Genomic DNA, 67,326 nt, shown 5'->3' on the forward strand with positions numbered 1-67,326 from the left:
AACGCCCCTTTTGTGGTGAGTTGGAAGCTGCATGTTTAATTGCAAAACCTTCCTCGCTTGCAACCATATTTAGATATATATGTCTACAGAGACTAAATCTTCCGTTGTCAGGTTAAGATGTCTACACAGTTGCAGAGAAATAAAAACACCTCCAAAATTTTAAGCAAATCAATTGGGTAGGCATTATAATGTAAATAGGGAATGTTAGGTTTCCACCTGTCTGGGATTATTTAAACTCTAGTGTCTGGGCATGGGCCCTATGCCCAAACAGCAAGTAAAGCAGTAATATGCATAAGTGTGCAATTCAAATGAATGTTAACTGGATGTTAACTGAACTATCCCTAGATTAGTGGAAAAACATTTTTAGTGCCTATTATGCTAGATAGGGGAACTGAATCAAAAGATTTAAGACAGAAGACAATCAAAGAAGGCAATCCAAAGGACTATACAGTTATAAACAGCAAAATATATGGAGTACATAACAATCATTAACAGCAGGGGATAGGCTAAACATAATACCAAGAGGCGAGTTCAAACTTCAAACTTGTGCCCCAACATATAACCAGCTGATGGAGAGTCACTCGTTGTGAGTAGTTTAGCCAATACCTAACTTGTCTCTAGCTTGCCCTAGAACCAATATAAACCTATAGTGCTTGTTACCATTAGGGCAGTTGTTTTGTGAAATAGGGCTAATTAGATGACCCCCTGCCCTGAAGCTGGCTGCGGTCCAGTAGTGCAGAATGTCCGGTGCCCCACACAGTCACTTTATGCAATTTGTACACGGGCAGACAGGCCTTAAGTGGTTTTTGCAGGCCTGATTCTCCCCACTGGGCACTGACCTGTCCACAAGCATGTTGCGGCAAGAAGATCTCAATCATTGTACAGTCCGGGTCGGCTTGGTGCTGCTCCATAGGATTCATGCATTCCTCCGGCCCTAAGTTGCTATCTGCGTGATTAGAAGCAGCAAGCTCCAGACCAGCTTCAACCCCACTCGGCAAAACTGCAGCTGTTAGGGAGTAAGACACCATCCGGAAGCTGGCAGATCTCTGAGACTGAGGGTCCGGGAAGAAAGAAGATGGAGGCCACCGGGATCCTAGACCGACACTAGCATGGGGCTCACTGATACCACCGCTACTGACAATCACGGGAGGAGGGGCGGCATTGGGTACACAGTCCACATTTGTAAGCAATGGCGCAAAGGCCTCTCGATACTGCTGCAGCAGGGAGCTTATCTCTCGCAGCATTGCAATAGGTTCCATACTGTATAATAGGGACCAGTCCAAGATAGGAGTAAATCAGAATCTGAAGGGTCCAACTGCCGGGCTTCACCTCAGTGTGCTAGTCTTCCCCAGTATTATATAGGAAACTAATATTTAGGCTCCATGCGTCTCGGCAAGGCTTTGCTGACAAGAAGGTTTCAATGTTCCGTCACCTCGTGGCTTCAGGGAATCTCAAAAGTGATGGCTAAAATCCGCGATAGAGCTACACATCTCGACAGAGCATGTCATAGATCAGTGTCATCTGTTATATTAGGTGTGCTCTCAGGACGGTACCTCTCTGTATGTGAAATAAGCCTTAAAATCTGAAAAATGCCACCTATCCCTTCAGCGGTTAGCTCCGCCCCCCCAGCATTTACTACTTTAATTTTCAAAATCAGAATCCTGCTCTCTGGGTCTTTGAATTCAAATAATATTTCATAAGGAATGTTTTTGCCTAATAAGATAGCCACCCCTCCTTTCCTTCCTATGCTTGGTGTAAAGAATACCTCCTTAACCCAGGATGATCTCAATTTTAAAGATTCATCAGTGTTCAAATGCGTCTCCTGGATGAAGGCGATGTCGGAGTTAAGCTTTCTTAAGTGTGAGATTATCAATTTACACTTTATCGGCGTTGAAATGCCTCCGACATTCCAAGAGGATATAATCAATTTTTTTACTTTAGACATAATTTAAAAAAAAAAAAAAAAAAAAAGGGGGGGGGGGGGGGGCTCTGGGAGAAAAAAGACCCGCTTTAGGGCATGCAATTTTAAAACAACTTTGCAATTTACTTTTATCATTACATTTGCTTTGTTCCCTTGGTGGTATTTTTGAAAAGCTAAACCTAGGTAGGCTCAAACTGATTTCAAAACCGTTGAAACCCACCTCTTAGCCCAGAGCATTTTGAACGTTTTTCACAGTTAAACAGTACTAGTTAATGTGTTTCATATAGATAACATTGTGCTCACTCCCGTGGAGTTATTTAGGAGTCTGCACTGATTTGGCTAAACTGCATGTCCGTCAAAAGCACTGAAATAAGGGGGCAGTCTGCAGAGGCTTAGATAAAAGCTAATCACAGAGGTAAAACATATATTAATATAACTGTGTTGGTTATGCAAAACTGGGGAATGGGTAATAAAGGGATTATCTATCTTTTTAAACAATACAAATTCTGGTGTAGACTGTCCCTTTAAGCTTTCTGGCAGAGGTAGTCAGGTGTTTGCCCCAAAACATTAAAAAACCACCACCATATTTAACCGTGGGCATAAGATACTTTTTTAAATGGCTACGTCTTGTGTGTGCCAAACCCACCTCTTGTGTTTATTGCCAAAAATCTCTATTTTGGTTTCATCTGACCATAGAACCTGATCCCACTTGAAGTTCCAGTAGTGACTGGTAAACTGAAGACACTTGAGTTTAGTTTTTTTGGATGAGAGTAGAGACTTTTTTCTTTAAACCCTTCCAAACAACTTGTAGTGATGTACTGTAGGTGACATCGGATTGTAATTTTGGAGACAACTTATTTCTTTCATGTAAGTGGCAAGAGTCCATGAGCTAGTGACGTATGGGATATACATTCCTACCAGGAGGGGGCAAAGTTTCCCAAACCTCAAAATGCCTATAAATACACCTCCCACCTCACTCATACCTTAGTTTTACAAACCTTGCCTCTCATGGAGGTGGGGAAGCAAGTTGTGCTTGATTTTTCTTCTGTGATAGGCGCTTCTAAGCATATTGAAGCCCAGTTCCTCTCAAAGTACAGTGTTTGTCTGAGGGATGTGAAGGGAGTATTGCCTGATGACGCCATGTTTTCACCTATGGGAAATCTATTCTAATGCTCTCTGTAAATCGGTCACAGGGATTCATCTGCTGCCTCCCTTTACAGATCGACATTATACTCTTCTACCATTACCAGGGGCGTATTTAGGTTTTGTGCTGCCCTAGGCACTCAAAATTCTGCTGCCCCCCCCACCCCCCACCCCACCCCAGGTTTAAGGCCATTTTTTAGACATAATATTTTTGGGGGAGGGTGTAAAAAATAAAAAAAATGTCTTTTTAAGTAGATGTTCACCAGGGCTTGCATTCACTCTGGTCACTCACTCACACACACACACACACACACACACACACACATATATATATATATATATATATATATATATATATATATATATAATTTTTTAATTTTTTTTAAGACATTATTAAAGTGTTTATATCAGAAAAACATATCCTTCACTGTATTATAGTTTGTCAGTAGGTAGTTGTTTAACCTTAAACATCTTCTTTGGTGATTGACAGTTATTTAAGCAAAATATCTGCTTGGATAAATATGTAATGAATATACAAACTGGCCTTTAAAAGTACTTAAAAAATAAAACAGTAGTTATGATAGGTTTAGGAATTGTATCCTAAGGGATAAAGTCACATGATACAATCATAATAAAGTACATACTTGTATTGTTTCTGAATGTATTAAATGCATACAACATATTTTCAGTTGTGTTTTAAGTCACATAGTTGTATAGATTCAGAAATAAATACTTATTCTTTGCATGTATGACAGATAGACAAACAGTAAATGTACAAGTATCTAGTGACTAATCCGTTGAAGTATTTTAATGCCTAATGAAGATGTATTGAAGGGAGAAAGGCATATGCTGTTTCACAGTGGTCAAGTTGTAGTGCACACTGCACTGTGTAGTCTGTGTGAGTCTCAATCACGCTGTGGAGCCAGGAAGAATACCGCATTCCCTCTCAGTCCAGGCCAGGCTGCGCAAGTGAGCTCCGCCTCCACTGTCACCATGTCATGCGCACCCACATACAATCCCATAGGATAGCAATAGCCGGGCCAGCCATTTAAGTCATTAGTAATTGGTTGATTTAGCCACCCGGCCCTGAGTTCAGTAGAGTGGCCCTAGGGACTCAAAATTCTGCTGCCCCTTAAAAATCTGCTGCCCTAGGCACCGGCCTTGTTGGCCTATGCCTTAATACACCCCTGACCATTACCTCTGCTGATATGTTTCAGTACTGGTTTGGCTGTCTGCTATATGTGGATGGGTGTCTTACACGGTAAGTATATACTTATATTATATAAGACACTCTCAGCTATGGATTGGGCACTTTTTAAGTAACGTTGTTATATATTGTTTGTATACATGCCTTGAGTCAGTAATTCAGTGCTCTTTTTTAGCGACTTTATTTGTGACTTAATATTTGTCGAGGTTAGTAGAGTCTGTGGAACATACAGGGGTTTTTGGAGCTTGTAATTTATTTATAAATTAGGATGCTAAGTATTATGTTAGCCTCATGGAATGTTGATAATCACATTTTATGCAGCTATAATAGAAGTATCCATTAGGCTTTATTTAGGTACATTTTGTTTTTTTGTATATACAATCAAAATTCTTAACTGCTTTTTAGAGTGATAGGTGTATTAGAAATCCTCTTCAGCTTTGCATGTTGCGCATATGATGATGCTATTTATGTCATAGGGTGACGTGTCATCACTGTGTGCCATGTTTTTGGCGCCAAAAATTTACCGCCACAATTTAAATTTTCCCGGAAAAAAACTCTTCGCCAAAATTGCTGTTATAAGCTCCGCCCCCAGCGCATTCAGTGTTCTCAGTAAACACTTACGGCCAGATTACGAGTTTTTCGTTATGAGCTGTGCGGTGCTAACAAGCAGTTTTTTCTCACCGCTCACTTACATGCAGAGCTGGTATTACAGGTTTTTACAAACCAGGTGTTAAAAGGCAAGAAGTGAGCGTAGAGCAAAATTGTGCTCCATACTGCACTCCAATACCAGCGCTGCTTAAGTCAGCGGTGAGCTGGTCGTATGTGCTCATGCACGATTTCCCCGTAGACATCAATGGGGAGAGCCGGCAAAAAAGCAGCGTAAATCTCAGTAATGCAGCCCCATTGATTCCTATGGGGAAACACATTTTATGTTTACACCTAACACCCTAACATGAACCCTGAGTCTAAACACCCCTAATCTTACACTTATTAACCCCTAATCTGCCGCCCCCGACATCGCTGACACCTGTATTATACTTATTAACCCCTAATCTGCAACTCCGGACACCGCCGCCACCTACATTATACTTATTAACCCCTAATCTGCTGCCCCCGACATCGCCGACACCTGCATTATATTTATTAACCCCTAATTTTATGCCCCCAATGTTGCCGCAACCTACCTACATTTATTAACCCCTAATCTGCCGCCCCCAACGTCGCCGCCACTATATTAAATGTATTTACCCCTAAATCTAAGTCTAACCCTAACACCCCCTAACTTAAATATAATTTAAATAAATCTAAATAAAATTACTATCATTAACTACATTATTCCTATATAAAACTAAATACTTACCTAAGCTAGTTACAATATAAATAATAGTTACATTGTAGCTATTTTAACTAGGTAGAATAGTTATTAACTATTTAATAACTACCTAGCTAAAATAAATACAAATTTACCTGTAAAATAAAACCTAACCTAAGTAACAATAACACCTAACACTACACTATAATTAAATAAATTCCCTACATTAAATACAATTCCCTAAATTAAATACATTAAATTAGCTAAAATAAATTAAATTAGCTAAATCACAAAAAAAAATTACAGAAAATAAAAAACAAATTACAGATCTTTAAACTAATTACACCTAATCTAATAGCCCTATCAAAATAAAAAAAAATCCTAGCCTAAACTAAACTACCAATAACCCTTAAAATGGCCTTTTGCAAGGCATTGCCCCAAAGAAATCAGCTCTTTTACCTGTAAAAAAAAAAATACAAACAACCCCCCCAACAGTAAAATCCACCACTCACACAACCAACCCCCAAATAAAAGCCTAACTAAAAAGACCTAAGCTCCCCATTGTCCTGAAAAGGGCATTTGGATGGGCATTACCCTTAAAAGGGCATTTAGCTCTATTGCAGGCCCTAACCTAAAAAATAAACCCACCCAATACACCCTTAAAAAAATCCTAACACTAACCCCCGAAGATTCACTCAAGCGGCAAGATGTCCTCAAGGAAGCCGGCAGAAGTGGTCCTCCAGACAGGCAGAAGTGGTCCTCCAGATGGGCCGAAGTCTTCATCCAGACGGCATCTTCTATCTTCATCCTTCCGGCGCGGAGTGGGTCCATCTTCAAGACATCCGACGCGGAGCATCCTCTTCTTCCGACGGACTAACGACGAATGAAGGTACCTTTAAATGACGTCATCCAAGATGTCGTCCCTTAGATTCCGATTGGCTGAAAGAATTCTATCAGCCAATCGGAATTAAGGTAGAAAAAATCCTATTGGCTGATCCAATCAGCCAATAGGATTGAGCTTGCAATCTATTGGCTGTTCCAATCAGCCAATGGAATGCAAGCTCAATTCTATTGGCTGATCCAATCAGCCAGTAGAATTTTTTCTTTTTCTACCTTAATTCCGATTGGCTTAATTCCGATCAGCCAATCGGAATCTAAGGGACGCCATCTTGGATGACGTCATTTAAAGGTACCTTCATTCGTCATTAGTCCGTCGGAAGAAGAGGATGCTCCGCGTCGGATGTCTTGAAGATGGACCTGCTTCGTGCCGGAAGGATGAAGATAAAAGATGCCATCTGGATGAAGACTTCTGCCCATCTGGAGGACCACTTCTGCCCGTCTGGAGGACCACTTCTGCCGGCTTCCTTGAGGACATCTTGCCGCTTGGATGAAGACTTCTCCCGGTAAGTGAATCTTCGGGGGTTAGTGTTAGGATTTTTTTAAGTGTGTATTGGGTGGGTTTATTTTTTAGGTTAGGGCTTTGGGCCTGCAATAGAGCTTAATGCCCTTTTAAGGGCAATGCCCATCCAAATGTCCTTTTCAGGGCAATAGGGAGCATAGTTTTTTTAGTTAGGCTTTTATTTGGGGGGTTGGGTGCGTGGGTGGTGGTTTTACTGTTGGGGGGGTTGTTTGTATTTTTTTTAACAGATAAAAGAGCTGATTTCTTTGGGGCAATGCCCTGCAAAAGGCCCTTTTAAGGGCTAGTGATAGTTTAGTTTAGGCTAGGGATTTTTTTTTATTTTGGGTGGGTTTTTTTTTTATTTTGATAGGGCTATTAGATTAGGTGTAATTAGTTTAAATATCTTGTAATTTGTTTTTTATTTTCTGTAATTTAGTGTTATTTTTTTTGTGATTTAGCTAATTTAATTTATTTAATTGTATTTAATTTAGGGAATTTATTTAATTGTAGGGTTAGGTTAGGTGTTAGTGTAACTTAGGTTAGGTTTTATTTTGATAGGGCTATTAGATTAGGTGTAATTAGTTTAAATATCTTGTAATTTGTTTTTTATTTTCTGTAATTTAGTGTTATTTTTTTTGTGATTTAGCTAATTTAATTTATTTAATTGTATTTAATTTAGGGAATTTATTTAATTGTAGGGTTAGGTTAGGTGTTAGTGTAACTTAGGTTAGGTTTTATTTTACAGGTAAATTTGTAATTATTTTAGCTAGGTAGTTATTAAATCGGACTTTCTTAGTCAAAGTTATTGGAGCGGCTCATAAACGATTGGTCCCCAAAAGGTGTAAAGATGGAATAATATAATCGTAGGCAAGGTAGAACAAATAAAATCACATTTATTAAAAACATTAAAAGATTACTTTGCAACGCGTTTCTCGGCTTAGGTGCCGTTTCATCAGGTAACAGGGATTAAACTGATCAGAATAGTACTACTTAACACACCACTCATATCTGGTGGCACAGTAGATTGCACGCGTAGTGCCCCAAATTTGAAGTAGGAGGACCGACCAAGCATCTTTTTCCATCTCCCGGTTCCTAAAATCCATGCCATATACACGTCCCCTGGCGCCGCAACTGCCTCTGGGAACCTTACCATGGGTCCCAGACCGCACGTCTTGTAATTCTCTGTCTGGGAAATTATCTATCTATTTATCTATCAAATCTATCTATCGTATCTATCAAATGTATCTATTGCATCTATCTATCTAATCTATCTATCAAATCTATCTATCTCGTGGCCGGACTGTTATCTGACAGCCACTTGTGTTTCGGCCATGCCATATACATATCCATGCCATATACACGTCCCCTAATAGGGGACGTAACAGGGATTAAACAATCAGAATAGTACTACTTAACACACCACTCATATCTGGTGGCACAGTAGATTGCACGCGCAGTGCCCCAAATTTGAAGTAGGAGGACCGACCAAGCATCTTTTTCCATATCCCGGTTCCTAAAATCCATGCCATATACAGGGATTAAACTGATAGGAATAGTACTACTTAACACACCTTATAATAACGCAGAGAGAGGCAACGCAGAGAGAGGAGTCTGAAGAAGAGGAGTCAGAGGAGGAAGGTGGCTTTGAGGAGGTGGAAGACCAAACACAGCAGGCGTCCCAGGGGGCTGGTTGTCACCTTTCGGGGACCCTTGGTGTTGTATGTGGCTGGGTGGAGGAAGAGACCTTCAATGACATCAGTGAGGACAAGGAACGGGACATGGCTAGCTTGGTATCCAACCTTGTACAAATGGGGAGTTTGCGGTTGTGCAAATGGACTGTTTGCAGTTGTTTGTGGTGCGTCTGCTCTGTCACTGTGAAGCGGGCGTAACCCTTACACTACCTGATCGATACAACATCATACCTGATGTTTTAAAGCACATTATTCCACACAATTTAGGAATGTTAGGTGATTTATGCCCTTTATGGATTAAAACCAGACTCTGCATCAACTATGTCATTTTACGTGGGAGTTTTGCCATGGATCCCCCTCCGGCATGCCACAGTCCAGGTGTTAGTACCCTTGAAACAACTTTTCCATCACTATTGTGGCCAGAAAGAGTCCCTGTGGGTTTTAAAATTCGCCTGCCTATTGAAGTCTATGGCGGTTCTCCCGTTCGCGAACATTAACGGAAAATTTTAAGTTCGCGACATCACTAGTGGACACTACTTTCTGTTATCCCATAAACCGAAAGCAACTCTAACAGCAATCTATTTCTTGCCTACCAACCTCTGGATTTAATCCTTTAATTTTTGATTTTACATATACTCCATATGAGCTCATTTATATCCCAGCTTACCCCAATAGAGGCCTTTAAATTCATGCGGCTAGATTTAGAGTTTTGCATTAGAAGGGGTGCGTTAGCTACGCGTGTATTTCCCCCCCCGCACCTTTTAAATACCGCTGGTATTTAGAGTTCACAGAAGGGCTGCGTTAGGCTCCAAATAGGGAGCATAGAGGCATATTTACCGCCACTGCAACTCTAAATACCAGCGGTGCTTACGGACGCGGCCAGCTTCAAAAACGTGCTCGTGCACGATTCCCCCATAGGAAACAATGGGGCAGTTTGAGCTAAAAAAAACCTAACACCTGCAAAAAAGCAGCGTTCAGCTCCTAACACAGCCCCATTGTTTACTATGGGGAAACACTTCCTAAGTCTGCACCTAACACCCTAACATGTACCCTGAGTCTAAACACCCCTAACCTTACACACTTATTAACCCCTAATCTGCCGCCCCCGCTATCGCTGACACCTGCATTACACAATTAACCCCTAATCTGCCGCTCCGGACACCGCCGCAATCTACGTTATCCATATGAACCCCTAATCTGCTGCCCCTAACCCCCGCCGATCCCTATATTATATTTATTACCCCCTAATCTGCCCCCCCCAACGTCGCCGCTACCTACCTACAATTATTAACCCCTAATCTGCCGACCGGACCTAACCGCTACTATAATAAAGTTATGAACCCCTAATCTGCTGCCCTAACACCGCCGACACCTACATAATATTTATTAACCCCTAATCTGCCCCCCCCCCAACGTCGCCGCTACCTTACCTACAATTATTAACCCCTAATCTGCCGACCGGACCTCACCACTAATCTAATAAATGTATTAAGCCCTAAAGCTAAGTCTAACCCTAACCCTAACACCCCCCTAAGTTAAATATAATTTTTATCTAACGAAATAAAATAAATCTTATTAAATAAATAAATTATTCCTATTTAAAGCTAAATACTTACCTGTAAAATAAACCCTAATATAGCTACAATATAAATAATAATTATATTGTAGCTATTTTAGGATTAATATTTATTTTACAGGCAACTTTGTATTTATTTTAACCAGGTACAATAGCTATTAAATAGTTAATAACTATTTAATAGCTACCTAGTTAAAATAATTACAAAATTACCTGTAAAATAAATCCTAACCTAAGTTACAATTAAACCTAACACTAAACTATCAATAAATAAATTAAATACAAATACCTACAAATAAATACAAATAAATACACTAACTAAAGTACAAAAAATACAAAAAGAACTGTTACAAAAAATAAAAAAATAATTTACAAACATTATAAAAATATTACAACAATTTTAAGCTAATTACACCTACTCTAAGCCCCCTAATAAAATAACAAAGCCCCCCAAAATAAAAAAATGCCCTACCCTATTCTAAAATAAAAATTGAAAAGCTCTTTTACCGTACCAAATTATTACGGAATTAAGGTAGGAAAATTCAGATTGGCTGATGGAATCAGCCAATCAGATTCAAGTTCAATCCGATTGGCTGATCCAAACAGCCAATCGGATTGAACTTGAATCTGATTGGCTGATTCCATCAGCCAATCAGAATTTTCCTACCTTAATTCCGATTGGCTGATAGAATCCTATCAGCCAATCGGAATTCGAGGGACGCCATCTTGGATGACGTCCCTTAAAGGAACCGTCATTCGTCGGGAGTTCGTCGGCCAGGATGGATGTTCCGCGTCGGCGGGATGAAGATGGAGCCGGAAGAAAGAAGATTGAAGATGCCGCTTGATAGAAGACTTCAGCCGGATGATGGACCTCTTCAGCCCCCGCTTGGATGAAGACTTCGGATCGGTGATACCCGGCGTGGTGAAGACAAGGTAGGGAGATCTTCAGGGGCTTAGGTTTATTTAAGGGGGGTTTGGGTTAGATTAGGGGTATGTGGGTGGTGGGTTGTAATGTTGGGGGGGGGGTATTGTATATTTTTTTTTACAGGCAAAAGAGCAGAATTCTTTGGGGCAAGCCCCGCAAAAAGCCCTTTTAAGGGCTGGTAAGGTAAAAGAGCTTTTCAATTTTTATTTTAGAATAGGGTAGGGCATTTTTTTTATTTTGGAGGGCTTTGTTATTTTATTAGGGGGCTTAGAGTAGGTGTAATTAGCTTAAAATTGTTGTAATATTTTTATAATGTTTGTAAATTATGTTTTTATTTTTTGTAACTTAGTTCTTTTTTTATTTTTTGTACTTTAGTTAGTTGATTTAATTGTATTTATTTGTAGGTATTTGTATGTAATTAATTTATTGATAGTGTAGTGTTAGGTTTAATTGTAACTTAGGTTAGGATTTATTTTACAGGTAATTTTGTAATTATTTTAACTAGGTAGCTATTAAATAGTTATTAACTATTTAATAGCTATTGTACCTGGTTAAAATAAATACAAAGTTGCCTGTAAAATAAATATTAATCCTAAAATAGCTACAATATAATTATTATTTATATTGTAGCTATATTAGGGTTTTTTTTACAGGTAAGTATTTAGCTTTAAATAGGAATAATTTATTTAATAAGATTTATTTTATTTCGTTAGATAAAAATTATATTTAACTTAGGGGGGTGTTAGGGTTAGACTTATCTTTAGGGGTTAATACATTTATTAGAGTAGCGGCGAGGTCCAGTCGGCAGATTAGAGGTTAATACTTGAAGTTAGGTGTCGGTGATGTTAGGGAGGGCAGATTAGGGGTTAATACTATTTATTATAGGGTTTTTGAGGCGGGAGTGAGGCGGATTAAGGGTTAATTACTTTATTATAGTAGCGGTGAGGTCCGGTTGGCAGATTAGGGGTTAATAATTGTAGGTAAGGTGGCGGCGACGTTGGGGGGGCAGATTAGGGGTTAATAAATATTATGTAGGGGTCGGCGGTGTTAGGGGCAGAAGATTAGGGGTACATAGGGATAATGTAGGTGGCAGCGGTGTGCGGTCGGCAGATTAGGGGTTAAAAAAAATTATTAGAGTGGCGGCGATGTGGGGGGGCCTCGGTTTAGGGGTACATAGGTAGTTTATGGGTGTTAGTGTACTTTAGAGCACAGTAGTTAAGAGCTTTATGAACCGGCGTTAGCCCAGAAAGCTCTTAACTCCTGGCTTTTCTCTGCGGCTGGAGTTTTGTCGTTAGATTTCTAACGCTCACTTCAGCCAAGACTCTAAATACCGGCATTAGAAAGATCCCATTGAAAAGATAGGATACGCAAATGGCGTAAGGGGATCTGCGGTATGGAAAATCGTGGCTGGAAAGTGAGCGTTAGACCCTTTCCTGACTGACTCTAAATACCAGCGGACACCCTAACGCTGGTTTTGACGGCTAACGCAGAACTCTAAATCTAGGCGATGGTCTCTGTCTCGCTGAAAAATCACACACACCTGTAGTTACTCCCTTCCCCAAGACACAGTTTAATAGCCTTCTCTACTCTCCCATATTCTATATCCCTTTCCAGAGGATATACATACTCCATTAGTAGTTACTAAATTCCTCCATCAACATTTACAACCTATTGACATTAGGCTGTATCCAATCTTTATATGAGCGGCTTTTTTCCGTTGTTCTTTATATTTCGCTAACAATCATGGTACTCATACCTTTATTGCTCTTTCTCAGCAACTACTCACATTAGTTTTTGGAGACCCCATAACCGGGACATCCTACCCATATATAAGCTATCCTAACCTACTCTACACATAAAAATCAGCCCCTCCCTGACCTATCTTCTAATAAGCCCCACTCAAGCCTTGCAACCAACTGTACTCCACACATAAGAGCTCATTGGTATTGTTTTCCTACTATGATACAAACTCAATACCTCATAGCCTTGCAAGGTAATATAACAACAAATACCAACCCTTACAAAAACTCACCACTTCATGATAGATACTGACTGCATCATAACAGGTAGCTGGGGGCTTCCTATAAAAAATTCATAAAAGTAATCTGTAGGTCTCCTATTAATTTGTTTTCTTATAGATCTTATTAGTTGTTGAGATATTTTATTAATGGCCCTGGAGTGGCAGTATGTACCACTTAAGATTTAAGATTAAGTAACTTTATTCAAAATGAGATTTCTAACTAATATGTCCGTTTACATTCCTAATGCATTTAAGATCTCTCCTAGACTACTATTCTAAATGCTATCTATGTACACCCACAACTTGCTATCATACTGTAACAAATGTCTAACCTGTGCAGAAGATGCTTATGTACCCGTTACTAGATCATACATTCATATATATTTTTCTTAAACCATTTTGAATGTAATGTTTATCTGCACTTGACTTTATTGTAAATTGGCATACACTGTTTTATTCTTGTTCATGCCAACAAATCTCAATAAAAAAATGTATTTAAAAAATAAAATAAAATAGAAGAATGGGATATATTGACCATGCAAAATTATCTAACAATTCTAGTAATGTTCTTTGTGCAATAATGCTCGCAGTTTAGTAAATAAATTACCTGAACTTCCTACAATAATGATTTGAGATAAGTTAGATTTGGTAGCTGTAACAGAGATATGGCACAATGATTATCATGACTGGGACACAGTCATACCTGGTTAGATTTTGTTTAAAAAAATAAAGTAGGAAAAAAGGGGGGCAGTGGCTCTATACGTGAAAGAACATATTAATATAACTGAAATGGAAGAAACCAATGTTAATTGCGAAGGTGTTTGGGCAAATTATATGATCTATCTGAATTATAAAAGATACATTTTCGGTTTCATGTCCCTCTAATATTCAGGAGTGAAAAAGGGTGTGTGTACAAGCGCTAAGGTAATCCCCAAGCTGTATCCAAACAGAGATCAGCTACTTCAGCAACCACACTCACACACATTGGAAGGAATCAATTTCCTCACTTTCACCTTGCTTTTCATCACCCATTTTTTCCATTTTTTAGTTTTGATTGACTTATTTTTGTTCTTCACTAACATTTGTTGATCAACTTTTTGAACACTTTTTTGGATTATATTTTATTTTTTATTTTTTATGTTATTGCATATTGTGTATTTTATTTTTTATGTTATTGCATATTGTGTATTTTATTTAATTATATCTTAACCTCACTGGATTAAGTAGCTAGCATTTTTATATCCATTTGCACTCACTCACTATTTGATTGTATCTATACAATTATTTTGCTACCCCCCTTTTTTTTGCACTGCAGTGCATTTTTCTATTTTTTGGAACACTATTTTTGTAACACTAATTTTGAACACTATTGTTTGTATTATTGTTTATTAGTTTTTTGCTTGATGCACTTGCTACAGTTGTACTTAGGCTAATTCTGTTTTATTAGTATACACTCTTATTCTGGTGTACCACTCACACTGATCACCTGTTATTACCTCTGTTTTTATTGTAATTATAAGCTTTGGCCCTTTGAGCCGCTTCTGTAAGATATTCCTGTATTTGTAATTTTATTTATATGTGCTTTTTACATTTTTTATATATAGTCTTTTATTACTGATGCTTTTTAACATGGTTCATTAAATAATCTTCTTTTATCTCTCTGTGAGTATATTTATCCCTTGGCCTCTTGTTGGCGCTGTATTCACTTCTTACTACTCCTCTAATATTCAGGCAAAGGTATTGTGCAACCATAGTAAAACAAAAGTTTTAGATTTTAAAAAGGCTGATTTTTGCTACATAGGCAAATACCTACATGTATGATTCTATAAAAGGGATGACACAGATTACAGGAGTGCAAGAACAGTGGCGATATTTTAGAGATGCAACTAAACACTGTTTGTAAAAGAAAAAGAAAACAAATATGGTTTTCAAGAAAAGTAGCACATGCAGTTAAGACAAAAAAGACAGTCTATAAAAAATTCAAGCACACTGGCTCAGGAGAGGATAGAGAAAAATGGAGAACCCAACAAAAAATGACAAAGCAGTTAATGAATAGCACAATCAGTAAAAATTGGGACAAAATCTTTAGATATAGCAATGAAAAGAGAAAAACTAGTGATGGGATATTAAGTCTGAAGACTGAGGATGTTAGAGTAGAGGAAGTAAATAAATAAATAGCAAACTGTCTAAATGATTACTTTTGTTCAGTCTTCACAACAAATTGTAAATATAATGAAATTCTATTAAGGGATGTTACTTTAAATGATAATGTGGGTAGTACTTCTCTTTTTACAGAGGAAGAGGTTTCAAGGGCTTTATCAAAAATAAAAGTAAATAAGTCTGTGAGTCAAGATAATATTCATCCAAGGGTTCTAAGAGAACTTCGATCCGCAATAGCTACTCCATTAGCTGATTTATTTAATCAGTTACTATTAACAGGAGTTGTGCCTGGAAAAGACTGGAAAATTGCTTATGTAGTCCCTCTTCATAAAAAGGGTAGTAGGGAAGATTCAGCTAACTACAGGCCAGTCAGCTTGATCTCATTTGCAGGGAAATTAATGGAATCTCTTTAAAAAGGAAAGCCTTGTGTCTTATCTTCAGGCAAACAACTTAGATGAAAAAGGAACGCACGGTTTCACTGCTGGAAGATCATGTCAGACTAATCTAATTCATTTCTTTGACCATATAACTAAATTAATAGACCAGGGTAGAGCCGTAGATTTATACTTTAGCAAAGCATTTTACACTGTCCCACACAACAAACATATTCACAAAATGTATTGCCTTGGAGTAGATGCTAAGATTGTTAAAGGGACATGAAACCCAATATTTTTCTTTCATGATTCAGATAGAGAATACAATTTTAAACAACTTTACAATTTACTTCTATTATTTAAATTCCGTCCTTCTCTTGTTATCCTTTGCTGAAAGCTTCATCTAGGAAAGCTCAGGAGCAGCAGAGAACCTAGGTTCTAGCTGTTGAGTGGTAGCTGCATATATATATATATATATATATATATATATTGATTGATTGTGATTGGCTCACCCATGGGTTCAGTTAGAAACCATTAGTGCATTGCTGCTACTTCAACAAATGATACAAAGAGAATGAAACAAATGAGATAATAGAAGTAAAGTTATTTAAAATTGTATTCTCTATTTGAATCATGAAAGAAACATTTTGGGTTTCATGTCCCTTTAAGTGGGTAGAATGCTGGCTTAAGGATAGAAGGCAGATGGTTTTAATTAATGGAGTATATTTAAATGAGAGATCAGTTGCTAGTGGTATTCCTGAAGGGTCAGTTCTTGGGCCTGTTTTGTTTAACATGTTCATTAGTGATATTGAAAGAGAGCTCCAGGGTAAGGTGTGCTTGTCTGCTGATGATACAAAAATTTGTAACAGAGTTAATTATATAGGAGGAGTAAATCAAGTGAGCAGTGATATTAAAAAAACTGGAGGACTGGGCAAATAAATAGGATTGAAAATGTAATATTATCAAAAGCATAATTATGCATATAGGATCCAAAAACCCAAAGGCCAATTATAGAGGGAGATTTACCAAGCAGCAAATGCTGCTATCTACCCGCATAGTTTCCGGATCGCCAGAAACTGTAATTAAGAAGCAGCGGTCGTAAGACCAATGCTCCTTAACTCGTCAATCAATCGGGATCATTGACACCCACTGCTAGCGGCCGATTGGCCGCAAATGTGCAGAGGGGTGCCATTGCACAAGCATTTCTTGTGAAATGCTTGTACAATGTTAAATGCCGACAGCGTATGCTGTTGGCATTTAGCGATGCAGGGTAGACATGATTCGCTATAGCGAATCATGTCCGCCCTGGGTTTAATAAATAGACCCCATAGTCTCAATTGCATATTACTGACTGTAACTAAAGAGACACAGGACTTGGAAATTATTATTTCAGCTGATTTAAAATTGGGTAGACAATGCAGCAGAAATAGCAGGGTTTTTATGCCACTTTACAGATCGCTAGTTAGGCCTCATCTGGAATACTGTGTACAGTTCTGGAGACCATTTCTCCAAAAGGATATAAATAAACTAGAAACTGCCCAAAGGAGAGCTACTAAAATGGAAAATGGTCAAAAATACAAAACATACAATGAAAGAATCTTTGATCCAAATATGTATAGCATAAAGGAGAGAAGGGAAAGGGGTAACACAATAGAAAGTGTAGGTTGAAAGCATTTTCCACAAAAAAATAAATACCAAAACAAGGGGTCACAATCTTAAGTAAGAGGGTAGCAGATTCAGGAAAAATGTGAGGACGCAGTTTTTTACAGAAATGTGATAGATTCATGGAATAAACTTCCAATAGAGGTGGTAAACACAGGGACTGTGAAAGAATTCAAAAATGCCTGAGACATGCATAAGGCTATCCTAAGGTGGACTTGATGGGCCTTTTGGTTCTTATTTACCGTCAAATTCTATGTTTCTATGCTTCCAAAGTCATGATTGACTAAGTCTTCTCTCCTGCTGGGGACAATTAGGGGCAGTTTTAAGTGAGCTGAAAACTAACAATTTTCCCTTTAAATCATAGTCTAAGTGGAGCCATTAAAGACAATGCACAGGGCATGAAATGAAACAGACCACCTCATTAAGAAAGCAAAAAGGCATTGATGCCTGATGGGCTTAAAGGGACAGTCTAGGCCAAAATAAACTTTCATGATTCAGATAGGACATGCAATTTTAAACAATTTTCCAATTTACTTTTATCACCAATTTTGCTTTGTTCTCTTGGTATTCTTAGTTGAAAGCTTAACCTAGGAGGTTCATATGCTAATTTCTTAGACCTTGAAGCCCACCTCTTTCAGATTGCATTTTAACAGTTTTTCACCACTAGAGGGTTTTAGTTCACGTATTTCATATAGATAACACTGTGCTTGTGCACGAGAAGTTATCTGGGAACAGGCACTGATTGGCTAGACTGTAAGTCTGTCAAAAGAACTGAAAAAAGGGGCAGTTTGCAGAGGCTTAGATACAAGATAATCACAGAGGTTAAAAATATATTATTATAAATGTGTTAGTTATGCAAAACTGGGAAATGGGTAATAAAGGGATTATCTATCTTTTAAAACAATAAAAATTCTGGTGTAGACTGTCCCTTTAACTTGTATATAGCTTGATGCAGGGCATCATAGTCACCATCCTTTAGTGGAAGTAAATAAAATCTGCAGTTTGTTGGCCTTGTACCATGTGATTGGATACACTTGACAATTTTATATTAACTGCCAGTATCTTCAACAACTGCCTTATGCTGTATGATTTGAAATACATTTTATTAATGTTAAATCACTTCTTATAAATTGAAATGTATTTTGGAATTTTTGTGTTATCCCCACCACAGCACTCCCTAAAACAAAAAATGATCACCTTTATACAGAAACCTGCTTTTAATAAAATATAAAGTCTTGAATTAAATTTTATTTGGGAAGATTACATATACAAGAAATATAGCAAATAGGCTTTAGACGTGAGGTTAAATATACAACTTTAAAAATGGCTTTATTTTGTTAAATGTTAGATAAAAGGTCTAGTAAATGGTAAATATGACTGATGACTATTTCCTCTATCTCTTTCTTTTCCTTCTTTTTCTTCATCTATGTCTTCCGCTTCTCTTCTTACCTTTTTGAATAATAGTAAATTGGCAAAGTATGTTTAATGGTCTTGATTGATTCAGACATATCATTTGTATAGGATTATTGTAATTTGTTTTTCATGTTTGTGCACACTTGTTATTTGTGAAACTTAAATAAAAAATAAAATAAAAAAAAAGATATAACATCAACTCAGAAAATGTGTAGGAGAATAAAAAAAAACACAATAAGGTATGTTAATAAAAAAATAAATACAAATAAAATACCTTTTTGTCCATCGTTGGATTTGCTACACAAAGCAGAGGCTGCATCAACTGGTATTCCCACATAAACGCCTCCATAATTCCTTAACAAGAGAAAAACAAAACAAAAAAAACATTTTTTTCTAATGTGATGATAACAAATGATATTATGTTACCATTTTTGATCCATTCAAGCATTTTGTTTTACAGAATGTTGAACTGGTTTGGCATGGTTTTCTTTGCTCTTGATAGCAAGTTATGTCAAATAAAAACATAATGGTGGCAGCATTCCAAACTTTAAACATTAAGGGCCAGAGTACGAGTGGAGTGCAAATGTGTGTGCGCAAGCAATATCGGGTTTTTGCGTTCGTTTGCATGCAGGTTAAATAGCGGTGGTATTACAAGTTGAAAGTAAATGCGATCGATTGAGAGCAATTCAAGTTAGTGCTCGTCGGGTAAGTGCATTCTCAGAGTGGTGGTTAACAGTTTTGCAAATCAGAAAAGTGTCACAAAACACATAAGCCTAGATTTAGAGTTGGGCGGTAGCCGTCAAAACCAGCATTAGAGGCTCCTAACGCTGGTTTTAGGCTACCGCCGGTATTTGGAGTCAGTCATTAAAGGGTCTAACGCTCACTTTTCAGCCGCGACTTTTCCATACCGCAGATCCCCTTTAGTCAATTGCGTATCCTATCTTTTCAATGGGATCTTTCTAACTCCGGTATTTAGAGTCGTGGCTGAAGTGAGCGTTAGAAATCTAACGACAAAACTCCAGCCGCAGAAAAAAGTCAGTAGTTAAGAGCTTTCTGGGCTAACGCCGGTTTATAAAGCTCTTAACTACTGTGCTCTAAAGTACACTAACACCCATAAACTACCTATGTACCCCTAAACCGAGGTCCCCCACATCGCCGCCACTCTATAAAAATTTTTTAACCCCTAATCTTCCGCTCCGTACACTGCCGCCAACTACGTTATCCCTATGTACCCCTAATCTGCTGCCCCTAACACCGCCGACCCCTATATTATATTTATTAACCTCTAATCTGCCCCCCACAACGTCGCCGCCAGCTACCTACCCTTATTAACCCCTAATCTGCCGTCCGCACGCCGCCGCCAGCTACATTATAGCTATGTACCCCTAATCTGCTGCCCCTAACACCGCCGACCCCTATATTATATTTATTAACCCCTAATCTGCCCCCCACAACGTCGCCTCCACCTGCCTACACTTATTAACCCCTAATCTGCCGAGCAGACCGCACCGCTACTATAATAAAGTTATTAACCCCTAATCTGCCTCACTCCCGCCTCAATAACCCTATAATAAATAGTATTAACCCCTAATCTGCCCTCCCTAACATCGCCAAAACCTAACTTCAAGTATTAACCCCTAATCTGCCGATCGGAGCTCACCGCTACTCTAATAAATTTTTTAACCCCTAAAGCTAATTTTAACCCTAACCCTAACACCCCCCCAAAGTTAAATATAATTTTATTCTAAAGAAATAAATTAACTCTTATTAAATAAATTATTCCTATTTAAATCTAAATACTTACCTGTAAAATAAACCCTAATATAGCTACAATATAAATTATAATTATATATATTTTTTTTTAAATAATTTTTTATTGAGGTTTGATATACAATAAAATATAAACAAAACATCAACCACTGCAATGACACAGAAATAGGAATCACATCAGATGTCTTGAGAGAAGTATTATACAATCATACTGATTACATCATAGGATAGTTGAAAGTGTGCATAGAGTGAACCTCATATTTTCAAATCTTTTTCTCCATTTTGCAACAATTAGAAATAAAGCTCACATAATACATATATATTCTATAATCTATGAAGATATAGTAAATGAGCAATAAGCTCTAAGGTAGAGCAACCAAAAAGAAGTAAGAAAAAAAATATTACATTGAACACCAACTAGTATCTCTTATATAAAAATGCAGACTTTTAACAATATTAGTTCTGGATAATGCAATTATTGGAATAGCTGAAATTTTGTGAACACAACATTGCTTATATATAATACATAGAGATATGAATATTAAGTTACCATAGGTTAATTGCGGTTTTGTTACGAGAGAAACTGCTTTAAGGACTCAGGATGAATCCAGCCTATCCTGAGTACTATAATATGGGGGGTACGGAGGTCATTATTTATGCTTAACCAGAGCTCCTCTTTTCATAGTTACTTAACGTTAATCATGTCTCACCCAATAATTATGGTATGTGGGGTACACCCTATAATTGCAGTCAACTCAAAATACTGAACGATGTGTAAAATTAAGCCATACAAGCACTAGTGTCGGGAAGACTAAACTCCACAAGCTGTGACATGGAAATCTATAATTATAATTATATTATAGCTATTTTAGGATTAATATTTATTTTACAGGCAACTTTGTATTTATTTTAACCAGGTACAATAGCTATTAAATAGTTAAGAACTATTTAATAGCTAAAATAGTTAAAATAATTACAAAATTACCTGTAAAATAAATCCTAAACTAAGTTACAATTAAACCTAACACTACACTATCAATAAATTAATTAAATACAATATCTACAATTATCTACAATTAAACCTAACACTACACTATCAATAAATTAATTAAATACAATACCTACAAATAAATACAATTAAATAAACTAACTAAAGTACAAAAAATAAAAAAGAACTAAGTTACAAAAAATAAAAAAATATTTACAAACATTAGAAAAATATTACAACAATTTTAAACTAATTACACCTACTCTAAGCCCCCTAATAAAATAACAAAGCCCCCCAAAATAAAAAAATGCCCTACCCTATTCTAAATTACAAAAGTTCAAAGCTCTTTTACCTTACCAGCCCTGAACAGGGCCCTTTGCGGGGCATGCCCCAAAGAATTCAGCTCTTTTGCCTGTAAAAAAAACACATACAATACCCCCCCCCAACATTACAACCCACCACCCACATACCTCTAATCTAACCCAAACCCCCCTTAAATAAACCTAACACTAAGCCCCTGAAGATCTTCCTACCTTATCTTCACCATACCAGGTTCACCGATCGGTCCTCGGAAGTGTTGATCCAAGCCCAAGCGGGGGGCTGAAGAGTGACATCCATCCTCGGGCTGAAGTCTGGATCCAAGCGGCGGCTGAAGAAATCAATCATCGGGCTGAAGTCGGAAGTCCATCATCGGGATGAAGTCTTCTATCAAGCCGCATCTTCAATCTTCTTTCTTCTGGAGTGGAGCGGAGCCATCTTCTTCCAAGCCGACGCGGAACATCCTCTTCAAGCGACGCCTACTCGCCGAATGACGGTTCCTTTAAATGACGTCATCCAAGATGGCGTCCCTCGAATTCCGATTGGCTGATAGGATTCTATCAGCCAATCGGAATTAAGGTAGGAATATTCTGATTGGCTGATGGAATCAGCCAATCAGAATCAAGTTCAATCCGATTGGCTGATCCAATCAGCCAATCAGATTGAGCTTGCATTCTATTGGCTGATCGGAACAGCCAATAGAATGCGAGCTCAATCTGATTGGCTGATTGGATCAGCCAATCGGATTGAACTTGATTCTGATTGGCTGATTCCATCAGCCAATCAGAATATTACTACCTTAATTCCGATTGGCTGATAGAATCCTATCAGCCAATAGGAATTCGAGGGACGCCATCTTGGATGACGTCATTTAAAGGAACCGTCATTCGGCGAGTAGGCGTCGCTTGAAGAGGATGTTCTGCGTCGGCTTGGAAGAAGATGGCTCCGCTCCGCTCCAGAAGAAAGAAGATTGAAGATGCGGCTTGATAGAAGACTTCATCCCGATGATGGACTTCCGACTTCAGCCCGATGATGGATTTCTTCAGCCGCCGATTGGATCCAGACTTCAGCCCGAGGATGGACGTCACTCTTCAGCCCCCCGCTTGGGCTTGGATCAACACTTCCGAAGACCGATTGGTGAACCTGGTATGGTGAAGATAAGGTAGGAAGATCTTCAGGGGCTTAGTGTTAGGTTTATTTAAGGGGGGTTTGGGTTAGATAAGGGGTATGTGGGTGGTGGGTTGTAATGTTGGGGGGGGGGGTATTGTATGTGTTTTTTTTTACAGGCAAAAGAGCTGAATTCTTTGGAGCATGCCCCGCAAAGGGCCCTGTTCAGGGCTGGTAAGGTAAAAGAGCTTTGAACTTTTGTAATTTAGAATAGGGTAGGGCATTTTTTTATTTTGGGGGGCTTTGTTATTTTATTAGGGGGCTTAGAGTAGGTGTAATTAGTTTAAAATTGTTGTAATATTTTTCTAATGTTTGTAAATATTTTTTTATTTTTTGTAACTTAGTTCTTTTTTATTTTTTGTACTTTAGTTAGTTTATTTCATTGTATTTTTTTGTAGATATTTTATTTAAATAATTTATTGATAGTGTAGTGTTAGGTTTAATTGTAGATAATTGTAGATATTGTATTTAAATAATTTATTGATAGTGTAGTGTTAGGTTTAATTGTAGATAATTGTTTGAATTTTATTTAATTAATTTATTGATAGTGTAGTGTTAGGTTTAATTGTAACTTAGGTTAAGATTTATTTTACAGGTAATTTTGTAATTATTTTAACTATTTTAGCTATTAAATAGTTCTTAACTATTTAATAGCTATTGTGCCTGGTTAAAATAAATACAAAGTTGCCTGTAAAATAAATATTAATCCTAAAATAGCTATAATATAATTATAATTTATGTTGTAGCTATATTAGGGTTTATTTTACAGGTAAGTATTTAGATTTAAATAGGAATAATTTATTTAATAAGAGTTAATTTATTTAGTTAGAATAAAATTATATTTAACTTAGGGGGGTGTTAGGGTTAAAATTAGCTTTAGGGGTTAGAAAATTTATTAGAGTAGCGGTGAGCTCCGATCGGCAGATTAGGGGTTAATACTTGAAGTTAGGTGTCGGCGATGTTAGGGAGGTTAGATTAGGGGTTAATACTATTTATTATAGGTTTATTGAGGCGGGAGTGAGGCGGATTAGGGGTTAATAGCTTTATTATAGTAGCGGCGGTGTGCGGACGGCAGATTAGGGGTTAATAAGTGTAGGCAGGTGGAGGCGACGTTGTGGGGGGCAGATTAGGGGTTAATAAATATAATATAGGGGTCGGCGGTGTTAGGGGCAGCAGATTAGGGGTACATAGGGATAATGTAAGTAGCGGCGGTTTACGGAGTGGCAGATTAAGGGTTAAAAAAATATGCAGGTGTCAGCGATAGAGGGGGCGGCAGAATAGGGGTTAATAAGTGTAAGGTTAGGGGTGTTTAGACTCGGGGTACATGTTAGAGTGTTAGGTGCAGACGTAGGAAGTGTTTCCCCATAGAAAACAATGGGGCTGCTTTAGGAGCTGAACGCGGCTTTTTTGCAGGTGTTAGGTTTTTTTTTCAGCTCAAACAGCCCCATTGTTTTCTATGGGGGAATCGTGCACAAGCACGTTTTTGAAGCTGGCCGCGTCCGTAAGCACCGCTGGTATCGAGAGTTGAAGTTGCGTTAAATATGCTATACGCTCCTTTTTTGGAGCCTAACGCAGCCATTCTGTGAACTCTCAATACCAGCTGTATTTAAAAGGTGCGGCCAGAAAAAAGCACGCGTAGCTAACGCACCCCTTTGGCCGCAAAACTCTAAATCTAGGCGAAGATAAATAAATTACAAAGTACAGTTACACTCATAATAACACTGTTTAAAAAAAATATTGCATAAAAAAGTTATAAGGGCTCAAAGATATGAGGTCTCAGGTGTTCGGGGGAAAAAAGCAGGCAAATAGCTTTAACATTGAGATACATACATGTCTAAAGATGTATATGTATGCATATATACAAATGTCTATATATGTGTACATATGCATTTATAAGTGTATATATGTATTTACATGCATATATACATATATAAAACAAAATGCATAAGTACACATATATAGACATTTATATAAGTGCATTGGAGCTCTTTGCAGTTAAAAGGACATTAAACACTTTGAGATGGTAATATAAAATGATAAATTGTATATATAAAACAACTCTGCAATATACTTTCATTATTTATTTTTTCCTCTTTGCCTGTAATTCCATTCTGAAATTGTGAGCTTTCCAGTTCCTGTTAGAAATGGAAGTGCAGAACACTGTTAAATCCAGCACAACCATTGGCTGCACACTCTAGTGACCTATTTATAACTGACCCTAATTGGCCACAGCAGAGAAGGTAACACAAGTTATAACATGGCAGCTCCCAGTGTTTTATAGACACTAAAACTTTACACTTATTTTGTCACTTTTTAAACAACTAATGAAACTTTAAAAAATACATCTACATGTTAGTCATGGACTAATCTTTTCTTTGAATGCATTATTCTATCTAGAATGTATTTAGTGTTTAATGTCCCTTTAAGTAGATGAAAACATGTTAAATCATATTTATGCAATATTCATATTTAACAAAGTGTTATACCGTATATTTACTGTAAATATTTCACACTCCAGTGTTCTGCACATAAATAGATATTGTTATATATCTATATATATATGTATGTATGTATAGATCAATATTGTACCCTAATACCATTAGAAATATATAGAAAACAGAATTTATGTTTACCTGATAAATTACTTTCTCCAACGGTGTGTCCGGTCCACGGCGTCATCCTTACTTGTGGGATATTCTCTTCCCCAACAGGAAATGGCAAAGAGCCCAGCAAAGCTGGTCACATGATCCCTCCTAGGCTCCGCCTACCCCAGTCATTCGACCGACGTAAAGGAGGAATATTTGCATAGGAGAAACCATATGATACCGTGGTGACTGTAGTTAAAGAAAATAAATTATCAGACCTGATTAAAAAACCAGGGCGGGCCGTGGACCGGACACACCGTTGGAGAAAGTAATTTATCAGGTAAACATAAATTCTGTTTTCTCCAACATAGGTGTGTCCGGTCCACGGCGTCATCCTTACTTGTGGGAACCAATACCAAAGCTTTAGGACACGGATGATGGGAGGGAGCAAATCAGGTCACCTAGATGGAAGGCACCACGGCTTGCAAAACCTTTCTCCCAAAAATAGCCTCAGAAGAAGCAAAAGTATCAAACTTGTAAAATTTGGTAAAAGTGTGCAGTGAAGACCAAGTCGCTGCCCTACATATCTGATCAACAGAAGCCTCGTTCTTGAAGGCCCATGTGGAAGCCACAGCCCTAGTGGAATGAGCTGTGATTCTTTCGGGAGGCTGCCGTCCGGCAGTCTCGTAAGCCAACCTGATGATGCTTTTAATCCAAAAAGAGAGAGAGGTAGAAGTTGCTTTTTGACCTCTCCTTTTACCGGAATAAACAACAAACAAGGAAGATGTTTGTCTAAAATCCTTTGTAGCATCTAAATAGAATTTTAGAGCGCGAACAACATCCAAATTGTGCAACAAACGTTCCTTCTTCGAAACTGGTTTCGGACACAGAGAAGGTACGATAATCTCCTGGTTAATGTTTTTGTTAGAAACAACTTTTGGAAGAAAACCAGGTTTAGTACGTAAAACCACCTTATCTGCATGGAACACCAGATAAGGAGGAGAACACTGCAGAGCAGATAATTCTGAAACTCTTCTAGCAGAAGAAATTGCAACCAAAAACAAAACTTTCCAAGATAATAACTTAATATCAACGGAATGTAAGGGTTCAAACGGAACCCCCTGAAGAACTGAAAGAACTAAGTTGAGACTCCAAGGAGGAGTCAAAGGTTTGTAAACAGGCTTGATTCTAACCAGAGCCTGAACAAAGGCTTGAACATCTGGCACAGCTGCCAGCTTTTTGTGAAGTAACACAGACAAGGCAGAAATCTGTCCCTTCAGGGAACTTGCAGATAATCCTTTTTCCAATCCTTCTTGAAGGAAGGATAGAATCTTAGGAATCTTAACCTTGTCCCAAGGGAATCCTTTAGATTCACACCAACAGATATATTTTTTCTAAATTTTGTGGTAAATCTTTCTAGTTACAGGCTTTCTGGCCTGAACAAGAGTATCGATAACAGAATCTGAGAACCCTCGCTTCGATAAGATCAAGCGTTCAATCTCCAAGCAGTCAGCTGGAGTGAGACCAGATTCGGATGTTCGAACGGACCTTGAACAAGAAGGTCTCGTCTCAAAGGTAGCTTCCATGGTGGAGCCGATGACATACTCACCAGATCTGCATACCAAGTCCTGCGTGGCCACGCAGGAGCTATCAAGATCACCGACGCCCTTTCCTGATTGATCCTGGCTACCAGCCTGGGGATGAGAGGAAACGGCGGGAATACATAAGCTAGTTTGAAGGTCCAAGGTGCCACTAGTGCATCCACTAGAGCCGCCTTGGGATCCCTGGATCTGGACCCGTAGCAAGGAACTTTGAAGTTCTGACGAGAGGCCATCAGATCCATGTCTGGAATGCCCCACAGTTGAGTGACTTGGGCAAAGATTTCCGGATGGAGTTCCCACTCCCCCGGATGCAATGTCTGACGACTCAGAAAATCCGCTTCCCAATTTTCCACTCCTGGGATGTGGATAGCAGACAGGTGGCAGGAGTGAGACTCCGCCCATAGAATGATTTTGGTCACTTCTTCCATCGCCAGGGAACTCCTTGTTCCCCCCTGATGGTTGATGTACGCAACAGTTGTCATGTTGTCTGATTGAAACCGTATGAACTTGGCCCTCGCTAGCTGAGGCCAAGCCTTGAGAGCATTGAATATCGCTCTCAGTTCCAGAATATTTATCGGTAGAAGAGATTCTTCCCGAGACCAAAGACCCTGAGCTTTCAGGGATCCCCAGACCGCGCCCCAGCCCATCAGACTGGCGTCGGTCGTGACAATGACCCACTCTGGTCTGCGGAAGGTCATCCCTTGTGACAGGTTGTCCAGGGACAGCCACCAACGGAGTGAGTCTCTGGTCCTCTGATTTACTTGTATCCTCGGAGACAAGTTTGTATAGTCCCCATTCCACTGACTGAGCATGCACAGTTGTAATGGTCTTAGATGAATGCGCGCAAAAGGAACTATGTCCATTGCCGCTACCATCAAACCTATCACTTCCATGCACTGCGCTATGGAAGGAAGAGGAACGGAATGAAGTATCCGACAAGAGTCTAGAAGTTTTGTTTTTCTGGCCTCTGTCAGAAAAATCCTCATTTCTAAGGAGTCTATTATTGTCCCCAAGAAGGGAACCCTTGTTGACGGAGATAGAGAACTCTTTTCCACGTTCACTTTCCATCCGTGAGATCTGAGAAAGGCCAGGACAATGTCCGTGTGAGCCTTTGCTTGAGGAAGGGACGACGCTTGAATCAGAATGTCGTCCAAGTAAGGTACTACAGCAATGCCCCTTGGTCTTAGCACAGCTAGAAGGGACCCTAGTACCTTTGTGAAAATCCTTGGAGCAGTGGCTAATCCGAAAGGAAGCGCCACGAACTGGTAATGCTTGTCCAGGAATGCGAACCTTAGGAACCGATGATGTTCCTTGTGGATAGGAATATGTAGATACGCATCCTTTAAATCCACCGTGGTCATGAATTGACCTACCTGGATGGAAGGAAGAATTGTTCGAATGGTTTCCATTTTGAACGATGGAACCTTGAGAAACTTGTTTAAGATCTTGAGATCTAAGATTGGTCTGAACGTTCCCTCTTTTTTGGGAACTATGAACAGATTGGAATAGAACCCCATCCCTTGTTCTCCTAATGGAACAGGATGAATCACTCCCATTTTTAACAGGTCTTCTACACAACGTAAGAATGCCTGTCTTTTTATGTGGTCTGAAGACAACTGAGACCTGTGGAACCTCCCCCTTGGGGGAAGCCCCTTGAATTCCAGAAGATAACCTTGGGAGACTATTTCTAGCGCCCAAGGATCCAGAACATCTCTTGCCCAAGCCCGAGCGAAGAGAGAGAGTCTGCCCCCCACCAGATCCGGTCCCGGATCGGGGGCCAACATTTCATGCTGTCTTGGTAGCAGTGGCAGGTTTCTTGGCCTGCTTTCCCTTGTTCCAGCCTTGCATTGGTCTCCAAGCTGGCTTGGCTTGAGAAGTATTACCCTCTTGCTTAGAGGACGTAGCACTTTGGGCTGGTCCGTTTCTACGAAAGGGACGGAAATTAGGTTTATTTTTGGCCTTGAAAGGCCGATCCTGAGGAAGGGCGTGGCCCTTACCCCCAGTGATATCAGAGATAATCTCTTTCAAGTCAGGGCCAAACAGCGTTTTCCCCTTGAAAGGAATGTTAAGTAGCTTGTTCTTGGAAGACGCATCAGCTGACCAAGATTTCAACCAAAGCGCTCTGCGCGCCACAATAGCAAACCCAGAATTCTTAGCCGCTAACCTAGCCAATTGCAAAGTGGCGTCTAGGGTGAAAGAATTAGCCAATTTGAGAGCATTGATTCTGTCCATAATCTCCTCATAAGGAGGAGAATCACTATCGACCGCCTTTACCAGCTCATCGAACCAGAAACACGCGGCTGTAGCGACAGGGACAATGCATGAAATTGGTTGTAGAAGGTAACCCTGCTGAACAAACATCTTTTTAAGTAAACCTTCTAATTTTTTATCCATAGGATCTTTGAAAGCACAACTATCTTCTATGGGTATAGTGGTGCGTTTGTTTAAAGTGGAAACCGCTCCCTCGACCTTGGGGACTGTCTGCCATAAGTCCTTTCTGGGGTCGACCATAGGAAACAATTTTTTAAATATGGGGGGAGGGACGAAAGGAATACCGGGCCTTTCCCATTCTTTATTTACAATGTCCGCCACCCGCTTGGGTATAGGAAAAGCTTCTGGGAGCCCCGGGACCTCTAGGAACTTGTCCATTTTACATAGTTTCTCTGGGATGACCAACTTGTCACAATCATCCAGAGTGGATAATACCTCCTTAAGCAGAATGCGGAGATGTTCCAACTTAAATTTAAACGTAATCACATCAGGTTCAGCTTGTTGAGAAATGTTCCCTGAATCAGTAATTTCTCCCTCAGACAAAACCTCCCTGGCCCCATCAGACTGGTTTAGGGGCCCTTCAGAACCATTATTATCAGCGTCGTCATGCTCTTCAGTATCTAAAACAGAGCAGTCGCGCTTACGCTGATAAGTGTGCATTTTGGCTAAAATGTTTTTGACAGAATTATCCATTACAGCCGTTAATTGTTGCATAGTAAGGAGTATTGGCGCGCTAGATGTACTAGGGGCCTCCTGAGTGGGCAAGACTCGTGTAGACGAAGGAGGGAATGATGCAGTACCATGCTTACTCCCCTCACTTGAGGAATCATCTTGGGCATCATTGTCATTGTCACATAAATCACATTTATTTAAATGAGAAGGAACTCTGGCTTCCCCACATTCAGAACACAGTCTATCTGGTAGTTCAGACATGTTAAACAGGCATAAACTTGATAACAAAGTACAAAAAACGTTTTAAAATAAAACCGTTACTGTCACTTTAAATTTTAAACTGAACACACTTTATTACTGCAATTGCGAAAAAATATGAAGGAATTGTTCAAAATTCACCAAAATTTCACCACAGTGTCTTAAAGCCTTAAAAGTATTGCACACCAAATTTGGAAGCTTTAACCCTTAAAATAACGGAACCGGAGCCGTTTTTAACTTTAACCCCTTTACAGTCCCTGGTATCTGCTTTGCTGAGACCCAACCAAGCCCAAAGGGGAATACGATACCAAATGACGCCTTCAGAAAGTCTTTTCTATGTATCAGAGCTCCTCACACATGCGACTGCATGTCATGCCTCTCAAAAACAAGTGCGCAACACCGGCGCGAAAATGAGGCTCTGCCTATGATTTGGGAAAGCCCCTAAAGAGAAAGGTGTCTAAAAAAGTGCCTGCCGATATAATCTTATCAAAATACCCAGATTAAATGATTCCTCAAGGCTAAATATGTGTTAATAATGAATCGATTTAGCCCAGAAAAAGTCTACAGTCTTAATAAGCCCTTGTGAAGCCCTTATTTACAATCTTAATAAACATGGCTTACCGGATCCCATAGGGAAAATGACAGCTTCCAGCATTACATCGTCTTGTTAGAATGTGTCATACCTCAAGCAGCAAGAGACTGCTCACTGTTCCCCCAACTGAAGTTAATTCCTCTCAACAGTCCTGTGTGGAACAGCCATGGATTTTAGTAACGGTTGCTAAAATCATTTTCCTCATACAAACAGAAATCTTCATCTCTTTTCTGTTTCTGAGTAAATAGTACATACCAGCACTATTTTAAAATAACAAACTCTTGATTGAATAATAAAAACTACAGTTAAACACTAAAAAACTCTAAGCCATCTCCGTGGAGATGTTGCCTGTACAACGGCAAAGAGAATGACTGGGGTAGGCGGAGCCTAGGAGGGATCATGTGACCAGCTTTGCTGGGCTCTTTGCCATTTCCTGTTGGGGAAGAGAATATCCCACAAGTAAGGATGACGCCGTGGACCGGACACACCTATGTTGGAGAAATATATATTTATGAATAAATAGAACATATTCTGCTATGTGCAGAACATTGGAATGTGAAATATTCATATTTTCATGTCGGGTTAGCGCACATTAGAATATGCGATTGTGTTTGCTCGCCAGTAGTGTTGGGGTTTTTTTTTCCACTTTTTTTTTTCATCCATTGACTTCTATAGGAGAATAGGTTATAGCACTCGCGATATTGTAATTTCGGCTTTTTACGCATGACAGGTTAGCGCGAGAGCCAAAACGTTTTACTTTCAACTCATAATACCAGCGCAACCTAACGTGTGCAAAACGTTTACTTATAGCGAACTAAAGAAAGAGCTAAATAGCAGTCCACTCGTAATCTGGCCCTGAATATATTTGGAGCGAATTAACTAGTGGTAACAAACAATTCTATACTTAAATAATACAAGCAGTTGTTGAGCTTAAAGTGTATTTAACCAGAAAATATTTAAAGAGTAGTTAAAGTACTTAAAAGAGACATAAAGTGACACAAAACATGAAAAAGAAGTAGGCAAGCACAATAGTGTAATGGCAATAGAAACAGACAGGTGCCTGCAGTGACCAAACTCTGAACTGTAGCCTCAATTTTTTTATATATAAAAAAAAGTTTAAAAAAGTTGAATGATCATTTTCCAGTGCCAGGTTTCTAGAAATTTCCCCAATGAAAATGATCCTTGCTCGTTTCCTTCATAAAAAAAAAAGAAAGAAAAACTTTAAGGTAGCAATCGGTATCCATACAAAGCTTATATATGTCAAAGACTTAACAATACTGACTGTTACAAAAGAGGAATTGTGGGTTTGGAATTATCATTTCCGATGATCTGAGATTTGGTAAACAATTTAGTATTGAGTAAAGCCAGTAGAATGCTTGCTTTTATAGGTAGAGGTATTTGCAGCAGGTTCTTATGCCACTTTACAGATCCCTAGTTAGGCCCCATTTGGAGTATTGTGTGAAGTTGTGGAGTCCATATCTCCAGAAGGATATAAATACATTGGAAACTGTTTAAAGGAGGGCTACTAAAATGGTACATGGTCTAAAAAAGGCTCAATGGTCTAAATATGTATAGCATAGAGGAGAGAGGATAAAGATATGAAATGACAGATACATTGAAGTAGATTAAGGGGCTTAATAAAGCTGAGGCTGTATTTTTTTTTCACAAAAATAGCAATGCCAGAACAAGGGGTCATGAACTCAAGATGAAGGGTAGTATATTCAGGAGTAATTTGTGGAAGCACTTCTTTACAAAACAGGTTATTGATTCATGGAATAAACTTACATTAGAGGTGATAATGACAAAAACTGTGAGGAACTTCAAGAATGTCTGGGATAAACATAAGGCTATCATACAAACGAAATAAGCTTAAACGTCTAAAACATTTTGGGCAGACTTTTTGGGCCTGTGGTTCTTATCTCCCATTAATACATCTGTTCCTATGTCACTGCCTTATTTCTGCTGAAATTATTCCAAAAATAAATATTTCTGTTGAAGAGCATGGAGTCAAAGATCTTTTTAGCTGCTGTTAATAGAAAAAAAGAAAGTATGAACCATTGGCAGAATTTGTTTTGTATGGTACATTAATGAAACAAATATCTATTTAATTTTTTTTTAAATATTTGATTTGTGTATATTAATACAAAATACAATGCTATGGGGCCTATCTATCAAGCTCCGAATGGAGCTTGATGCCCCATGTTTCTAGCGAGTCTTCAGACTCGCCAGAAACAGCAGTTTTGAAGCAGCGGTCACAAAGACCGCTGCTCCATAACCTGTCCGCCTGCTCTGAGCAGGCGGACAGATATCGCCGGAATTTAACCCGATCGAGTACGATCGGGTTAATTGACACCTCCCTGCTGGCGGCCAATCGATCGCGAAACAGCAGGGGGCGGCGTTGCACCAGCAGCTCTTGTGAGCTGCTGGTGCAATGCTGAATACGGAGAGCATATTGCTCTCCATATTCAGCGAGGTCTTTCGGACCTGATCCGCACTGTCGGATCAGGTCCGCAAGACCTGTGTTAAATAGAGGCCATTGTATTTTGGTATATCACAATATAATGGGATATGAGATGGGATATAAGATGTGAATTTTTGTCAACTGAAGTAAGTTTTAAGATTAGGCTAATGCAAGACAATAATGTAAAATGGTATAGCAAAATAAAGATGAACGATTAAGCTACTAAAAGTAAACCTGCGCTTGTCATCTTCAGATACTGATTCTTCTCCCCTGCAAAATATAAAAAACAAATCTAATCAATATAAAGATTCATTGAAGTGTTGCAGGGAACTCAAAATATCTAACATAAAATGGGAATGTCTGAGCATTTGCGACCGTATTCACCATTATCCGCATGTAGCTCCTCACCCCTTTCCAATACACTCGCTTTCTGGCCTTCTGAAGGGTCTAGCGGACTACCATACCGTATTATGACAAGAGATTGGAATCTCATCTATACCAGACCTTATTGTTAGACTGGTTTAAAGCCTTGTCTGAGCTACGTCTTACTACTGCCTCACATAGGATTTTACAACTTGAGACTTAAAATCCTATTGTCTAGTTGAGGATTTGATCCCCAAGTTGTATACTCTGGGAATGTAAATGGTGTGAGGGTGTCCCACTTCGCTCTATCACTGCACTATTCGGTTATGGGGGGGGGGGGGGGAGCTTGACCACATGAGAAATCATGTCCTTTCATAGCTTGGGAACATATTTTAATCTGCCCGTACTAGACTGACAAAACAAAATGTATGCTTACCTGATAAATGTATTTCTCTTGTGGTGTATCCATTACTTGTGGGATATTCTCCTTCCCAACAGGAAGCTGCAAGAGGACACCCACAGCAGAGCTGTCTATATAGCTCCTCCCCTAACTGCCACCCCCAGTCATTCGACCGAAGACAAGCAAGAAAAAAGGAGAAACTATAGGGTGCAGTGGTGACAGTAGTTTAAAAATAAAAAACACCTGCCTTAAAATGACAGGGCGGGCCGTGGACTGGATACACCACAAGAGAAATAAATTTATTAGGTAAGCATAAGTTTTCTCTTGTAAAGGTGCATCCAGTCCACGGGTTCATCCATTACTTGTGGGATACCAATACCAAAGCTTTAGGACACGGATGAAGGGAGGGACAAGGCAGGCACTTAAACGGAAGGCACCACTGCCTGTAAGACCTTTCTCCCAAAAATAGCCTCCGAAGAAGCAAAAGTATCGAATTTGTAGAAATTAGAAAAAGTGTGAAGCGAAAACCAAGTCGCCGCCTTACAAATCTGTTCAACAGAGGCCTCATTTTTAAAAGCCCATGTGGAAGCCACCGCTCTAGTGCAATGAGCTGTAATTCTTTCAGGAGGCTGCTGGCCAGCAGTCTCATAAGCTAAGCGGATTATGCTTCTCAGCCAAAAAGAAAGAGAAGTTGCCGAAGCTTTTTGGCCTCTCCTCTGTCCAGAGTAGACAACAAACAAAGCAGATGTTTGACGAAAATCCTTCGTAGCTTGTAAATACAACTTTAAAGCACGAACCACATCAAGATTGTGTAAAAGACGTTCCTTCTTTGAGGAAGGATTAGGACATAATGAAGGAACAACAATCTCCTGATTGATGTTCTTATTAGAAACTACCTTAGGAAGAAACCCAGGTTTGGTACGCAAAACTACCTTATCTGCATGGAAAATCAGATAAGGGGAATCACACTGTAAAGCAGATAACTCCAAAACTCTTCAAGCCGAGGAGATAGCTACTAGAAACAGAACTTTCCAAGATAAAAGTTTAATATCTATGGAATGCAAAGGTTCAAACGGAACCCCTTGAAGATCTTTAAGAACTACATTTAAACTCCATGGCGGAGCAACAGGTTTAAACACAGGCTTAATTCTAACTAAAGCCTGACAAAACACCTGAACGTCTGGAACCTCAGCCAGACGTTTGTGCAAAAGAACTAGCAGACAATCCTTTCTCCAATGGTAAAGTAATGGCAGGCTCTCAAATCCAAATATTCAGTAAAAAATCAAAATTTATTAGACAACGTTAAAAAGTTACACAGACATGGCAGTAAAAGCTAGAGCAAAATATCTTACATGTTTCGCGCCCCCTACAGGCACTTAATCATAGATGAGGGACTCTGTGAGAAACCCCATCTATTTATGCTGTGAGAGACATAGATTAACTATTTCCTTGCCTCACAGTCACAAACAGAAAAAAGGTTAAAATCAGAATGCTGAAGCAATTAGATACAGTGGTTGAATCTCAATAGGCTAAATGTCTAATATAATAGATGAAAACAAACAGTGCAAAATATGACAGACAATATATGCATAATGATGATACTGGTTAAGATATAATAATACTTTTATGTGATAATATCCTTAAAATTATTCATGAACGTAAATACTAGAATTATATTATATATTCCAGGATTAGAAAATCTCTGTAAGCTTTAGAAAAGAGTTCTATGCATTGAAAATATATAATGTGCATAGAATAAATTTCTCATAAATCTACATAAAATATATATATATGTTATTTTTACAGCAGGAACATCAGAATCAGGGCATGGATAGAGAAGGTACATAGAGAAGAAAAAGGATAAGGGAATAAAGAAAATAAAGGACAATTTAATTGTCAATGAAATAATCTATGTCACATTCTCTATTCATGCCCTGAGAGGCAAGGGTCTTAAGTTTGAGGATCCAATAAAGTTCCTTCTTCTCTAAAATCTTGGCCCTATTACCCCCTCTAATAGGTACCACAGCCATATCTATAATTTGGACTGACAGACTGGCTATGTGAGTTAGGTGAAGGTTATTAAAATGATTGGCAACTGCGGAGTCTTTATTATAATTTTTGACATCTCTGACATGTTCACTATATCTGGTCCTGAGCATTCTAGACATCCAATCCCTCTTGGAGAAAGGATAAGATTCTAGGAATCCTGACTGAGTAACCCTTGGATTCACACCAATGAAGATATTTACACCATATCTTATGATAGATTTTCCTGGTGACAGGCTTTCGAGCCTGAATTAAGGTATCAATGACCGACTCGGAAAAACCACGCTTTGATAGAATCAAGCGTTCAATCTCCAAGCAGTCAGACTCAGAGAAATTAGATTTGGATGTTTGAAAGGACCTTGAAGAAGAAGGTCCTGCCTCAGCGGCAGAGTCCATGGTGGAAAGGATGACATGTCCACCAGATCTGCATACCAAGTCCTGCGTGGCCACGCAGGAGCTATCAAAATCACTGAAGCTTTCTCCTGCTTGATCTTGGCAATCAGACGAGGGAGCAGAGGAAACGGTGGAAACACATAAGCCAGGCTGAAGGACCAGGGCGCTGCTAGAGCATCTATCAGCACTGCCTTGGGATCCCTGGACCTGGACCCGTAACAAGGAAGCTTGGCGTTCTGACGAGACGCCATGAGATCCAGTTCTGGTTTGCCCCATAGTTGAATCAACTGGGCAAATACCTCCGGATGGAGTTCCCACTCCCCCGGATGAAAAGTCTGCCGACTTAAGAAATCCGCATCCCAGTTCTCTACTCCTGGGATATGGATAGCTGAGAGATGGCAAGAGTGAACCTCTGCCCATAGAATTATCTTAGAAACCTCCAACATCGCCAGGGGGCTCCTTGTACCCCCCTGATGGTTGATATAGTCTTCAGTCGTGATGTTGTCCGACTGAAATCTGATGAACCTGTCCGCAGCTAGCTGAGGCCAAGCCTGAAGAGCAATGAATATCGCTCTTAGTTCCAGAATGTTTATCGGAAGGAGGGCTTCCTCTTGAGTCCACGAACCCTGAGCCTTCAGGGAGTTCCAGACTGCACGCCAGCCCAGAAGGCTGGCATCTGTCGTCATTATAGTCCATTCTGGCCTGCGGAAGCTCATTCCCCTGGACAGATGGACCCGAGATAGCCACCAGAGAAGAGAATCCCTGGTCTCTTGATCCAGATTTAGCAGAGGGGACAAATCTGTGTAATCCCCATTCCACTGATTGAGCATGCAAAGTTGCAGTGGTCTGAGATGTAGGCGGGCAAACGTAACTATGTCCATTGCCGCTACCATTAAGCCGATTACTTCCATACACTGAGCCACCGACGGCTGAGAAGTGGAATAAAGAGCACGGCAGGAAGTTATAAGCTTTGACAACCTGACCTCTGTCAGAAATTTTTTTTTCTACTGAATCTATCAGAGTTCCTAGGAAGGAAACTCTTGTGAGAGGGGAGAGAGAACTCTTTCCTTCATTCACCTTCCACCCATGAGACCTCAGGAATGCCAGAACAATTTCCGTATGGGACTTGGTGATTTGAAAATTCGACTCCTGTATCAGAATGTCGTCTAGGTAAGGAGCCACCGCTATGCTTCGTGGCCTTAAAACCGCCAGTAGGGACCCTAGAACCTTCATAAAGATTCTTGGTGCCGTGGCTAACCCGAAGGGAAGAGCCACAAACTGGTAATGCCTGTCTAGGAAGGCAAACCTGAGAAACCGATGATGCTCTCCGTGTATCGGAATGTGGAGATAAGCATCCTTTAAGTCCACGGTAGTCATATATTGACCCTCCTGGATCATAGGTAGGATGGTTCGAATAGTCTCCATCTTGAAGGATGGGACCCTGAGAAATTTGTTTAGGATCTTGAGATCCAAGATTGGTCTGAAAGTTCCCTCTTTTTTGGGAACTATAAACAGATTTGAATAGAATCCTTGCCCCTGTTCCTCCCTTGGAACTGGGTGGATCACTCCCATAACCAGAAGGTCTTGAACACAACATAAGAATGCCTCTCTCTTTATCTGGTTTGCAGATAATTGTGAGAGATGAAATCTCCCCTTTGGAGATGAGGCTTTGAAATCCAGAAGATATCCCTGAGAAACAATCTCCAGAGCCCAGGGATCCTGGACGTCTCTTGCCCAAGCCTGGGCGAAGAGAGAAAGTCTGCCCCCAACTAGATCCGGTCCTGGATCGGGGGCTACTCCTTCATGCTGTCTTAGAAGCAGCAGCAGGTTTTTTGGCCTGCTTTCCCTTGTTCCAAGCCTGGTTAGGTCTCCAGACTGGCTTGGACTGGGCAAAATTTCCTTCTTGTTTTGCAGTAGAGGAAGTTGAAGCTGAGCCACTCTTGAAGTTTCAAAAGGAACGAAAATTATTCTGTTTGGTCCTTAATTTGTTGGACCTATCCTGATGAAGGGTGGGGCCTTTTCCTCCAGTAATATCAGAAATGATCTCCTTCAGTCCAGGCCCGAATAGGGTCTGCCCTTTGTAGGGTATGTTGAGAAGCTTAGACTTTGAAGTAACGTCAGCTGACCAGGATTTAAGCCATAGCGCCCTACGCGCCTGAATGGCAAAACCTGAATTCTTAGCCGTTAGCTTTGTTAAATGAAAAACGGCGTCAGAAATAAATGAATTGGCTAACTTAAGAGCTTTAAGCCTGTCTAGGATATCATCCAACGGGGTCTCCACCTGTAGAGCCTCTTCAAGAGACTCGAACCAGAAAGCCGCTGCAGCAGTAACTGGGGCAATGCATGCAAGAGGCTGGAGAATAAAACCTTGTTGTATAAAGATTTTCTTAAGGAAACCCTCTAATTTTTTATCCATTGGATCTAGGAAAGCACAACTGTCCTCGACGGGGATAGTTGTACACCTTAGGGACCGTCTGCCACGAGTCCCGTGTAGCGGCATCTATGGGAAACATCTTTTAAAAAGCAGGAGGGGGAGAGAACGGTACACCTGGTCTATCCCATTCCTTCGTAATAATTTCTGAAAACCTCTTAGGGATTGGAAAAACATCAGTGTAAACAGGCACTGCAAAGTATTTGCCCATTTTACACAATTTCTCTGGGACTACAATGGTGTCACAGTCATCCAGAGTTGCTAAAATGTCCCTGAGCAACAAGCGGAGGTGTTCAAGCTTAAATTTAAATGCTATCATTTCAGAGTCAGACTGAAATAACGCCTTCCCTGAATCAGAAATGTCAGCCACAGATAGAAGCTCTCCTGCTTCGGCTTCTGTACATTGTGAGGGTATATCAGACATAGCTACTAAAGCGTCAGAAAGCTCTGTATTTGTTCTAGCCCCAGAGCTGTCTCGTTTTCCTTGTAACCCTGGCAGTTTGGACAATACCTCTGTGAGGGTATATTCATAACTGCCGCCATGTCTTGTAAGGTAAACGCATTGGACGCGCCAGATGTACTTGGCGTCACTTGCGCGGGAGATATAGGTTCTGACACATTGGGAGAGCTAGGTGGTCTAACCTCCCTTTTGTCAGTCTGAGAAACCTCTGGTGATAAATCTTTAAAACCCATAATATGGTCTTTATAACTTATAGAAAGGTCAGTGCATTTGGTACACATTCTAAGAGGGGGTTCCACAATGGATTCAAAACATAATGAACAAGGAGTTTCCTCTATGTCAGACATGTTTAACAGACTAGTAAGCTTGGAAAACTCTTTAATAAATGTGAAAAAGCAATTAAACAAAAACGGTACTGTGCCTTTAAGAGAAAAAAACTACCACATAAACTGCAAAACAGTGTTAAAAAGTAGTAAACTCTACAAATTTTTTACAGTGTGTATAAGAGACTAAAGCAGCATTGCACCCACTTGCAAATGGATGATTAACCCCTTAGGCCCCAAACCGGATTAGAAAAACAGTAAAACCGTTAAAAAACAGTCAAACACACTGCCACAGCTCTACTGTGGCTCCTACCTGCCCTTAAACACGATTTTTGCAGGAAAAAAACCCTCAATAGTGGTCCTAGATGCCAGAGGACTCCTTTAGGGCAGCTGGATGTCTCAGTCTGAATATCAACTGCGCATAAAGTGCGCGAAAATAGGCCCCTCCCACCATGCACTCAAAGTCAGAGGGCCTTAAAAAAGTACTCCTAGGAGTAATCTAGCTAGTAGTAAACTAGGCCCCAAATAAAGATTTATCACCCTCAGAGAAAAAAAATGTTTTTTCTATAAACCATGCAAACGTTTTTACACTAAGTAATAGGAGTATTAACATGAATACAGGGAGTGCAGAATTATTAGGCAAATGAGTATTTTGACCACATCATCCTCTTTATGCATGTTGTCTTACTCTAAGCTGTATAGGCTCGAAAGCCTACTACCAATTAAGCATATTAGGTGATGTGCATCTCTGTAATGAGAAGGGGTGTGGTCTAATGACATCAACACCCTATATCAGGTGTGCATAATTATTAGGCAACTTCCTTTCCTTTGGCAAAATGGGTCAAAAGAAGGACTTGACAGGCTCAGAAAAGTAAAAAATAGTGAGATATCTTGCAGAGGGATGCAGCACTCTTAAAATTGCAAAGCTTCTGAAGCGTGATCATCGAACAATCAAGCGTTTCATTCAAAATAGTCAACAGGGTCGCAAGAAGCGTGTGGAAAAACCAAGGCGCAAAAACAGAATTTATGTTTACCTGATAAATTACTTTCTCCAACGGTGTGTCCGGTCCACGGCGTCATCCTTACTTGTGGGATATTCTCTTCCCCAACAGGAAATGGCAAAGAGCCCAGCAAAGCTGGTCACATGATCCCTCCTAGGCTCCGCCTACCCCAGTCATTCGACCGACGTTAAGGAGGAATATTTGCATAGGAGAAACCATATGGTACCGTGGTGACTGTAGTTAAAGAAAATAAATTATCAGACCTGATTAAAAAAACCAGGGCGGGCCGTGGACCGGACACACCGTTGGAGAAAGTAATTTATCAGGTAAACATAAATTCTGTTTTCTCCAACATAGGTGTGTCCGGTCCACGGCGTCATCCTTACTTGTGGGAACCAATACCAAAGCTTTAGGACACGGATGAAGGGAGGGAGCAAATCAGGTCACCTAAATGGAAGGCACCACGGCTTGCAAAACCTTTCTCCCAAAAATAGCCTCAGAAGAAGCAAAAGTATCAAACTTGTAAAATTTGGTAAAAGTGTGCAGTGAAGACCAAGTCGCTGCCCTACATATCTGATCAACAGAAGCCTCGTTCTTGAAGGCCCATGTGGAAGCCACAGCCCTAGTGGAATGAGCCGTGATTCTTTCGGGAGGCTGCCGTCCGGCAGTCTCGTAAGCCAATCTGATGATGCTTTTAATCCAAAAGGAGAGAGAGGTAGAAGTTGCTTTTTGACCTCTCCTTTTACCGGAATAAACAACAAACAAGGAAGATGTTTGTCTAAAATCCTTTGTAGCATCTAAATAGAATTTTAGAGCGCGAACAACATCCAAATTGTGCAACAAACGTTCCTTCTTTGAAACTGGTTTCGGACACAGAGAAGGTACGATAATCTCCTGGTTAATGTTTTTGTTAGAAACAACTTTTGGAAGAAAACCAGGTTTAGTACGCAAAACCACCTTATCTGCATGGAACACCAGATAAGGAGGAGAACACTGCAGAGCAGATAATTCTGAAACTCTTCTAGCAGAAGAAATTGCAACCAAAAACAAAACTTTCCAAGATAATAACTTAATATCAACGGAATGTAAGGGTTCAAACGGAACCCCCTGAAGAACTGAAAGAACTAAATTGAGACTCCAAGGAGGAGTCAAAGGTTTGTAAACAGGCTTGATTCTAACCAAAGCCTGAACAAAGGCTTGAACATCTGGCACAGCTGCCAGCTTTTTGTGAAGTAACACAGACAAGGCAGAAATCTGTCCCTTCAGGGAACTTGCAGATAATCCTTTTTCCAATCCTTCTTGAAGGAAGGATAGAATCTTAGGAATCTTAACCTTGTCCCAAGGGAATCCTTTAGATTCACACCAACAGATATATTTTTTCCAAATTTTGTGGTAAATCTTTCTAGTTACAGGCTTTCTGGCCTGAATAAGAGTATCGATAACAGAATCTGAGAACCCTCGCTTTGATAAAATCAAGCGTTCAATCTCCAAGCAGTCAGCTGGAGTGAAACCAGATTCGGATGTTCGAACGGACCCTGAACAAGAAGGTCTCGTCTCAAAGGTAGCTTCCAAGGTGGAGCCGATGACATATTCACCAGATCTGCATACCAAGTCCTGCGTGGCCACGCAGGAGCTATCAAGATCACCGACGCCCTCTCCTGGTTGATCCTGGCTACCAGCCTGGGGATGAGAGGAAACGGCGGGAACACATAAGCTAGTTTGAAGGTCCAAGGTGCTACTAGTGCATCCACTAGAGCCGCCTTGGGATCCCTGGATCTGGACCCGTAGCAAGGAACTTTGAAGTTCTGACGAGAGGCCATCAGATCCATGTCTGGAATGCCCCACAGCTGAGTGACTTGGGCAAAGATTTCCGGATGGAGTTCCCACTCCCCCGGATGCAAAGTCTGACGACTCAGAAAATCCGCTTCCCAATTTTCCACTCCTGGGATGTGGATAGCAGACAGGTGGCAGGAGTGAGACTCCGCCCAAAGAATGATTTTGTTCACTTCTTCCATCGCCAGGGAACTCCTTGTTCCCCCCTGATGGTTGATGTACGCAACAGTTGTCATGTTGTCTGATTGAAACCGTATGAACTTGGCCCTCGCTAGCTGAGGCCAAGCCTTGAGAGCATTGAATATCGCTCTCAGTTCCAGAATATTTATCGGTAGAAGAGATTCTTCCCGAGACCAAAGACCCTGAGCTTTCAGGGATCCCCAGACCGCGCCCCAGCCCATCAGACTGGCGTCGGTCGTGACAATGACCCACTCTGGTCTGCGGAATGTCATCCCTTGTGACAGGTTGTCCAGGGACAGCCACCAACGGAGTGAGTCTCTGGTCCTCTGATTTACTTGTATCTTCGGAGACAAGTCTGTATAGTCCCCATTCCACTGACTGAGCATGCACAGTTGTAATGGTCTTAGATGAATGCGCGCAAAAGGAACTATGTCCATTGCCGCTACCATCAAACCGATCACTTCCATGCACTGCGCTATGGAAGGAAGAGGAACGGAATGAAGTATCCGACAAGAGTCTAGAAGTTTTGTTTTTCTGGCCTCTGTCAGAAAAATCCTCATTTCTAAGGAGTCTATTATTGTTCCCAAGAAGGGAACCCTTGTTGACGGAGATAGAGAACTCTTTTCCACGTTCACTTTCCATCCGTGAGATCTGAGAAAGGCCAGGACAATGTCCGTGTGAGCCTTTGCTTGAGGAAGGGACGACGCTTGAATCAGAATGTCGTCCAAGTAAGGTACTACAGCAATGCCCCTTGGTCTTAGCACAGCTAGAAGGGACCCTAGTACCTTTGTGAAAATCCTTGGAGCAGTGGCTAATCCGAAAGGAAGCGCCACGAACTGGTAATGCTTGTCCAGGAATGCGAACCTTAGGAACCGATGATGTTCCTTGTGGATAGGAATATGTAGATACGCATCCTTTAAATCCACTGTGGTCATGAATTGACCTTCCTGGATGGAAGGAAGAATAGTTCGAATGGTTTCCATCTTGAACGATGGAACCTTGAGAAACTTGTTTACGATCTTGAGATCTAAGATTGGTCTGAACGTTCCCTCTTTTTTGGGAACTATGAACAGATTGGAGTAGAACCCCATCCCTTGTTCTCTTAATGGAACAGGATGAATCACTCCCATTTTTAACAGGTCTTCTACACAATGTAAGAATGCCTGTCTTTTTATGTGGTCTGAAGACAACTGAGACCTGTGGAACCTCCCCCTTGGGGGAAGCCCCTTGAATTCCAGAAGATAACCTTGGGAGACTATTTCTAGCGCCCAAGGATCCAGAACATCTCTTGCCCAAGCCTGAGCGAAGAGAGATAGTCTGCCCCCCACCAGATCCGGTCCCGGATCGGGGGCCAACATTTCATGCTGTCTTGGTAGCAGTGGCAGGTTTCTTGGCCTGCTTTCCCTTGTTCCAGCCTTGCATTGGTCTCCAAGCTGGCTCGGCTTGAGAAGTATTACCCTCTTGCTTAGAGGACGTAGCACTTTGGGCTGGTCCGTTTCTACGAAAGGGACGAAAATTAGGTTTATTTTTTGCCTTGAAAGGCCGATCCTGAGGAAGGGCGTGGCCCTTACCCCCAGTGATATCAGAGATAATCTCTTTCAAGTCAGGGCCAAACAGCGTTTTCCCCTTGAAAGGAATGTTAAGTAGCTTGTTCTTGGAAGACGCATCAGCTGACCAAGATTTCAACCAAAGCGCTCTGCGCGCCACAATAGCAAACCCTGAATTCTTAGCCGCTAACCTAGCCAATTGCAAAGTGGCGTCTAGGGTGAAAGAATTAGCCAATTTGAGAGCATTGATTCTGTCCATAATCTCCTCATAAGGAGGAGAATCACTATCGACCGCCTTTATCAGCTCATCGAACCAGAAACATGCGGCTGTAGTTACAGGGACAATGCATGAAATTGGTTGTAGAAGGTAACCCTGCTGAACAAACATCTTTTTAAGCAAACCTTCTAATTTTTTATCCATAGGATCTTTGAAAGCACAACTATCCTCTATGGGTATAGTGGTGCGTTTGTTTAAAGTGGAAACCGCTCCCTCGACCTTGGGGACTGTCTGCCATAAGTCCTTTCTGGGGTCGACCATAGGAAACAATTTTTTAAATATGGGGGGAGGGACGAAAGGAATACCGGGCCTTTCCCATTCTTTATTAACAATGTCCGCCACCCGCTTGGGTATAGGAAAAGCTTCTGGGAGCCCCGGGACCTCTAGGAACTTGTCCATTTTACATAGTTTCTCTGGGATGACCAACTTGTCACAATCATCCAGAGTGGATAATACCTCCTTGAGCAGAATGCGGAGATGTTCCAACTTAAATTTAAACGTAATCACATCAGGTTCAGCTTGTTGAGAAATGTTCCCTGAATCAGTAATTTCTCCCTCAGACAAAACCTCCCTGGCCCCATCAGACTGGGTTAGGGGCCCTTCAGAACCATGATTATCAGCGTCGTCATGCTCTTCAGTATCTAAAACAGAGCAGTCACGCTTACGCTGGTAAGTGTTCATTTTGGCTAAAATGTTTTTGACAGAATTATCCATTACAGCCGTTAATTGTTGCATAGTAAGGAGTATTGGCGCGCTAGATGTACTAGGGGCCTCCTGAGTGGGCAAGACTAGTGTAGACGAAGGAGGGAATGATGCAGTACCATGCTTACTCCCCTCACTTGAGGAATCATCTTGGGCATCATTGTCATTGTCACATAAATCACATTTATTTAAATGAATAGGAATTCTGGCTTCCCCACATTCAGAACACAGTCTATCTGGTAGTTCAGACATGTTAAACAGGCATAAACATGATAACAAAGTACAAAAAACGTTTTAAAATAAAACCGTTACTGTCACTTTAAATTTTAAACTGAACACACTTTATTACTGCAATTGCGAAAAAACATGAAGGAATTGTTCAAAATTCACCAAATTTTCACCACAGTGTCTTAAAGCCTTAAAAGTATTGCACACCAAATTGGGAAGCTTTAACCCTTAAAATAACGGAACCGGAGCCGTTTTTAACTTTAACCCCTTTACAGTCCCTGGTATCTGCTTTGCTGAGACCCAACCAAGCCCAAAGGGGAATACGATACCAAATGACGCCTTCAGAAAATCTTTTCTAAGTATCAGAGCTCCTCTCACATGCGACTGCATGTCATGCCTCTCAAAAACAAGTGCGCAACACCGGCGCGAAAATGAGGCTCTGCCTATGATTAGGGAAAGCCCCTAAAGAATAAGGTGTCTAAAACAGTGCCTGCCGATATTATTATATCAAAATACCCAGATAAAATGATTCCTCAAGGCTAAATATGTGTTAATAATGAATCGATTTAGCCCAGAAAAAGTCTACAGTCTTAATAAGCCCTTATGAAGCCCTTATTTACGATCTCAATAAACATGGCTTACCGGATCCCATAGGGAAAATGACAGCTTCCAGCATTACATCGTCTTGTTAGAATGTGTCATACCTCAAGCAGCAAGAGACTGCTCACTGTTCCCCCAACTGAAGTTAATTGCTCTCAACAGTCCTGTGTGGAACAGCCATGGATTTTAGTGACGGTTGCTAAAATCATTTTCCTCATACAAACAGAAATCTTCATCTCTTTTCTGTTTCTGAGTAAATAGTACATACCAGCACTATTTTAAAATAACAAACTCTTGATTGAATAATAAAAACTACAGTTAAACACTAAAAAACTCTAAGCCATCTCCGTGGAGATGTTGCCTGTACAACGGCAAAGAGAATGACTGGGGTAGGCGGAGCCTAGGAGGGATCATGTGACCAGCTTTGCTGGGCTCTTTGCCATTTCCTGTTAGGGAAGAGAATATCCCACAAGTAAGGATGACGCCGTGGACCGGACACACCTATGTTGGAGAAATAACTGCCCATGAACTGAGAAAAGTCAAGCGTGCAGCTGCCAAGATGCCACTTGCCACCAGTTTGGCCATATTTCAGAGCTGCAACATCACTGGAGTGCCCAAAAGCACAAGGTGTGCAATACTCAGAGACATGGCCAAGGTAAGAAAGGCTGAAAGACGACCACCACTGAACAAGACACACAAGCTGAAACATCAAGACTGGGCCAAGAAATATCTCAAGACTGATTTTTCTAAGGTTTTATGGACTGATGAAATGAGAGTGAGTCTTGATGGGCCAGATGGATGGGGCCGTGGCTGGATTGGTAAAGGGCAGAGAGCTCCAGTCCGACTCAGACGCCAGCAAGGTGGAGGTGGAGTACTGGTTTGGGCTGGTATCATCAAAGATGAGCTTGTGGGGCCTTTTTGGGTTGAGGATGGAGTCAAGCTCAACTCCCAGTCCTACTGCCAGTTTCTGGAAGACACCTTCTTCAAGCAGTGGTACAGGAAGAAGTCTGCATCCTTCAAGAAAAACATGATTTTCATGCAGGACAATGCTCCATCACACGCGTCCAAGTACTCCACAGCGTGGCTGGCAAGAAAGGGTATAAAAGAAGAAAATCTAATGACATGGCCTCCTTGTTCACCTGATCTGAACCCCATTGAGAACCTGTGGTCCATCATCAAATGTGAGATTTACAAGGAGGGAAAACAGTACACCTCTCTGAACAGTGTCTGGGAGGCTGTGGTTGCTGCTGCATGCAATGTTGATGGTGAACAGATCAAAACACTGACAGAATCCATGGATGGCAGGCTTTTGAGTGTCCTTGCAAAGAAAGGTGGCTATATTGGTCACTGATTTGTTTTTGTTTTGTTTTTGAATGTCAGAAATGTATATTTGTGAATGTTGAGATGTTATATTGGTTTCACTGGTAAAAATAAATAATTGAAATGGGTATATATTTGTTTTTTGTTAAGTTGCCTAATAATTATGCACAGTAATAGTCACCTGCACACACAGATATCCCCCTAAAATAGCTATAACTAAAAACAAACTAAAAACTACTTCCAAAACTATTCAGCTTTGATATTAATGAGTTTTTTGGGTTCATTGAGAACATGGTTGTTGTTCAATAATAAAATTAATCCTCAAAAATACAACTTGCCTAATAATTCTGCACTCCCTGTATTACCCTTTTTTGCAAGCATGATCCCAGTTGTTGTTAAATCACTGTATCAGGCTTACCTTAAATATATCAGGCACTGTCAGCATTTTCTAGACCTTATCATCTCTCTAGAAAAAAATATACTGAACATACCTCAAAGCAGGTAATCTGCAGACCGTCCCCCCAACTGAAGTTTTCTTTCCATACTCTTCAGTTATGTGTGAGAACAGCAATGGACCTTAGTTACAAACCGCTAAGATCATCAAACCTCCAGGCAGAATTCTTCTTCCAATTTCTGCCTGAGAGTAAAACAGTACAATGCTGGTACCGTTTAAAAATAACAAACTTTTGATTGAAGGTAAAAACTACACTAAGTCACCACATCTCTCTTGATACTTCCTTTCTTGTCGAGAGCTGCAAGAGAATGACTGGGGGTGGCAGTTAGGGGAGGAGCTATATAGACAGCTTTGCTGTGGGTGTCCTCTTGCAGCTTCCTGTTGGGAAGGAGAATATCCCACAAGTAATGGATGAACTCGTGGACTGGATACACCTTTACAAGAGAAAAAACTATTTTACTCACCTTTTTATTAATATTAATATGATATATTTTTATTAAAAAGTGTATATGCGTGTAATACTTTATTTTAATGTGTTTTGTGCAACCTTTTTAACCCCTAGGATTTACTTCTTGTCTCAAGCCACTCTAAATATTCTACAGCAGTTTTAAAATGAGATCTCATTATGTTATCACTTGTGTCTGTTTGTTAACCAAACCCCAATACTTAGAGAGAACAATGTAAAATTCAATACACTCCAGCAGGTAAAATAGATCAATTTAAACAAATTAAAGGGGAGAAACCATTTGGGTAATCTGTCCCTTTAACAAAAATATGATATATTTTTTCTGCCTGCTTGTAACTAGGATTTTTTATGTTTACAGTTTAATTCCTGTTGTCTTGTTCTATCCATAAAATATTATGGCCTACATTTAACTTGCTCAGGTTTTAAATCTGGCATGCTATTTTATGCTATTATGTAGATTGAATATAGTCACTTTGGCCTAGATTTAGAGTTCGGCGGTAAAAGGGCTGTTAACGCTCCGCAGGCTTTTTTCTGGCCGCACCATAAATTTAACTCTGGTATCGAGAGTTAAAACAAATGCTGCGTTAGGCTCCAAAAAAGGAGCGTAGGGCATTTTTACCGCAAATGCAACTCTCGATACCAGAGTTGCTTACGGACGCGGCCAGCCTCAAAAACGTGCTCATGCACGATTCTCCCATAGGAAACAATGGGGCTGTTTGAGCTGAAAAAAAACCTAACACCTGCAAAAAAGCAGCGTTCAGCTCCTAACGCAGCCCCATTGTTTCCTATGGGGAAACACTTCCTACGTCTGCACCTAACACTCTAACATGTACCCCGAGTCTAAACACCCCTAACCTTACACTTATTAACCCCTAATCTTCCGCCCCCGCTATCGCTGACCCCTGCATTACAGTTTTAACCCCTAATCTTCCGCTCCGTAAACCGCCGCAACCTACGTTATCCCTATGTACCCCTAATCTGCTGCCCTAACATCGCCGACCCCTATGTTATATTTATTAACCCCTAATCTGCCCCCCACAACGTCGCCTCCACCTGCCTACACTTATTAACCCCTAATCTGCCGAGCGGACCTGAGCGCTACTATAATAAAGTTATTAACCCCTAATCCGTCTCACTAACCCTATCATAAATAGTATTAACCCCTAATCTGCCCTCCCTAACATCGCCGACACCTACCTTCAATTATTAACCCCTAATCTTCCGATCGGAGCTCACCGCTATTCTAATAAATGTATTAACCCCTAAAGCTAAGTCTAACCCTAACACTAACACCCCCCTAACTTAAATATAATTTTAATCTAACGAAATAAATTAACTCTTATTAAATAAATGATTCCTATTTAAAGCTAAATACTTACCTGTAAAATAAATCCTAATATAGCTACAATATAAATTATAATTATATTATAGCTATTTTAGGATTAATATTTATTTTACAGGCAACTTGGTATTTATTTTAACTAGGTACAATAGCTATTAAATAGTTAAGAACTATTTAATAGTTACCTAGTTAAAATAATAACAAAATTACCTGTAAAATAAATCCTAACCTAAGATATAATTAAACCTAACACTACCCTATCAATAAAATAATTAAATAAACTACCTACAATTACCTACAATTAACCTAACACTACACTATCAATAAATTAAATAAACACAATTGCTACAAATAAATACAATTAAATAAACTAGCTAAAGTACAAAAAATAAAAAAGAACTAAGTTACAGAAAATAAAAAAATATTTACAAACATAAGAAAAATATTACAACAATTTTAAACTAATTACACCTACTCTAAGCCCCCTAATAAAATAACAAAGCCCCCCAAAATAATAAATTCCCTACCCTATTCTAAATTTAAAAAGTTACAAGCTCTTTTACCTTACCAGCCCTGAACAGGGCCCTTTGCGGGGCATGCCCCAAGAAGTTCAGCTCTTTTGCCTGTAAAAGAAAACATACAATACCCCCCCCCCCAACATTACAACCCACCACCCACATACCCCTAATCTAACCCAAACCCCCCTTAAATAAACCTAACACTAAGCCCCTGATGATCTTCCTACCTTGTCTTCACCATGCCAGGTTCACCGATCCGTCCTGGCTCCAAGATCTTCATCCAACCCAAGCGGGGGCTAGACATCCACTGAAGAAGTCCAGAAGAGGGTCCAAAGTCTTCCTCCTATCCGGCAAGAAGAGGACATCCGGACCGGCAAACATCTTCTCCAAGCGGCATCTTCGATCTTCTTCCATCCGGTGCGGAGCGGGTCCATCTTGAAGCAGGCGACGCGGATCCATCCTCTTCTTCCGATGTCTCCCAACGAATGACGGTTCCTTTAAGGGACGTCATCCAAGATGGCGTCCCTCGAATTCCGATTGGCTGATAGGATTCTATCAGCCAATCGGAATTAAGGTAGGAATTTTCTGATTGGCTGATGGAATCAGCCAATCAGAATCAAGTTCAATCCGATTGGCTGATCCAATCAGCCAATCAGATTGAGCTCGCATTCTATTGGCTGTTCCGATCAGCCAATAGAATGCAAGCTCAATCTGATTGGCTGATTGGATCGGCCAATCGGATTGAACTAGATTCTGATTGGCTGATTCCATCAGCCAATCAGAAAATTCCTACCTTAATTCCGATTGGCTGATAGAATCCTATCAGCCAATCGGAATTCGAGGGACGCCATCTTGGATGACGTCCCTTAAAGGAACCGTCATTCGTCGGGAGACATCGGAAGAAGAGGATGGATCCGCGTCGCCTGCTTCAAGATGGACCCGCTCCGCACCGGATGGAAGAAGATCGAAGATGCCGCTTGGAGAAGATGTTTGCCGGTCCGGATGTCCTCTTCTTGCCAGATAGGAGGAAGACTTTGGACCCTCTTCTGGACTTCTTCAGTGGATGTCTAGCCCCCGCTTGGGTTGGATGAAGATCTTGGAGCCAGGACGGATCGGTGAACCTGGCATGGTGAAGACAAGGTAGGAAGATCATCAGGGGCTTAGTGTTAGGTTTATTTAAGGGGGGTTTGGGTTAGATTAGGGGTATGTGGGTGGTGGGTTGTAATGTTGGGGGGGGGGTATTGTATGTTTTCTTTTACAGGCAAAAGAGCTGAACTTCTTGGGGCATGCCCCGCAAAGGGCCCTGTTCAGGGCTGGTAAGGTAAAAGAGCTGGTAACTTTTTAAATTTAGAATAGGGTAGGGAATTTATTATTTTGGGGGGCTTTGTTATTTTATTAGGGGGCTTAGAGTAGGTGTAATTAGTTTAAAATTGTTGTAATATTTTTCTTATGTTTGTAAATATTTTTTTATTTTCTGTAACTTAGTTCTTTTTTATTTTTTGTACTTTAGCTAGTTTATTTAATTGTAGTTATTTGTAGCAATTGTGTTTATTTAATTTATTGATAGTGTAGTGTTAGGTTAATTGTCGGTAATTGTAGGTAGTTTATTTAATTATTTTATTGATAGGGTAGTGTTAGGTTTAATTATATCTTAGGTTAGGATTTATTTTACAGGTAATTTTGTTATTATTTTAACTAGGTAACTATTAAATAGTTCTTAACTATTTAATAGCTATTGTACCTAGTTAAAATAAATACCAAGTTGCCTGTAAAATAAATATTAATCCTAAAATAGCTATAATATAATTATAATTTATATTGTAGCTATATTAGGATTTATTTTACAGGTAAGTATTTAGCTTTAAATAGGATTAATTTATTTAATAAGAGTTAATTTATTTCGTTAGATTAAAATTATATTTAAGTTAGGGGGGTGTTAGTGTTAGGGTTAGACTTAGCTTTAGGGGTTAATACATTTATTAGAATAGCGGTGAGCTCCGATCGGAAGATTAGGGGTTAATAATTGAAGTTAGGTGTCGGCGATGTTAGGGAGGGCAGATTAGGGGTTAATACTATTTATTATAGGGTTAGTGAGGCGGGTTAGGGGTTAATAACTTTATTATAGTAGCGGTGCGGTCCGCTCGGCAGATTAGGGGTTAATAAGTGTAGGCAGGTGTCGGCGACGTTGAGGGGGGCAGATTAGGGGATAATAAATATAATATAGGGGTCGGCGGTGTTAGGGCAGCAGATTAGGGGTACATAGGGATAATGTAGGTGGCGGCGCTTTGCGGTCGGAAGATTAGGGGTTAATTATTTTAAGTAGCTGGCGGCGATGTTGTGGGGGGCAGATTAGGGGTTAATAAATGTAATATAGGGGTCGGCGGGGTTAGGGGCAGCAGATTAGGGGTACATAAGTATAACGTAGGTGGCGGTCGGAAGATTAGGGGTTAAAATTTTTAATCGAGTTGCGGCGATGTGGGGGGACCTCGGTTTAGGGGTACATAGGTAGTTTATGGGTGTTAGTGTACTTTAGGGTACAGTAGTTAAGAGCTTTATAAACCGGCGTTAGCCAGAAAGCTCTTAACTCCTGCTATTTTCAGGCGGCTGGAATCTTGTCGTTAGAGCTCTAACGCTCACTGCAGAAACGACTCTAAATACCAGCGTTAGAAAGATCCCATTGAAAAGATAGGCTACGCAAATGGCGTAGGGGGATCTGCGGTATGGAAAAGTCGCGGCTGAAAAGTGAGCGTTAGACCCTTTAATCACTGACTCCAAATACCAGCGGGCGGCCAAAACCAGCGTTAGGAGCCTCTAACGCTGGTTTTGACGGCTACCGCCGAACTCTAAATCTAGGCCTTTATTTCTAGATGTCGCCTCTTGCCCTTCTGTTCCTCTGTAAACAATTTCTCTAATATTTGAAAAAGAAATCTACATATGGAAGCAAACCCTTTTGTGATGTGAGCTACTACTAAAGGTTGAGAAAAAATAATAATACAAATAAACACTTCCCAGTAAGCAATGCCCTGGCTTTCATTTTAACAGCATATACTAGAAAAAGGTAATTTTTATACATACAACAAAAACAGCCTTCATAAGATACAAATACAGAAATGTAAAAACATATTAATAAAAGCTGTTATCATAATGAATGTACTCACATTTCTTTAGATGTGCCTCCAGAACCTAAAACAAACATATTATGTTAAACAAATATTTTATTTTTATTATTATTTTTTTAAAATATGAAACACATAACTAAGAAAAGGCTAGATTACAAGCGAGGCGCAAACAGTTTTGTGCTAGCGATATCGTTTTTCTGCGAGCATTTTTCATTTTGCTGATATTATTAGTGCCCCCCCTCCAAAAAAGGTGAATTTGATAAAAAAAAAATGTTAACATTTAACACAGAACAAAAAATGTGAATCAGATTACATGTCTGCAAAAGGAGGTACCCTGTGCCCACAGTCTGTGAGATGGTCTGACCCCCTATTACTGAATATAGTGACACTGTTTAACCCACCAGTACTGTATATAGTGAGTTAGTGACACAGTCTGTAATCTGACCCTTCCTGCCCCAGTACTTTATAAAGTGACCACAGTAGTCTGTGACATGGTCCTGCCCCCCCCGTACTGTATATAGTGGTATTGTATAGTGACATTGTTTACCTTCCGCCTCCTCATGCTGTAGTAACAAGGTCTGTAATTTGCTAGTTCCACAAACATACACACACACATGCATAAATACACACACAGTCACATACATACATACACACACACATAAACACCAATGGGTAAAGCAGAAACCCTAACCCCTGTAGTCAGAGACAGAGACAACAGTGAAGCATCACGTCACACTCACATGATATCAGTGCAGGCAGTGGCAGGTCAACGTTTATTATTGGGGAAAAAAATAATTTTTTTTAAACTGGGCCCCCAGCCTCTGGGACACGGATGCTGTTGTGTCCTTAGCACCCCCTGTAGTTCCACCCCTGATCAGTAGTAAGGTCAAGATGTCCTAAAAAGGTAAACAACTAGGAATACTAATTGTACAAAGAGATACATTTAGGATAGATAGAAAAGAATACCACAAAAGTAATAAATTCTCTAACTCCAATTATTCATGTAGATGTAGGATTACTCTATCTATTAAAATGTTCCATATCATTCATACTTTAAATCTTTATTCTTACAACTAGGAACAAACATTCACACAGTAGTAGCCTGAAAGAGTTAAAAACACTTAAACCCAGTTAAATAGGATTAATGTGATAAGCTATAATGTATATATTTATCCTGATGCCCACAACAAAATAATGTAAGATAAGCTAAGCCCTTACAATCCGAGGGCTGAATTACTTTTAAGTTTTATATTTTAAGGTAAATAGTAGGCACCAGGAATCAACAAACATTCATAAAGATAATGGTTCTTTTTTAACTTGGGTAAGCTGTTAAAAAGCGACAGACAGGAGAGAACTAGCTTCTCCTGCTGGACCCCTAAACTCCTTTAAACTTAAAAGTAATTCAGCCCTCGGATTGTAAGGGCTTAGCTTATCTTACATTATTTTGTTGTGGGCATCAGGATAAATATATACATTATAGCTTATCATATTAATCCTATTTAACTGGGTTTAAGTGTTTTTAACTCTTTCAGGCTACTACTGTGTGAATGTTTGTTCCTAGTTGTAAGAATAAAGATTTAAAGTATGAATGATATGGAACATTTTAATAGATAGAGTAATCCTACATCTACATGAATAATTGGAGTTAGAGAATTTATTACTTTTGTGGTATTCTTTTCTATCTATCCTAAATGTATCTCTTTGTACCATTAGTATTCCTAGTTGTTTAGTTCTGCTCTCTAAGAATCCACAATAGATACGTACCTTAACTGTTATAAGTGACTACAAAGTACTGGTATATTACATACCCTTTTTTGATTTATATAATAGGTACAATATCTATAATTTACTAACTCCTACCAATCCCCCATTTCATTGCTAAGCTATGTCCTAAAAAAGGAACAGACAATGGACACACACACAAACTTGCACATACACCCACAGAAAACACACAAAGACATACATACACACACCATCACTGACACATCCACAGAAAACACACAGAGAAATACACCCTCACAGAGACACCCACAGAAAATGCACAAAGACATACACACACACCCTCACAGAAACACTCACAGAAAACCCACAGACATATGTGCACACCCTCATAGAGACACCCACAGAAAATACAAAGACATATGCACACACCCTGAGAGATACACCCACAGAAAACACAGATAAATGCACCCACCATCACAGAGACATCCACAGAAAACACAGACATACATAAACACACACACACCCTCACAGCGACAACCACAGAAAATGCAAAAAGATATATGCACATACCCATACAGAGGCATCCACAGAAAACACAGACATACATACACACACCCTCACAGAGACATCCACAGAAAACACAGACATACATACACACCCACCCTCACAGAGGCATCCAAAGACATACATACACACACCCTCACAGAAAAACCCACAGAAAATGCACAAAGAAATACGCACACACCCTCACAGAGATATCCACAGAAAATGCACTGACATATGCACACACCCCGACAGAGACATCCAGAGAAAACACACAAACACATATGCACACACCCTCACAGAGACAACCACAGAAAATGCACAAAGACATATGCACACACCCTCACAGAGGCATCCAGAGAAAATGAACAAAGAAATACACACACACACCCTCACAGAGACATCCACAGAAAACACACAAAGACATACAAGGAGTGCAGAATTATTAGGCAAGTTGTATTTTTGAGGATTAATTTTATTATTGAACAACAACCATGTTCTCAATGAACCCACAAAACTCATTAATATCAAAGCTGAATAGTTTTGGAAGTAGTTTTTAGTTTGTTTTTAGTTATAGCTATTTTAGGATATCTGTGTGTGCAGGTGACTATTACTGTGCATAATTATTAGGCAACTTAACAAAAAACAAATATATACCCATTTCAATTATATATTTTTACCAGTGAAACCAATATAACATCTCAACATTCACAAATATACATTTCTGACATTCAAAAACAAAACAAAAACAAATCAGTGACCAATATAGCCACCTTTCTTTGCAAGGACACTCAAAAGCCTGCCATCCATGGATTCTGTCAGTGTTTTGATCTGTTCACCATCAACATTGCGTGCAGCAGCAACCACAGCCTCCCAGACACTGTTCAGAGAGGTGTACTGTTTTCCCTCCTTGTAAATCTCACATTTGATGATGGACCACAGGTTCTCAATGGGGTTCAGATCAGGTGAACAAGGAGGCCATGTCATTAGATTTTCTTCTTTTATACCCTTTCTTGCCAGCCACGCTGTGGAGTACTTGGACGCGTGTGATGGAGCATTGTCCTGCATGAAAATCATGTTTTTCTTGAAGGATGCAGACTTCTTCCTGTACCACTGCGTGAAGAAGGTGTCTTCCAGAAACTGGCAGTAGGACTGGGAGTTGAGCTTGACTCCATCCTCAACCCGAAAAGGCCCCACAAGCTCATCTTTGATGATACCAGCCCAAACCAGTACTCCACCTCCACCTTGCTGGCGTCTGAGTCGGACTGGAGCTCTCTGCCCTTTACCAATCCAGCCACGGGCCCATCCATCTGGCCCATCAAGACTCACTCTCATTTCATCAGTCCATAAAACCTTAGAAAAATCAGTCTTGAGATATTTCTTGGCCCAGTCTTGACGTTTCAGCTTGTGTGTCTTGTTCAGTGGTGGTCGTCTTTCAGCCTTTCTTACCTTGGCCATGTCTCTGAGTATTGCACACCTTGTGCTTTTTGGCACTCCAGTGATGTTGCAGCTCTGAAATATGGCCAAACTGGTAGCAAGTGGCATCTTGGCAGCTGCACGCTTGACTTTTCTCAGTTCATGGGCAGTTATTTTGCGCCTTGGTTTTTCCACACGCTTCTTGCGACCCTGTTGACTATTTTGAATGAAACGCTTGATTGTTCGATGATCACGCTTCAGAAGCTTTGCAATTTTAAGAGTGCTGCATCCCTCTGCAAGATATCTCACTATTTTTGACTTTTCTGACCCTGTCAAGTCCTTCTTTTGACCCATTTTGCCAAAGGAAAGGAAGTTGCCTAATAATTATGCACACCTGATATAGGGTGTTGATGTCATTAGACCACACCCCTTCTCATTACAGAGATGCACATCACCTAATATGCTTAATTGGTAGTAGGCTTTCAAGCCTATACAGCTTGGAGTAAGACAACATGCATAAAGAGGATGATGTGGTCAAAATACTCACTTGCCTAATAATTCTGCACTCCCTGTACACACCCACCCTCACAGAGGCATCCAGAGAAAATGCACAAAGAAATACACACACATCCTCACAGAGAGACCCACAGAAAAAAAATACATACACACTCACAGGGCCACCAGTAGAAATTTTGGGGCCCCTGACTTAATAATTGATCAGGGCCCCCCACCCTCCTTTTACATGTGCAATTTTTGACCAAGTGACTAAAACGTATATGCACATTATTCTTAAGTGTCTATTTAAACTTGGAAATGTTGTAAAGGTAGTAACATACGCACACACAGACACACTCATACACTGAAAAACACACACTCACACATAAGGATTCACATATAGACACTCTAGCAGACACGCAAAGAAAAACACTTAGACACAGACACCCAAACAGACACTCAGCACTTGTTTACATTGACCTGAGTAATGAGGTAAACTACAATTTTGTAAAGAAAGGAGATTTAGAAAACAAAATATGGAGTTCTGATTATCTTTTTGTAAAGGAAGATGCCAACTAAATGATGACTACAACATGCAGTGGCTGAAAGGAAGGGCCCTGAACTGCCTAAACAATAATTTAAAGGTTAAATGGTGGATTGGTGACTTCCGGAAAGGTCTTGTTAGTCTCAAAGTCTGTAGAAAGATGTGAATTATCAGTAGTAAGGTCAAAATGTCCTAAAAAGGAACAGACAATGGACACACACACACTCAAACGTGCACATACATCCAAGGAAACACCGACAGAGACAGCCTCAGAAAACACACAAAGACATACACACACACACACAGAGACACCCACAGAAAACACACAAAGACATACACACACCCTCACAGAGACATCCACAGAAAACACAGACATACATACATACATACACACACACACCCTCACAGAGACATCCACAGAAAACACAGACATACACACCCACCCTCACAGAAGCATCCAGAGAAAATACACACAGACAAACATACACACACCCTCACAGAGACACCCATAGAAGAAGATCAAAGACATATGCACACACCCTCACAGACATCCACAGAAAATGCACAAAGACATACACACCCACCCTCACAGAGAGACCCACAGAAAAAAAAATACATACACACTCATAGGGACACAAACCAAAGCACAAAGACATAAACACAGACACCCATAGAAACACTCACAGTAGGAAGCATGTATGCACCTTGCATCCCCTAAATCAACAGTGTGTGACATGCATGATTAAAAAATTGCAGAAATTAAGAGATCACTTTTTAAAGAATCATATTTGTAAATGTGCAAACAAAAATAATTCTGCGAATTCAAAATTGTACATTAATGATCTGGTTAGATGGCTAGATGAAGAAAAGTACTTTTAAAAGGTTAACATATGTTTGTTTGTTTTCTCTCCGTTTTCCCCAACCAAGAGCACCACTTCAAATATAGTGTACAAATGTTCCCATCTGTCAGCTGTACTTATGGATTTTGAAAATGCTGTACTCTATATGGTCTTGGTGGAACCATAAGCTGTGATACTCATACCATTAGATCTAGTTAAATACAGGATTTAGGCTTGTTGGTATGTATTTCAGAATGAAGTCAGCTGTAGTGTAAACTGAACAGTTTTAAGTTAACCTGTCTCATTTCAAACACTGAGCAATCTTAGTCTGAGAGTATACAATTTTATGCAGTTGTAAAAATCTTAGATAAAATGCCTCCTTGCATCTGGAAAGTCCTTGCATAAAGGGGCAGTAAACTGGAATGTAATATATATATATATATATATATATATATATATATAAATGCATATCTGCCAAAAGGGTACCTACCATTTGTATATTGAGGAGGAAACATTTCTGCATGGTTTTAATTATAGAATTTCTACAGCATTGTCAAATAATCATAAATAAAAAATGTGATTTTTTTGGCGGGCGTCCAAGATGATCGCACCACACTAGAGCTCCGACGACGGCAGTAACGAAGACCCACTCCGGGAACAGCCTATACTGAACCGATCGCCCAAAAAGTGCCTACAAGCACTGTGACATATGCTTACAGCATTTTGAGACCCTGATAGCGGGCGGGAGCCCGACTACACAGACCTGCGCGGAGGACCGCACAGGCCGCAATCAGCGCCCGCCTCACGAGACGCCCTTTCCCAGGATAGATCTGGGACCCAGCACAGACCCGCAATGAGTGCCCAACTGGAGGGATTAGCAGGGACACCTCTCTCCGATACCTGAGCAACTGAGTTATCGTTGCCTCATCAGCTCTTTTTCCCCCGTGCCTCCGACTCAGCAACTAAGGGGTAAGACAGCATGGCGGCCCGTTATACCTATCCAGCCACCCCTGAAAAGATCAAGTAATATTGCGACCCGACTCCCCATCGAAATATAGCCCACAGAGTCACATTGGACTTTCAAATATCCTTTATTATTAAATACCAGACTTAGCCTCTCAACTTATAATATAAGCCCTGGGTTGACATAAACGTTTTCCCTTCCTATTTACTTCACCCTGGTCCCTAGCAAGCACCAACACTCTTATATGTGCCTCCCACTGCTACAGCTGTTTTCTGCTTCGACTCCACATATGCACTTTTATTGTCCTGACCTAATGATCTAAACTTGATCCCCCAGGAGGTACAATTATTCTCAAAGGGACTTTATTACAGACCATACTGCCTGCAACTCACTCTTTTGCACTTTTAGCTTTGCCCAGATTAGGCCCCCTTGCGGGAGCTTCGGCCTTATGATGGCGCTTCGCAGAAATACTAAAATGGAGAAAAATCAGAAGCATAGTACTACCCCCAGCACAATGAATACTTTCTTTAAAAGTACTGATAGAAAGAAAAAGCCAGAAACCTCTCAAGTACACAGCGAGGATGAATATCATTCTGAAGGCCCTGATGAATCACAACTACCACAATCCTCACCAAGCAGTTTTTCACGGGGTGAAGACAGCCCGGTCACTATGAGAGCCATAGAGGATTTAATAAATCAAGTCAAGTCATGTATTAAAAGTGAGTGTGCCGACTTAAAGAGAGATATCAATGAGCTGGGCTTCCGTGTGGAGGCCTTGGAGGATGACAGAGAGGAATGGGCAAAAGAAATGTCTGGCATGTCCCTCGCTTTAGAAGATCAGAGCACACAGATTAAAGAGTTGGAAAACAAGGTAGACGACATGGAGAACAGGGCACGAAGAAATAATCTCCGCATTAGGGGTGTACCCGAATCCGTGAAGGCTGAAGATATTCAAGATCATCTTCAAGATTTGTTTCAATCTTTAGCAATAGCTGATCAACGCGTAATTGACGCAGTGCCCCTGGAGAGAGCACATCGCTCCCTGCGTCCCAAGCCTAGCGATAACCAGCCTCCTAGAGACATTGTAATTTGCTTCCAAAGCTACAGAGACAGGGAAAAAATCTACCAGCTTGCAAGGTCTCAACCCAATTTCTCATTCATGGGTGCAAAAATTCAAATTTTTCAGGACTTGTCCGCTAGGACACTCCAAATCAGAAAAGAATATGCCCCTCTTACATCCCATCTCCGCTCCATAAAGGTTCCATACAGGTGGGGTTTCCCAGTCTCTCTGCAAGTTATCAAGAACGGGAAACGATATGAATGCTTGAATCCTTCTCAAGCGACGAATTTCTGCAAACAGCTGGGCCTTCCACCTTTGGAGGCCCAGATCCCTAGCCCTACCACTACTAACCCACCTCCACCTTCAAGACCACCAAAAGGGCTGTGGTCCGAAATTGCGAGCAAACGTAGCAAGAAGATAGACATTCCTGCAACCCCTAAATCTCAAGATGTTACCTGATAAGATGTCTGACTCTGTGGACTCAAAAATTATTCCTGAGACTACAGCCTTGTGAGTATGGGACAGAGACCCCTGGGAATGGAGCCCGTGTTATTCATGCGGGTCCCCAAGCTTAGTGGCTCCTCTTAAGTTTGGAGATTTGAACAACCCAGAGATGAGAATTGACAGCAGTTCTCTACTTGAGACTTCATTTATAATTCTCTTTCACCTTTATTTTTCTCTTTAATTATGTTGTTCCTGGATTCAATAAGTATGTAGATTTAAACGTTATGCACTGTAATACTATTGTTGTTCTGCCTAGTTTAAAATGTCACCATAAGTGCTCTAATTCCGGGCTGAGCGTATTGAGCCATGAGTATATTCAGTCCTGGTTGCAAACTGTTATAATAACCTGTTTTCCCCCTCTTTTTCTTTAGGTTCTCTTGCACTGTTTCCATCATGTTTTAATGTGTAGTATTAAGTTACATAATGCGGTACTACTCATGAGGTTGAATACTCTTTAATGTATTTACTGTTTAAACTCCCGTTTGAGTGGGCTCCGTTGAGCCGTGATTTCCCCCACTGTTGCATTCACTACTCTTTCTTTATCTCCTCAATTCATCTTCTTCTTATTATATCCTTTCCTTTACCCTCCAAGACTCTCCCCTCCCTACCCTCTCCCCCCTCTTCCCCTCTCCTTCTCTTTTTATCTTTTCTCCATCCCCTCTTCTTTACTCTTGTTTCCTTCCTTAATCCAGACACTTAATATTCTATTTCAAAAACGATTGCATAGAGTATAGTTTACTTGTCATTGTATTGGTTTAGTCTTATCAAAATATGTCTTGTGCACAGACCACCACTCACTCCCCCAGGAACATACAATCCCAGGTTAGCGCTTTTCATATTGCCACTCAGAATGTGCAAGGTTTCTTATCCGCCCAGAAACGGTCACTTGCTTTCCACGATTTCTTTAAAAAACACATAGACATAATTATGCTCCAAGAAACTCACTTTAGAAAAGCCAATGAACCCTCCCTTTCTCACCTCTATTACGACCAACACTTCCTTAGCTCAGGCCCATCGAAGCATAATGGGGTTAGTATCTCATTCAGAAAGGGAACACCCTTACAGCTCCTGGACAAATATCAAGACTCAGAGGGTAGAATACTGATTTTAGTAGGACTGTATTATGGTAGACCACTCACCTTAGCTAATATTTATGCCCCAATACGTCCCCCGCATTCATTTTTCCGTAAAGTTAGTAATCACATCATAGATATCTCTAAGGGACCCATAATACTAGGAGGGGACTTCAATTTTCCTATCAACCCAACTATAGATACATCTTCAGGCAAATCATACCTCCGAAATACCCTTATCAAAGCCAATTGGCAGGCATTACGAACCATTCCCTTCTTCGACACATGGAGAGTTAGACATCCAACACTTAGAGACTTTACTTTTTTTTCGAACCCCCAGCGCTCCTACACATGCCTGGACTATATCCTATGTGATCAAAACATGTTGACAGTTCTTTCTGACTCCCGTCTACATCACACCCCCTGGTCAGACCATAGCATGGTCCTCTCCACTTTCAAATGGTCAGCTAGGCCTCAACAGCAGCAACACTGGAGACTTAACGACCAGATATTAACAGATCCCCTGATAACTACTGATATAATAGAGAAAACTACTGAATTCTTTAATTTCAACAATCCAGCTGAGACCTCAATAACTAATAATTGGGAGGCATACAAATGCTACATCAGAGGCGTTATATTAACCCACACACACAAATTGCGTAAACAAAGAGCAACACTCTACACATCACTAACCTCTGATTTTCAGGAAAAAGAACGTAGGCTAAAACTAAACCCCAAATCCCCACAGCTTTTATTACAGTCACAACAGGCTAGGGAAGCACTTACCCAATATCTGATTAAAAATGCCCACCTCAAGGCAATTACGACCAAGTCCAAATTCTTTATTGAAAGTAACAAAGCAGGACGCCTTTTAGCCAGATCCCTTAAGAAGAAAAACTATAAATCTTTTATTCCCAAAATAGTGGATGCCTCTGGATCCTTTTATACTTCTAACCCCGATATAGTTAATCAATTTGCAGAATACTACACTTCCCTATATAACCTCCCATCCTTGGATACCCCATCTAAAAACAGACTCATTGATAATTTTCTAGCTCAGGCGCAACTACCCACTCTAACTAAAGAGCAATGTGAGTCTTTGGACTCGCAATTCACTTTACAGGAACTCCTAATGGCAGTTAAGAATCTCCCCCAAGGAAAAGCCCCAGGTCCAGACGGCTTTACCCCTAAATTTTATCATCTTAAGTCTCAATTATGCCCTCACCTCCTTCAACTATACAATTCCATCGACAATACAAACCCCTTACCACAGTCTTTATTGGAAGCTACAATTACTGTCATACCTAAACCCGGCAAACCCACAGACCAAGTCACCAATTACCGCCCTATTTCCCTAATAAATATAGACATGAAGTTATATGCCAAGTTATTAGCAACGAGAATAAATAGAATCCTCCCTCTACTTATACACACAGACCAAGTGGGATTTATCCCAGGTAGGGAGGCTAAGGATAACTCAATTCGGATCCTACAAACCCTGACTACATCTATCTCCTCCAAATCCCCCCTGGTCTTACTGTCCACGGATGCGGAGAAAGCCTTTGACAGGGTGGACTGGGATTTCCTCTGGGCCACTCTGTCAAAGTTTGGTTTTTCGGAGGCGTTAATATCACGTATAAAGGCACTATATCATAACCCCTCAGCCAGAATCTCTGCTAACAACACACTATCCACTCAAATCCCCATAAAAAATGGCACACGTCAGGGATGCCCCTTATCCCCTCTGCTGTTCGCCTTAGTAGTGAAGACAGCAGCGACCAGGATTAGAACCAACACCAACATACAGGGGGTCTCTTTTGAGGGTAGTCAGCAAAAGTGCCTCCTCTACGCAGACGACATTATTTTTACGATTCGCTCCCCACTCTCCTCTATACCATCCCTTCTCAATGAACTGGAGGAGTTCAAACAAGCCTCCAATTTTTCCATTAACATGGGAAAATCAATGTTGATGCCCCTACACATATCTGAGGAAGAACACGCCTTTCTCACTAACCAAACTAACTTTCAAATTACAAATAAATACGCTATTTGGGAATTGATGTATCCGCCAATCCGACGGATCTTTATGACCTTAAACTATTCTCCCTTACAAAAAGAGACCTTGACTTCCCTTAAACGCCTGGGCACAAAACAGGGCCACCTCTCTTGGATGGGCCGCATCAATGCTATAAAAAATGAACCTTCTCCCCAAATTCCTATATTTGTTTCAAGTTCTCCCACTGGACCTCCCCACACATTATCCAATTCAACAGCAGAGATGGTTTGAACAATTTATCTGGGCACACAAAAGACCAAGAGTAGCTAGGAATACATTATACCTTAGCAGGGAAGATGGGGGCCTGGGGGTTCCAAACCTCATAGACTATTATAAAGCAGCCCACTTAGCACGAATTACTGCCTGGAAACACTCACTTCCGAACAAACCCTGGGTCCAGCTTGAGTGCAGTCTAATAGGAGGTCACCCTTTAGGTGAAGTATGCTGGATCCCCCCTAAGGCGAGGCCCTTGGGGGTCAGAACAAATTACTTCGTAGCAGCCTCCTTAAGAGTCTGGGATAAAATTTTGCCCCAAGACGCTAAAATCTCAAGCCATATGTCCCCCTTAACCCCCATCCTGAACAATTCGAGTATGCTTGATTCCACTGCTATACAGACTCCATGTGTTGATGGCGTGCCCACAAACATTCCGATTCATACAGTGTTAGATAAGGGTACTTTACGTCCACAGTTCGAGCTTTCTCAAACATTGGGACCCCCTTTTCACCTCTGGTTCCCGTACTTTCAGATCAGACATGCTATACTAACTAGCCCCCACAAACCAGACCTTGTTAGACCCCTTACCACCTTTGAAACATTATGCACTACCCCCTCGATCACCAGGTCACACATTTCCATCATCTACAAGATACTACGAGGCTCCTTTCCCAGTAAAAAACCTTCTTATATCTCTAAATGGGAGGTGGAACTACACGAAACCTTGACAGAACCTAAATGGAGCCATATATTTAGAGAGACCAAAAAATCGTCTATTTCTATAATTATAGCTGAAATGAATTACAAATTGCTCTCTAGGTGGTATCTGACCCCACACCGTCTTCATAGTATCTACCCAAGTTCCTCCCCTCTGTGCTGGAGGCACTGTGGTGGGATGGGCACCCTGTCCCACATCTGGTGGTCCTGTCCACTCTTAAGTGCATTCTGGTCAGGTGTATCGGAAAACATTAATACCAAACTAGGGACCTCCATAAAACTTTACACCCAAACATCATTTTATTGAATGATACTCCAAAAATCCCCTGTCAATATAGGAAGCGATTATTCCAATGTATGATTAACTGTGCAAAACGTCTGATTCCTAGGTTTTGGAAGAAATGTGCGCTTCCAACTGTCACTATGTGGTCACATGAGGTAGATCACGTCCTAGAGCTAGAGAAGATACATTATGTGTTCATTGGCAAACAGGATTTTATTGCTGATGTTATTTTTTTGTGGGAGCAATGAGATCCGTGATCATTTAACAAAGTGAGCTACTAACTCTGTAATATTGTATGCCTTATTCCTGTATTTTATGTTTATAATTTCTCAAGTGGTGATGTCTCATTAAGCAATGTGATGAGTTGACATCCCTAAGTAGAGTGTACAGATTATCCTGTGTATACTTTTATCTGTTTTTCATTGTACCTCCGTTAATGCTTATATACTCTATGTTAGAGCACAAGTGCTTGCATGTTATGTTATTTGGTTTGAAAATCAATAAAACATTTAATTGAAAAAAAAAATAAAATGTGTTTTTATGGACCCCTGGCGCCACCATACAATCGGATTGTAACTGAAGTTACAATCCAAAATTGCACAAAGAAATAAAAAACATTTAATAAGTAAGTCCTACCTCCTCAGCAAATTAAAGTGATCTGCCGTCTGACTCAGGCACACACTGTACAAACAAAGTGCCAAGTCTGTCTCACACTGTGCATAGTAGTTTAGTGCACACTCAGAAATCCTCTCAAATGCTAATACTTTACTCTTTGTAATAATATTCCCCATGCTCAATTAGCACTCTGCTGTAGTACTCACTGGTGGCTGCCAAAAACTTTTGTTAAAAAGATTTTTTTATTTTTTTATTTTTTCTTGCCCCATGGGGCCCCCCTGGCCCATTGGGCCCCTGACAGGAGTCACCCCTGTCACCCCCTGATGGCGGCCCTGCACAATCATAGAGACACCAACAAAAGCACAAAGACATAAACACAGACACCCACAGAAACACTCACATCTGCACATTGCCATCCCCTAAATCAACAGAGTGTGACATGCATGATAAAAAAAATAGCAGAAATTAAGAGATCACTTTTTAAAGAATCATGTTTGTAAATGTGCAAACAAAAATACTTCTGTGAATTCAAAATTGTACATTAATGATCTATCAGAATGGGTAGATGAAGAAAAGTACTTTTGAAAGGTTGACATATGTTAGGGTCCCCCAACCAAAACAGCTGATGCACTACCATGTCAATCACTTCATTATTATAAGTGTTTTAAATATTTAGAATGAATCTCAGTACTTGAAATTTAAACACAAATTACTGCACCAGAGGGTAACGGATCTAAAAGAAAATCCTTCTCTAACTACCTGTATTTTGCCCTAGTCAATTGTTTTA

General features: G+C 40.3%; 1 long non-coding RNA gene across 1 annotated transcript; it reads right to left on the bottom strand.

The window, feature by feature from the left end:
• Window positions 1–18,618: 18,618 nt before the first annotated feature.
• Window positions 18,619–53,555, bottom strand: LOC128644327 (uncharacterized). Its single transcript, XR_008399974.1, has 4 exons — window positions 53,529–53,555; window positions 33,721–33,756; window positions 19,078–19,157; window positions 18,619–18,839 (listed from the first exon to the last, which is right to left on the bottom strand). It is a non-coding gene; the product is annotated as an uncharacterized LOC128644327 (long non-coding RNA).
• Window positions 53,556–67,326: the final 13,771 nt, after the last annotated feature.

Source organism: Bombina bombina, unplaced genomic scaffold (genome assembly GCF_027579735.1).
Source record: "Bombina bombina isolate aBomBom1 unplaced genomic scaffold, aBomBom1.pri scaffold_1367, whole genome shotgun sequence".
NCBI lineage: Eukaryota > Metazoa > Chordata > Amphibia > Anura > Bombinatoridae > Bombina > Bombina bombina.